Genomic DNA, 72,089 nt, shown 5'->3' with positions numbered 1-72,089 from the left:
TACCTTTTAGTAACGGTGGCACTTTCTTGTCACACAAGACTCCCGTTGCTAACCTCCACTTCATCCACCCCACCCCTATACGATGTGTGACATCCTCATCGATCTCCCCGGTCCCCTGAATAACTGACCTAAGGTACTTGAAACTACCCCTCTTAGGGATGACTTGCGAGTCGAGCCTCACTTCCACTCCTGCTTCCGTCGGCTCGGCCCCAAATTTGCACTCGAGGTATTCCGTCTTCGTTCTGCTCAGCCTGAAACCTTTAGACTCAAGGGCATGTCTCCAAACCTCTAGCCTCTTGTTGACTCCGTGTCGTGTTTCGTCAATTAGGACTATGTCATTCGCAAATAGTATGCACCATGGCACATCCCCTTGAATATGATGCGTTATGGCATCCATCACCAGGGCAAATAGGAAAGGGCTGAACGCAGACCCTTGGTGCAACCCCGTAACAATCGAAAAATGGTCGGAGTCGCCTCCTACTGTCCTAACCTAAGTCTTAGATCCATCATACATGTCTTTAATCGCCCTAATGTAGTGAATCGGGACCCCTTTAACCTCTAGGCATCTCCATAGGACCTCCCTAGGAACCATGTCGTACGCTTTCTCTAGATCGATAAACACCATGTGGAGATCCTTCTTCTTATCCCTGTATTGTTCCATCCTCCTCCTAATAAGGTGGATAGATTTTGTGGTAGATCGCCCCGACATGAACCCGAACTGGTTATCTGAAATAGACACCATCCTTCGCACTCTCATTTCTACCACTCTCTCCCAGACTTTCATGGTATGACTCAGTAATTTGATACCCCTATAGTTGTTACAACTCTGCACATCGCCTTTGTTCTCATACAGCGGAACCATCGTACTCTACCTCCACTCTTCAGGCATCTTATTAGTCTTGAATATAGCATTAAACAACCCAGTAAGTCATTCCAAGCCTGCTCTACCCATACACTTCCAAAGTTCAACCAGGATTTCGTCTGGCCCGATAGCTCTGCCCCTCATCATCTTACGCATTGCCTGCATGACCTCGTCGACCTCAATATCCCTACAATAACTTAATTCATGGGGGCTGTTGGCATTCCTCAATTCACCTAGCACAATATCCTGATCCCCTTCTTCATTTAGAAGTTTATGAAAGTAGCTCTGCCATCTCCTCTTAATCTGGTCATCCCCCATCAAAACTTTGCCGTCATCATCTTTTATGCACCTCACTTGGTCCAGATCCCGAGCCTTCCTCTCTCTCACGTTAGCAAGTTGGAATAACTTCTTCTCCCCTCCTTTGTTCCCTAGTTCCTCATACAGACGAGCAAAAGATGCTGTCTTAGCCTCCATTACTGCCATCTTCGCCTCCTTCCTAGCTACCTTATATCTCTCACTGTTCGCTCTCTTCTCCTCCTCTCCAGAGCTCCCTACGAACCGCAGGTATGCTGCCTTCTTCGCTTCCACTTTATCTTGGACAACTGCATTCCACCACCAGTCTCCTTTGTGCCGACCGGTGCATCCTGAAGATATCCCTAACACCTCTCTCGCTGCCTTCCTTATACAATCAGCCGTCGTCGACCACATAGTGTTTGTGTCCCCACTACTTCTCCAAGCTCCTATTGCCGATAATCTTCCTTCCAACTCCTGAGCTTTATCCTTAGTCAAAGCACCCCACCTAATCCTCGGACAGCCTCGTACTGACCTCTTCTTCCTCCTTATCCTAATACCAATGTCCATCACAAAAAGCCTATGTTGCGTTGCTAGGGTCTCACCTGGGATAACTTTGCAATCCTCGCACAACCTTCTATCGCATCTCCTGAGGAGGAGATAGTCAATCTGAGTCTTCGCCATCGAACTTTTGTAAGTGACCAAATGTTCATCCCGCTTCGAAAAACTTGAGTTCGCAATCACTAGATCGAATGCCTTGGCAAAGTCCAACAACGAAGTGCCCCCTCCGTTTCGCTCCCCGACACCAAAGCCGCCATGCACCTCAGTATAACCAACTGCAGATGACCCAATATGACCATTGAAATCTCCTCCTATGAATAACCTCTCCAAAGGAGGAATACTACGAACGATGTCATCCAACCCCTCCCAAAAATGCCTTTTAATCTCCACATCCAAGCCTACTTGCGGTGCGTACGCGCTAACGACATTTAAAGTACACTCATCCACCACCAATTTAATAGTCATTAGTCTATCATTCACCCGTCTGACCTCTACCACCGACTCTCTAAGATGGTTATCTACCAGGATACCCACTCCATTCTTACCCCCCAGGACTCCAGAGTACCATAACTTATACCCATCCAAGTTTTTCGCCCTCGATCCAACCCACCTAGTCTCCTGGACACACGCTATATTAATCTTCCTCTTCTGAAGTATCTTCACCAACTCTATAGACTTACTCGTTAGCGAACCTATGTTCCATGACCCGATTCTCAACCTATAGGCTCCCTTGCCCCCTCTACCTCCCCTACCTCCCATCCCACACCCTGAACCCCACCCCCACTCTCTGTCCCACCCGAGGACATGCCCTTAATCTATCATCCCAGATTGCAGCCACTAAGACTACGACAAATCTCAAGAAGACTCACTAGTGCACAACGAACAACGAATCCAACTAGAAGGAAACAAGTGACTACAAGTACACTAGTTGAAAAATCCCCCATTTTTGAAAAACCTAGGTTTTACCCAAAATGCTCAATTTCCCCCATGAAAATCATTGATTGAAAAATCGCCTCTCATGTTTTTGGGGTCTTAAAAAATAAAAAATAACTGAAAATTCCTTCTAAATATACTATCCTCGGATGCCCTGTGCGGACCGCACAAAATCAACTGCGACCGCACATGCTTCTTGTGTTTTGCAATGACAAGTCTTAGTATTTTTGCCATAACTTTCTCTACAGATGTCTAAAGTATGATTTCTTTACCTTTCTAGAAACTAGACACGAAGGCTTACAACTTTCGTTTTTGAATCATCTCAGAATACCTTGTAGATCAAAAGCTATATGCTTCCAAAGTCGGACCAGTGAATTGCTCTTCACCGCGAACCGCACCAAAACTAGTGCGTCCGCACAGGCCTCTCCACGGCAGCAGTCCATATCGTGCGGACTGCACTGTCCTGTTCAGAGGTCCTCCACCTCTTTGAGCCTGCAACAACTTAGTTTTTAAGCCTAAGACACTCCGGAACCTACCCGAAACTCACCCGAGCCCTCAGAACTCCAAACCAAGCGCACACAAAACCTCAAAAACATCCTACGGACTTATTCGTGTAATCAAATCATCAAAATAACATCATGAACATCAAATTAAATCTCGAGATCAATGAAATTTTCTCAAAAATTTTTTAAACATCAATTTTGCGATTTAAGTCTGATTCACGTCATATGACATCCGTTTTTCACCAAATTCCACAGAAATGTCTTAAATCATATATAAGACATATACCGGGCACCGGAACCAAAATACGGGCCCGATACCACCATGTTCTAAGCAAATTTCTTTAAACAATTACAGAAAATAATTTTCTTTAAAAAATTTATTTCTCGGGCTTGGGACCTCGGAATCGATTCCGGGCATACGCCCAAGTCCTATATTTTCCTACGGACCCTCCAGGACTGTCAAATCATGGGTCTGGGTCCGTTTACCCAAAATATTGACCGAAGTCAAATTTATTCATTTTACAGTCAAAACCTATTCATAGATTTTCACATTTAAGCTTTTCGGCTACGCTCCCGAACTGTGCACACAAATCGATGTGGTACTAAGGGAGGTTTTTAAGGCCTCGGAACATAGAATTTCATTGCAACACTCACATTCTCCACCTTTAAAACAATTGTTCGTCCTCGAACGGACAGAAGAAGGAAGTACCCGAGTTGGGAAAAAGATGGGGATAACGGCTCCGCATATCGGATTCAGACTCCCAGGTCGATGGCAGGAGGCTGACCTCTCCATTAAACACGAACAGAAGGAAAACTCTTCGATCTCAATTGACGAACCTGACGGTCTAGAATAGCCATCGGCTCCTCCTCATAAGATAAGTCCTTGTCCAACTGGATAGTGCTGAAATCTAACACGTGGGATGGATCGCCATGATACTTCCGAAGCATGGACACATGAAACACTGGATGCACGGCTGATAAGCTCAGCGCAAAGCAAGTCTATAAGCCACCTCTCCCACTCGATTAAGAATCTCAAACGGGTCAATAAACCTAGGGCTAAGCTTGCCCTTCTTCCCAAATCTCATCACGCCCTTCATAGGCGACACTCGGAGCAATACCCGCTCACCGACCATAAATGCCATATCTCGAACCTTGTGGTCTGCATAACTCTTTTGCCTGGACTGAGCTGTACGAAGCCTATCCTGAATATTTCTGACCTTGTCCAGGGACTCCTGAACCAGATCCGTACCCAACAACCGAGCCTCTTCTGGCTCAAACCATCCAACCAGAGATCGACACCGCCTACCATATAAAGCCTCATAAGGAGCCATCTAGATACTCGACTTGTAGTTGTTGTTGTAGGCAAACTCTGCTAAAGGCAAGAACTGATCCCACGAACCCCCAAAGTCAATGACATAAGCTCGGAGCATATCCTCCAAAATCTCAATAGTCCGCTCGGACTACCCGTCCGTCTGAGGATAAATGTTGTACTCAACTCAACATGAGTGCCCAACTCTCACTGAACTGCTCTCCAGAAACGTGAGGTAAACTGCATACCTCGGATGAATAGGAGACTGCCATAAGAATGAAATGCGCTGACTTGGTCAGCCTATCAACAATGACCCATACTGCGTCGAACTTCCTCCGAGTTTGCGGGAGTCCAACAACAAAGTCCATAGTGATCCGCTACCACTTCCACTTGGGAAGCTCAATCCTCTGAAATAAACCACCAGGCCTCTGATGCTCATACCTAAGCTACTGACAATTTAAATACCGAGCCACATATGCAACGATGTCCTTCTTCATTCTGCGCCACCAATAATGCTACCGCAAATCCTGATACATCTTCATGGAGCCCGGATAAATAGAGTAACGGGAGCTATGGGCCTTCTCTAAAATCAACTCCTAAAGCCGATCCACATTTGGCAGACACACTCGACCCTATAATCTCAAAACTCCATCGTCATCTAAGGTAACCTGCTTGGCACCTCCGCGTTGCACCGTGTCTCTAAGGACACACAAATGGGGATCTCATACTGCCGATCACGGATACACTCCAATAAAGAAGAACGAGCGACTGTGCAAGCTAATACCCGACTAGGCTCAGAAATATCCAACCTCACAAACCGATTGGCCAAGGCCTAAACATCCAAATCAAGCGGCCTCTCACCGACCTGAATATAAGCAAGGTTGCCCATACTGGCTGACTTCCTACTCAAGGCATCGACCACCACATTGGCCTTTCCCGAGTCATATAAGATAGTGATATCATAATCCTTCAACAACTCCAACCACATCCTCTGCCTCAAATTCAACTCCTTTTGCTTGAACAAATACTGAAGACTCTTATGATTCGTGAACACCTCACATGCCATGCCATATAGATAATGCCTCCAAATCTTCAATGCGTGAACAATGGCTACCAATTCCAAATCATGAACCGAATAGTTCTTCTCATGAATCTTCAAATGCCGTGAAGCATAGGCAATGACCCTGCCCTTCTACATCAACACTGCCCCAATTCCAATATGTGATGCATCATAATAAATTGTATAAGGTCCTGAACATGTGGGCAAAACCAACACTGGTGTCGTAGTCAGAGCTGTCTGGAGCTTCTGAAAGCTCACCTCACAATCGTTTGACCATCTAAACTGGGCACCCTTCTGGGTCAACCTGGTCATCGGGGCTGCAATGGATGAAAACCCCACCATGAACCGACGATAGTAGCCTGCCAATCCCAAGAAACTCCGAATCTCTGTAGCTTATGCTGGTCTAGGCTAGTTCTTGACTGCCTCAATCTTCTTCGGATCCACCTGAATACCCTCTGCTGATACAACATGACCCAGGAATGCAACTGAACTTAGCCAGAACTCACACTTCGAGGACTTAGCATATAGCTGACTATCCCTCAGAGTCTGAAGAACCACTCTAAGATGCTGCTCGTGCTCCTCCCAGCTATGGGAATATATCAAAATATCATCAATGAAGACTATCACGAACGAATCCAAATAAGGCTTGAACATTCGGTTCATCAAATCCATAAAAGCTGATGGGGCATTTGTCAACCCGAATGGCATAACCAAGAACTCATAATGCCCGTACCGAGTGCGGAAAGCTGTCTTAGGGACATCGGATGCCCTAATCCTCAACTGATGGTAGCCAGATCTCAAGTTAATCTTTGAAAATACCTTGGCACCTTGAAGTTGATCAAACAAATCATCAATCCTCGGCAATGGATACTTATTCTTGACCGTAACCTTTTTCAACTGCCAGATATCTATACACATTCTTATCGACCCATCCTTCTTCTTAACAAACAACATCGGCGCACCCTAAGGCGAAACACTAGGTCTAATGAAATCCTTCTCAAGCAAGTCTTGCAACTATTCCTTTAAATCTTTCAACTCAGGCGGGGCCATACGATACGGCGGGATAGAAATGGGCTGAGTGCCCGGAGCCAAATCAATGCAAAAGTCAATATCCCTATAGGGTGGCATACCCAGCAGGTCTGAAGGGAATGCCTCAGGGAACTCACGAACAACGAGCACAAAATCAATAGATGAAACCTCAGCACTGGAATTACGAACATATGCCAAATAGGCCAAACACTCTTTCTCGACCATACACCAAGCCTTCACATACGAGATAACATTGCGGGTAGAATGACCATGAGTCCCTATCCACTCTAAACGAGGCATACCCGGTAAAGCTAAGGTCACAGTCTTGGCATGACAATCCAAGATAGCGTGGTAAGGTAATAACCACTCCATCCCCAATATAACATCGAAATCAACCATGTCTAAAAGCAACAAATCTACACGAGTCTCAAGAACCCCCAATCACCGCAACACAAGAACGATGGACTCGATCGACCACAATAGAATCACCCAACGGTGTAGACACATAAACAGGAACACTCAATGAATCACTAGGCATGATCAAATACGGTGCAAAATAAGATGACACATACGAGTATGTAGACCCTGGATCAAACAACACTGAAGCATCTCTATCACAAACTAGAACCATACCTGTAATAACTGCATCTGAAGCCTCAGCCTTGGCCTGGTTGGGAGAGTATAACATCGGGGCTAGGCCCACCACCCTAAACTACATCTCTGGGACGGCCTGCAGCTGGCTGGCCTCCACCTCTAGCGGCCTGAGCTCCACCTTTAACACCTCTACCTCCACCTTTAGCACCTCTACCCCCACCTCTAGCTGGCTGGGCGACCTGTGGGACACCTGGTACCTGAACCATAGCACGGGAACCCTGATGCAGAGAACTGCTTGAAGCTCGAGGGCAATACCTAGTAATGTGCCTCGTGTTGCCACAAGTAAAACAAGCCCTTGGCTGCTGGGGCTGACGACCCTGGAAACTTTGAAGCGGTGGTGCACTGATAGTTGCTGGTGGCGCACTATAGGACTGCTGATCAGAATACTGCATCTAGGGACCATGACTACCTGACGCACCGTGAGAAACCTGGAGCGCTGACTAGAAAGGCCTAGGGGGATGGCCTCTACCATATGAATCTCTACCTCCAAACGAGGTACCACTGAATCTTCCTGAATGGTGGGGCCTCTTATCCGACCCATAACCACCTCCCTGTGATAGGAACATCTCCACTCTCCTAGCCACAATGGCCGCCTCTTGGAAAGATATTTCACTCCCAGTCTCCCTAGCCATTTGAAGACGAATCGGCTGAATAAGACCATCAATAAACCTCTTCACCCTCTCTCTCTCTCTCTCTCTCGGTAGGTAGGTAGTATGACAAGAGCATGACGAGCTAAGTCGATGAACCTGATCTCATACTAGGTAACAATCATGGAACCCTACTGGAGGCGCTCAAATTGCCTCTGATAGGCCTTTCTCTAAGTAATGGGAAGAAACTTCTCCAGAAATAGCTGTGTGAACTGCTCTCAAGTCAAGGCTGGCGATCCGGCTGGCCTAGCTAAGCAATAATCCCTCTACCAAGTCTTGGTGGATCCAGACAAGCGAAATGTAGCAAAATCGACCCCATTGGTCTCAACAATACCTATATTCCTGAGAACTTCGTGGCAGCTATCTAGGTAATCTTGGGGATCCTCAGCAGATGCACCGCTAAAAGTAGAAGTGAAGAGTTTGGTGAACCTATCCAGCCTCCACAAAGTATCGGTGACATAGCAGCTCCATCACCGGTCTGAGCTACCACACCCGGCTCAACTACTCCAACTGGTTAAACTGCTGGAGTCTAAATCTGGGGAGCTACCTACTCTAGAGTGTGAGTAGCAGGAGTCTGAGCCCTTCCTCCAGCCTGAGAGACGGCCGGTGCTACAGGAAGCAAGCCTGCCCGGGTGACACTCTCCATGAGGCCCACTAGTCGGACCAGAGCATCATGAAGAACTGGGGTAGCAATAAACCCCTCTGGAAACTGAGCTAGGCCTACCGAAATTGCTGGGGCCGGAACCTCCTCATCAAAATCAACCTGAGGCTCCATCACTGGTGCTGCTGCTCGGGGCTAAGCTCTGCCCCTACCTCGGCCTCGCCCTCTTCCCCTCGTGGAAGCTGATGCTGGGGGCTCGGGCTGTTGATCGGTGGATGAGGAAGCGCGTATTCGCGCCATCTGCGAAAGAACAGAGTAGAAATTCAATTAGCATTGAGAAACAAATCGCATGACAAGAAAGAACGAATGTAAAGTGTTTCCTAACTCTGTAGCCTCTAGGGGATAAATACAGACGTCTCCGTACCAATCCCTCAGACTCTACTAACCTTGTCCGTGAATTGTGAGACCTATAACCTAGAGCTCTGATACCAACTTGCACGACCCAGATTTTCCACCCTCGAGAGTCGTGATGGCGCCTACTCATAGAAGCTAGGCAAGCCACGAAATGCGGAAAAATTCAACCTCTTTCATTTTACCCTTTTTAACCAATTAAATTAGCAGGTAATCGGCATTTAAATAATGACGAAAGATGAAATTTAAGCGAAAGACTTAGATAAATATTATACTAAAACCGATACGAATAAAAATCCAACATATATCTCTACCCAGAAACTAGTGTCACAATATTCATGGACGGTCTCGGAATGCTACATACAAGTGTCTGAAAAAGAAAATATAGTCTGTCTCGGATACAAAAGAAAACAGAATATTTAAATGGATAGAAGAGACGCCGGGCATGCGGATGTCTACAGGGCTACCTCGGTGTCTCGGTGGACTGAAGGATGGTCCCCTACCGCTGTTGACCAAGCACTGCTCATGTATCTGCACATAAGTGCAGAGTGTAGCATCAGCACAACCGACCCCATGTGCTGGTAAGTGTCTGGCCTAACCCCGGCGAGGTAGTGACGAGGCTAGGACCAGACTCCAGATAAACCTGTGCAGTTATATATATATATACAACAGAAAGATAGACGGAAACAAACAATTAAAACTGTGGAGGGGAAACATGCTTCGGGGAATAACAGATAAGGCAGAATCTCAATAAAATTATAACGAAACCAAAATTTAACTTCTAACAAGGATAAGGAATATAAAGGCAAATTTCACTTTCAGTTTACATCTTGTTGTAGGCGTACCACCCGCTCCTATTTCATCAAACCTAGTGGTAGGCGTACCACCCACTCCCATTTCATTAATTCTTGTTGCAGGCATGCAACCCGATCCTGATTCTTGTATCCTGCGGCAGGCATGCCACCCGCTCCCATTTCATTGTATCTCATGGTAGGTGTACCACCCGCTCCCATTTCATTATATCTTGTGGTAGGCGTACCACCCGCTCCTATTTCATCATATCTTGTGGTAGGCGTACCACCCGCTCCCATTTCATCATATCTTGTGGTAGGCGTACCACCCGCTCCCATTTCATCATATCTTATGGTAGGCGTACCACCCACTCCCAGTTACAAGCCAGCAATAATTGTCACACCTCCTTTTTACCTACCTTGTGGTAGGCGTACCACCCGCTCCCATTTCATCATATCTTGTAGTAAACGTACCACCCGCTCCCATTTCATTAAATCTCGTGGTAGGCGTACCACTCGCTCCCATTTAAAAGCCAGCACAAAATCACAAGGAATCCTTGCAAGGGAACAAAAGCAATATAATAACTTCCCGGCAAGGGAGCAACAATATCGAAACAATCATCCCGACAAGGGAGAACCAGTTATAACCAATCCTAACTCAACTTCTACTCAGCTCAATTAATACCAATACCCAATCGTAAATAAAATCCATGAGAATAAACTAAATCTTTGCTCAATATTGAGAATCATCAATTAAAGCATCTGTAGTAACATTTAAGAACACAACAACTATCAATTTAAGACTCACAGTCATGCTCGAATCCAACGTATAGATACCCGTCAACATGCCTATACGTCGTACTCAACAAGAAGCAATTAACAAATAGGACTCAACTCCTAATCCCTCAAGCTAAGGTTAGACCGAATACTTACCATGATGCCTCGAACAGAACTCAAGTTTTAATTATAGCTTTACCCCTTGATTCCTCCGCCAATTCGCTCGTATCTAGCCACAAGTTACTTAATTACATCAATAAATGTTAAATTAATCAATTTGAATGCATGAAAATGAGTTTTCCAAATTTTCACCCAAAAAGCCAAAATCGCCCTGGGGCCCACGTGGTCAAAATCCGAGGTTCAAACCAAAACTTGATTACCCATTCCCCCACGAGTTTAAATATGTAATTTGTTTTGAAATCGGACCTCAAATCGAGGTCCAAATCCCTAATTTTTGAAAAACCTAGGTTCTACCCAAAACACCCAATTTCCCCCATGAAAATCATTGATTTGAAGTTGAAATCATGTTAGAAGATGTTAATAATTGAAGAAAACTAGTTAAAAACGACTTACAATTGATTTGGAGAAGAAAGGTTGTTTGAAAAATCGCCTCTTATGTTTTTTGGGGTCTTAAAAAATAAAAAATAACTGAAAATACCGTCTAAATATTTACTGCCCTCAGATGCCCTGTGCGGATCGCACAAAATCAACTGCGGTCGCACAGGCTTCCTGTGTTTTGCAGTGAGAGGTCTTAGTATTTTGGCCATAACGTTCTCTACAGATGTCCAAATCGTGATTCCTTTACTTTTCTAGAAACTAGACACAAAGGGCTACAACTTTCGTTTTTCAATCACCTCAAAATTTCTTGTAGATCAAAAGATATAGGCTTCCGAAGTCGGACTAGTGAATTGTTCTTCACCGCAGACCGCACCAAACTAGTGCGGCCGCTCAGGCCTCTCCGCGGCAGCAGCCCATATCGTGCGGACCGCACTGGCCTGTTCAGAGGTCCTCCAACTCTCTGAGCCTGCAACACCTCAGTTTTTAATCCTAAGACACTCCGGAACCTACCCGAAACTCACCCGAGCCCTCGGAACTCCAAACCAAGCACACACAAAACCTCAAAAACATCTTACGGACTTATTCGTGTAATCAAATCATCAAAATAACATCATGAACATCAAATTAAATCTCGAGATCAATGAAATTTTCTCAAAACTTCTTTAAACATCAATTTTGCGATTTAAGTCCGAATCACGTCATATGACATCCGTTTTTCACTAAATTCCACATAAATGTCTTAAATCATATATAAGACTTGTACCGGGCGCCGGGGCCAAAATACGGGCCCGATACCACCATGTTCTAAGCAAATTTCATTTCAAATTTCTTTAAACAATTTTAGAAAATAATTTTCTTTAAAAAATTCATTTCTCGGGCTTGGCACCTCGGAATCCGATTCCGGGCATACGCCCAAGTCCCATATTTTCCTACGGACCCTCCAGCACCGTCAAATCACGGGTCTGGGTTCGTTTACCCAAAATGTTGACCGAAGTCAAATTTATTCATTTTATAGTCAAAACTTATTATTTGTTTTACAAATTTTCACATTTAAGTTTTCCGGCTACGAGCCCGGACTATGCATGCAAATCGAGGTGGTGCTAAGGGAGATTTTTAAGGCCTCGGAACGTAGAATTTCATTGCAACACAAGTGATGACCTTTTGGGTCATCACATACTTTCACTAAAATTCCATAATGCACGACAAGCTTCCCAAAATGGAGATTGGAGAAAAAAGATGAGGTAAATGCTTACCATAATTCGATAGTAAAAATATGTTAGATTTGCCAAATAAAAAGTCCATATTATATATTAAATTTGTTTTAGTATCTACATATCATAAACTTCAAGTAAGACGATATTGATAATTAAATCACATTGACTAACTGGATGAGCACTGACGGATATGAAACTAGACTTATTTTGAATTTACTTTGGTTATCTTAATTTTGTATTGCTCGGAAAATGAACAAGAGTTCTAGGAATTGGAACTCTCAATTAATGAGTACTAGGTTAATATTCACTTTGAGAAAATGGAAACTGGAACATACATGCCAACAATATTGCCCATATGTTATATATAAACTTAATTTGAGAAACTCTTGGATAAGCACTATGATTGTTCAAAGATTAACGTGCTAGTTTTGTTACTAATCAAACTAGTCGCGATCTTTGATTGTATGCAATTATGGTGGTAGATGTATTTCGGTTTGTGATTTCTATGATGTATTTTTGGTTTTCTGCTACATTATGGATCATGAACTTGCATACAAGTTCAAAAGTTAAGGACACTTGGTCCTGAACTTAGAGTTACAAGTTCAAAGTTAAGGACACTTAGTCCCAAACTTACAGTTACAAGTTCAAAAGTTAAGGACAATAGGTCCCAAGTCCTGGACTTAGACTAACAAGCTCAAAAGTTAAGGACAATAGGTCCTGAACTTAAGCTAAGAAGCCCAAAAGTTAAGGACAATAGGTCCTGAACTTAGACTAACAAGCTCAAAAGTTAAAGACAATAGGTCCTGAACTTAGACTAACAAGCTCAAAAGTTAAGGACACTTGGTCCTGAACTTACAGTTACAAGTTCAAAAGTTAAGGACACTTAGTCCTGAACTTAGACTAACAAGCTCAAAAGTTAAGGACAATATGTCTTGAACTTAGACTTACAAGTTCAAAAATTAAGGAAAAGTAGTCATGAACTTACAGTTACAAGTTCAAAAGTTAAGGACAGGTGGTCCTGAACTTCGAGTTCCAAGTTCAAAAGTTAAGGACATATAGTCTTGAACTTAGAGTTACAAGTTCAAAAGTTAAGGACATGTAGTCCTGAAGTCCTGAACTTAGAGTTACAAGTTCAAAAGTTAAGGACACTTGATCCTGAACTTTATGAGCAGAAGGGTGTTTTCGTCCGGGCAGGTAAAGTTTATTAAAACAGTGGCTAAAGACTAAAGACATTTTAAACAATGGCTTAAAAATGAATACATGTGTTATTAGTGGCTAACCGTGCACTTCCCCCGGTGAATGATGTACTGACCCAACCGGATCCGCTTGTGCCTTGCTTTGTCAGTGGCATACTGGCATTGAAAAGTAGGGGTATTTAAAAGTGGACTAAATTGACCGAATCGATTTTTAAATTTTATTTAATAAAATCATAAATTTTATATAAATCTATAACTGTATCGATGATTAGGATAGATTTTTTATTTTATGAAAATAAACCAAAGAATTACCGAACCGTACCGAATAAATTTACATGGATAAATATATTTATATATTAAGTTTAAAAATAATAATCATTGGAATTATGAAAATGGTTTGTTTACCTCGAATATATGAGTAACAATAAAACTTGATTTGTGGTTTTAAAGATACGTGATTTAGTTCAATACCAATTAATATTCAAGAAAAATGAAGTATAAATGAAGAAAATAAGTAAGATCAAACCAGTAGATAGGTCAGTCTTGACCTCGAGCCTAGTAAAACAATAAATCAAGAACAATAAAACTAAAGAACAATTCTGATGAACAATGAGTGAAAAGGTAAAATAGTATATTTTTTGCCAATGATTGGATGATGTTTACAAATGATTGGGGTCCCCTTTATATAGGAGGGGAGCCCTAAATAAGGTACATTTTCATTTACAGTAAAGAATCTTAGTGGGATAGCTGTATAACCGCCTAGTACGGATTTGTACTAATTCATACAAATCTATTCCGGAATTTACGCCATGATCTTGGGGGGTGTGGCGAGAATCTTGTCCTTTTGTAACAAACTCACAACGGCTCTATCTCGGACTCGGTCATACTTGGCTTCGATATTCCGCGAACACTTAGGTCTTCGAGCCTCTTATTCTGCCTTCGAGCCTGGGCTTGGTCTTTATCGAATTTCTACCCTCAGTACGACATCTCGAGCCTACTAAATCGGGGGCACCTGATTTCACCGCAAATATATAGTCCCCGCATTTCCTAGAGTAAAATGATAAGAAACGATTTGAACCTCGATCCTCTAGAATCTCTTATGATGACGTCATCCTCGTGACGTAAGCGCTCAAAATGACCAAAACGTCACATCGGTTCACTTCCCCAAAACATTAAATGCACGCTAGTAATGGTCGGCCACTACCACCGCCGAACCGTCGCCTCTCATCTATAAATATGGGGTTCCTTTTTTGAACTAAAAACTTTACCTCTTCATTGTATCTACTCTGCTTACTTTTCCCCCTTCATCTCTTTCTCTTCTCACTACTTCTTACTCTGATCACCGGAAAATGCCAAACTCCCATAAAAAACATGTTATGTCGTCTCTTGTATTCCTTAGTTTAAATCTATGGCTAAAACTTCCAAAATAGTCCCCCAAAAAGAGAAAGCATCATCCTCTTCTACTTCCCGGCTGGCCAAACCGGTGGTGCCGCCGGCTCTTCACTAAATCACCCCCGGCCCTTGCGTGATAAAAAGGACTTCAATGTTGAAAATCCCCCCGATGTCCTAGGCCGATGTGAACATGCATCCCGATACTCCTAGTTCGATATCGAAGAAGCGCCTCAAGGCTATGAGAAGGACTGCGACTGGGGGGGTGAGGTCGTGGTACAGATCCCTGACCTCGAAGAAAGTATCACTACCCATGTGGAGGGGTTCTTAAGTGTTTACACTTACCCCTTCACAATGGGTCACCTCGATCCGATAGTGATCGATTTTTGCAAAATGTACGAGATTACCCTCGGCCAGATCCATCCCTCCTTTTAGCACATTGTGATCATGCTGCGCTATTTTTCTAGCAAGGACAAGGGATTGGATGAGCTGGTTTATCAAAGTGAGGACCTCAGATGAGTGGTTTATCAGAGTGATGAGCTGGTTTATCAGTTGTTTCGAGGGTTCATCAAGATTCAACGCGGATCAAAAAAGGCCTTCTTCGCTAGTAATGACGAAGACAAGATCGAGGCTGGATGAGCTGGTTTATTAGAGTGAGGACCTCGGTGTGGACATGTGATTTTTGACCCTCCCCAAGATTTTTCATATTTTAGCACGTAAATATTTAATTAAAGCCTAATATAGCTATTTCAACTCACTTTGACTATTTTACTTTATTTTATTACAAGAAAAATAAAAATTATAAAAAAATATTTTAGTTTATGTATTTTTCATAAATTTTTTAAAAAAATAAATACAAAAAAAATACCTTATTTTTATCTTTATATAATTTCAAAAAAAAAACACAAAAAATAGTTGCATGTTTAGTTTAATTAATTAGGATTAGCTTTGGCATTGTGTAGTATTTCTATCTTATTTTAAAAGGCATTGTGTAGTCTAGGGACCCTTCTAGACTCTTCTTTAGGACAAAAAATAAATAAAAAGACACTAAGAACCTAATACACAAAAGACCTAGGGACTAATTGGCAAAATACACAAAATATAAACCTAGACCCTAAGCCTATATAGACTAACGCCTAAGAGACTCTAAGGGGACAGATTTTTTCATGGAATCAGCCGTGACCTTCTTCTAAAAGAAGACAAGCCCCTTGATCTTCTTCATGTAGACAACAATGAAAAACCCTAACAGAACCCTAATAGACTACACACGCCGTTGACCCTTCCTCTTCTTCCCAATCTCAAAACACCATAGCAACCTTCAGCTCAACTCCAGACCTAGCCATCGCCGGACAGCCCCCTCCTAGCGGTCACCTTCTTCCACACACAAGATGAGCGCCGCTGAGCAACCATAAGCGACCCCCCATCGTTCATTTACTTTCAGCAAAACAACAACCCTTGAAATTTGATTTTCTTCAACTAAGACACAAGAGCAGCCAAGATCCGCCAGTAACCACCCCGAATGACTCCATCTGCTCATTCCATCATCCTCGCCGCCAGCTGCACATCAATGCCCAGCTCCCTGCCACCCATCTCGTCAGCTTTGACCCGCTGGACAGACCCAAAATCCCGCGCCCACCCTTCCACCAGTCGTTGTCTGTCGCCAGCAACAGAAACACCACGCCAAATGACCACCCTCCATAGTCACCCATGAAACAGAACAGCTAGTAAGTTTTATCAACTCAAGCTCGTTTAGCATCTCTTTCCAGCGAGCTTCGAGTTCGTCGGAGGTCGTTGTCCAAGGAGTCTGTTTCAGTCGCACATCGAGGTACTGTCGTCGGTTTTCGGTTCGAGTTCCGTCGATAGTTCATCGTATTGAGCTTTTGTTTTGGCGTTCAAGTTTCTTTGCATTCCAGGTATGAGTATCAGTCTAAAAAGGTGCTATAATTTTCCCCCGTATTGATGAATATATGGGCGTCTTATCTGATATTTGAGCTTTCTTCTTCTAGGTGTTGCATTGTTGTAATTGCTCCTTCTCATATCATTTTTGTAATTGCTCCCTCTCATGTTCTGACTGTTCTTTGGAGGATATTTAAGTTTGTTGTCACTTAATTGAAGCCCATGAATCAAAGTTTTATTTTAAATTAACTTTAGGTGCTTACTGTTTTGAACTCATCATTTGATATGTATTGAAGTGATAAGAAATTCATTGTCCTCACTTTCATTTAGCTTAGTATTATATGATTTTACTAATTACTTAGTCACTTAGTTCATTGAATGGATCGTGTGTGTTTGTATAAACTTTGGTGTTGTTGGGTCAAGTTTTGCCAACGAAATGATGAAAGAAGTGAGTCTTTCTTTAATGGCTCAATAGGTTGGGAGCAGTATTCTTACATGAACATGAAAATCATGACTATTTTTGTGCTTATATATTCAATTTTGATAATTGTTCTGTTTTCAAGCTAAGCTTTGTCATACTGGATTACTTATTTTCAGTACTTAATGGGTTAGTTGTATTTTCTTGGCAGGTCATTGAAGTAAATTTTGTGTTCAAATGTATTCTTGTTCTTAATGTGAATAGGTTTGTTTGTATAAGTGTGACCAATTCCAGTTTAGATAGAGCGATCTTTTCTTATCATGTTTTGAAGTTTATGCTAGAAATTTGGCGTCATATCTATTCTTAAATGCTTGGTCAATTCCATATAATTAGAAATGAAAATTAGTATGATTTCCCACAAGAACTCCCATGACCATGGCCTTCCTAATAATCTCAAAGATTAGGAATATAATCCAAAAACGCGTAGTTGTTTTAGGCGTGTTATGTTAAATAATTTACCTTCCTAAACTCGGATGCGTATTTATGTGACCCAAATCCAAAATCTCCACAATGTTAAAATATGTCGAAGACCACGGGTGCATTTATGTGACGTGGTTCGAGACATGTTTTAACAGTGTTGCAATATTCTTAAAAATTAATTAAAAGCGGATAAAATTTAAAATTTGCATATAGGTTCATAGTTGTTTAAAATCAGATAATTAAGCCGAATATAATAGTTGAGCGACCGTGCTAGAACCACGGAACTCGGGAATGCCTAACACCTTCTCTCGGGTTAACAGAATTCCTTACCCGGATTTCTGGTTCGCAAACTGTACTATAGAGTCAATCTTTTCCTCGATTCGGGATTTGAACTGGTGACTTGGGACATCATAAAATTATCTCAAATGGCGACTCTAAATTTCTTAATATAAATAATCCCATTTCGATTGTCCTTTAATTGGAAAAACTCCTATATACACCTTTCCGGGGATGTAGGTAAAAAAGGAGGTGTGATAGCTCTGGCGACTCTGCTGGGGAACGAACCCAGAATCTCTAGTTCAGGGTTCAGAATTCGAGCTTATAATAATTGTTGTATTTGGCTTTATTTATTATCTGATTTTATTCACATGTTTGGGCCTAATGTGCTAAGTGATGCTTTTTACCGCTTTGATATTATCTGAATTGTATATAAATTGCTACGAAACCCTTCTTTTCTCATCTTCGAGGATGTGCTCGCTGTTCGTGACTCCTTATTCTGTTAGTGTCATACCTTAAAATAAGAAAGAGACTCGCACAAGTTACTAAGCCGGATGGCCTTTTGGTTCCCGGTACATAGCCCCCTCCTCAGCTCGAGTTGTCGGCGCGGGTACACAAGTCTAGAACAAATACCCAGGTTTTGAACCTAGAATAACTCAGCTTCATGCCGGATCCCTAGTAAGAACGCTTGTTTGCATCATGTGCACTTTACTTAGGGGACTCAACACAGGGGTTGGGTCCGTCTAGGAGATGTATACCCCAAAAATAAAAAACCATCCTGATGCATCTTATGTGTTACATGTTGCATTTATTCAAGGGTAAACGGGTCATTTGACGGACCAATGATAGCTGAGGATAAATGAAGCAATGAAAAAAGAAAGAAGAAAGAAAAAAGAAAGAAAAAGAGAGGGTGAAGTGTGAAGATAAAGCGAGTGGGGCCTAATTATATTTTCTGTTACATTTTGTTAAGAGAAAAAAAAAGAGCTTGGAAAATTCAAAAGATTTTTGTACTTTTTCATCATATTTCAAAAATCAAAAATCAAAAAAGGGGAAAAAGAAAATAATAAAAAAAAAAGAGTTTACATGTTTCATCATTTTTCAAAAAAATAAATATATTTTCTCTAAATTAGTTGTTATTTTTATTTCTCGCCCGTATCTTATCTGCCCGAACTACGCATCCTGATTCTTGTCTTTAGGGACGTGATATGTAGGCAACCTACATAGGGTCCGGTCTTCCTAGTAAATCTTAGGTTCTTGGCTTTGCGGGTTCATAGCCAAATTTTGCACTTCTAGCCACCTTTTGGCAAAATAAGCCATTTTGCAAAAATAGCCTCAATCATGTCTTGCATGTGTCTTAGGGAATGTTATTGTCTCACATAGTGCTAGTTTAAGTTTTCTCATACAGGTGTGGATCTACTTACTGGAGTTTGAGCATGACAGATACCCCAGGATCACTGCATTCAGGAGCTGCTCGAGGAGACATTTTATGTTTTTGAGTCAATTGTTTTTGTTTTATTTTCTAGTCCTGTATAGTAGTATTTAATCTTTTAGGTGATGTTAGAGTTTGTAATAGTCAGGTTAAGTTTGCCGAGTCTTTTGTTATTGTATTTCTTATTTTGTATGTGGAAATGTGTTACAAGTCGAAAATTCAGGAAAAAAAGAAGAAGAAATTTTGCGTTTTTGTTATAAGAAATAAAAAAAAAAATCCTTTGAGATTGTTTTTCATTTAGGCAATTAATATCTAGGACTTAAAATGAATTGTTTTTATATTTCCTCTACTATATTAGGACCAAAATTCAAAAAAAAAAAAAATTTCTTTTAGTACTTCTTTAAGGTATTAATTTCAAAATCCAAAAAGATTCTTTTGAGGTGTTTATTGGGGAAATTAGTGAAAAATGAAAAAAATAAAATTCATTTTATTTTCATTAGAACTTTAGGATATTGTACATAGAAAAAAAACATACTTTATCCTTTGTTTATCATTAGAAGAAATTCTTCTTTAGGCAATCAAAATTGAAATCCAAAAATATTTTGTTTTATCTTTTTCATTGCTTGTTTCGAAACCTTGCATCAGAATATCAAATGAAAATTCTAAATATTTTTCAGTGGTTCACTCTTTAGATTGTCTTCCTAAAAAAAGAATCAAAAAATATCTTTCTCTTCTAGAGTTTTTCCTTAATAAAGTATTTGTTTCAAAGAAAAGAAAAAAATCCGTTAAGCTTGAGTTTAAAATAGGTTATAGAACATTAAGTTTAGAAAATTCAAAAAAAAGATTTGCTTCATTTATTTCTCTTTTCTCAGCAGATAGTCATTAAGGTAAAAATAAAAGAAAAAGAAAAAGAAACAGAGAACGTTAGTTTGTTTCCTTTAGTCCTGATCTGCCAGAACTACGCAAAGATCTGATTCATGCGGGGTCATGATACGTAGGCAACCTACATAAGGTTCGATCGAATCATTTTTATTATTATTAAAAGAAAATAAAAGAAGAAGAAAAAAGAAAAAAAAAAGGGAAAAAAGGGGGTGAAGTCATGGGATGTGAGAAATGAGAAGGAAGAAAAAGAGCGATAATCAGAAAGAAAAAGGGAAGGAAAATGAGCGAGCTAAGAAGTCCTAGAAAAACAAAGAAAAGAGAGGTTGAAATGAACAAATTGGGATGATGTCAACTGACCTTTGTACCCTCGAAGTCATTTTAGAACCGATAACAGTGGTTAGGTGCATTGTACATAAAGTAAGATTATCTTATGTTAAATACCCTAAGCTAACGTGATGGCTTCATTTTGGTTATATTCATAACAGAAGGGTGGTTGGTTTGTGGTTTTTAAAGTGGTAACTCTTCTCTGTAACATAAAGTCAAAAGGCAATGGCAGACAACAACAGAACTGAGTTGGTTGATACCGGTGCCCGGAAGCAGTTGTTTGAACAGGACAATGGGTTGGTTGAAGAGGTAAAGATGTTAAGACAACACATGGCAGACATGTATCAGGCTTGGATGACTGGTAAGGCACCACCCCCGCCACCACCTAGCTTCCTAAATACTACCCTTACCCAAACACCGGTCACAATGCCAGATGATCCCCCATACTCTCCATATCCACTCGCTTATCATGGCTTTCCCAACCACCCTAGTAGCTCCGCCACTCATCTTCCAATTACCTTTCCCAAAAATTGCCCTCCTGTCTTATCCACCATCCTCAACAATGAACACTCACTCAAAGCTCACGATGCCCAATATTACCCCTCAGAGGTTGCCCACAAGGTTCCCAACTCACACAAGCAGGGCCCGTGGGATGAGCCTCATGTTGAAAATGAAATGTTCACAGGAATAAAGGGGCGAGATGGGATACCCAGGAGGGTGAAAGGCATAGAACAGTCCTTAAAGAACAAGCAAGGAACGGGAGACCAGGGTAGCATGTCTTACAAAGAATTGTCTATGTCCCCCGACATTCGTCTGCCTGCAGGGTTTAAAGTGCCAAAGTTTAACTTGTATGATTGGTGTAGGGATCCGGTAGTCCATTTGAGGGATTATTGCAGTAAAATGAGAAATGTTGGCAAGAAAGATGATTTGTTGATGGCGTACTTCAGTGAGTGCCTAACTGGGGCAGTGTTGGAATGGCATAAACGCCAAGATGTTGGTAAGTGGCCTACATTGGGTGACATGGTTCAAGATTTTGTTCGATACTTTCAATACAGATTTGGTGTTACCCCAGACTGCTCCTCCCTATCTAAAATGGAAAATAAGCCGGAGGAAAGCTTTAGAGAGTTTGGGCTCAGATGGAGGGAGCAAGCTGCTCGAGCCAATACCCCGATTGGTGAAGAAGAAACGGTTGAGCTTTTCCTACAAGCCCAGGGGCCCACCTACTTCGGTTAGTTGATCCCGGCCTTGGAAAAGCCTTTCAAATATGTGTTTAAAATAGGGGAGCTAGTAGAAGAGGTAATCAAGTCAGGCAAAATCATGAGTTGTTCGAAAGACATTCAAAACACCCCAGTAAGCTTGGGTGGAAGAAAGAGAAACAGAAAAGATGATCCGATGGGCTTTCCCTATCAACACTTCCAGCCTCGACATCGTCCCCGTGGATATCCTTGTGCGCCAGGTGATCCTCCCCAATGCCACTTCTCTCCACGGAACTCCCAAAATTGTATATCACTTTCCTAGTACCCAGCTCCACAAAATGCGTATCCACCCCCACGAGCCTACCGAAAATCTCCTAGATCAGGTTTCTGACCCAATCAAGCATTTAGGAATGAGAGGTTGCTGGAAAAAAAAAGGCTTTCACCCCTATTGGAGAATCATACTCCAGTTTGTTCCAAAAGTTGAAGCAATTGGACATGTTGAAGCCGATTCATATAAAAATGCCAAATCCTCTGTCAAAGAAGTTTGATTTTTCTCAAAGGTGCGCATATTGATCAGATGCCCAGGGGCATGACATAGAGAAGTGTTGGAATCTGAAGAAAGCAATTCAGAAGCTTATTGATGCAAGTGACATTGTCGTGCAAAATCCAGATGCAGCAAACACTAGCCAAAGTCCATCGCCTGTTCGTAATGAGATGCATATGGTGAGTATGATTTGTTTTGAAAAGGAATATGAGAATTCTTCTGAGATCCTCGAAGGTCTACGCACTGCAAAGTTTTCAGTGCTATCAGAGGTTGATCTTAAGAACGAGCCAGCAAAGGGAACCCAAAAGCAATTTATTAAGAACAATGTGATGGAGGTTTGTGAGGGTCCTAGTAATGTTGATGCGGAATTCAGTGGCTAAGATGCCGAGCTTGACAATTGGAAAGATGCTCATTTCTTGGTTAGTCAGGGAGGAGTTTTGGTGGTTTATTTTGTTGTCATTTTTGTTGTTCGGGTTATTTCAGGGTTGTAATCCGGATATTATCTTGTGACTCAAACTCTTCTATCCTTTTATTTTGCCTAGTTTGTTTAGTCATAGTAGCCTGTCTAGTGTTGTCTAGGTTTGTTCTAGGTTTGTGACCCCAGTTTAGTTTGTTTGTTTTGTTGTTCAAACCCTTTCACCATCTGTCTAATGCAATTTTTTTGTTTTCTGTAATTTCTAGTCATTTTCATTTAGTTCCCTTTTCTTTTTATAGTTCTTTTCCTAATTGACTCTAGTGACATGACATGCTCGTATAATTCTCAACCTGATTTTAAAAATCAGTTTAGTCATGAAGCTGAATGAAACAATTTTGAAGATGATAGGGACATTTGAGGGAAATAAGTAAAGGCATTTTGAGATCACTTCAAGCTCGAATTGTGTGAAACTGGGGCAGATAGAACATAAAGAAACCCTATTGAAATGCATCATGCTGCATCAGTTTGAAGCTAAAGGCAAGCTTGCCCAAATTGACAGGGGTCGTTCATGGTAATGAGAGTGTTGTCCAATGGTGCTTTGTATTTAACAGATATAGAAGGTGAATGTGTGGATATGGTTATCAAGTCTGGTGCAATGAAAAGATACGTAGGCAGCCTCATGGTTCGGTTTCATCAAAATAAAAATCCAAAAGTCCCCAAGCAAGAAACTGGGGCAGAAGTTGTGGTTGTTGTAAGAAATCTGATTCTGAAGGTTGTAATTTTGAACCCATGTGAATTGTTTTGAGCCTTTGATATCCTTTATTTTTAACCCTATCCAAAAGCCCACGTTACGATCCAAAGAAAGTCCTTCCGATCAGTCTTCGAGAGATGACAAGTCAAGCAAGGAGAGGTAATTCATATCAGGGGCAACACTCTGGTCCAAGCAGAAAAATAATGAAAATGTGAGAGTCTTATTGGTGAAAACCCTCACGGGCACTGTAGGGTGACGGGAGCTGAGAGAAATCCAAAAATGAGAGAGTCTTATTGGTGAAAACCTTCACGGGCACCGTAAGGTGACGGTAAGTTGAGAGAAAGAACAGAATGAGAGAGGCTTGATGGTGAAAACCCTTCGGGCACTACAAGTCGAATAAGGATTGTGAATCAGATTGGATAATCGGAGCATTGAAGTCCAGTTTCACGGTTCAAGGGTACAACAAGAGTTGGACATCAGAATTGTTTGACAGATTAGGCCACTTAATCAACATGTGCATGTCATGGCCATTAGAATTGGTATCCACATCTGATAGGTTTCTACTTTGTAGTTTTCTTGTTAGGAATCATCTCTTTCCTTTGTCTTTTACTCTGTTCCTTTTGTCTTGTTTACTTCTTCTTCATGAGTCTGTTTGGTCAGAATAAGTGAGAAATGACTTCAAAATTTGCCACCAGCTTTCCAATTGCACAAAACGGGATCTGGCCAGCACATCATAGTGGCATAAGTTAGGAAAGAACAACAAGCGCACTGAGTTGGTAGCAATCAACATGCTTTGGAGTCCATGAGAAATACAAAGGTTTGGTATATTTCAATTCGTAAACAGTGCAACAGATAGAGGATGTTGGGTGAACGGGTCAAAGGTATTCTCTATGATGAGATCAACAAAGAAAGTGTTTAACCAGTGACAAGCAAGGTATTCCAAGTAGAAATCAAAGTTATCGTGACAAGTGAGGGAACAATAGACTTCAAGGCCAAGGCCAGTGATTTAAGTCAGGAAGGAACAGCATACGCACTAAGTGGATGACAATTAACGTGCTTTGGAATTCATGTCAACACAAGAGCACGATGCAACAGATGGAGGGTGTTAGGTGGACGGATCAAAGGTATTTTCGGTGAAACACAAAGGTTGGTAAATGTCAGTTCATGAGCAATGCAACAGATAAAGGGAATTGGGTCTGAACGGAGAAGGGGTATTTTCTGTGATAAGGATGACAGAGAAAGTGGTTAGTCCATAAGCAAGCAAGGTCCTCAAGTGGAAATCAGTTATCATGGGAAGTGAAGGAGCAATCGCCCTCAAAGTAAAGGCCACAAATCAACCACCATATTTTTAAACTGACAAGATTTTTCTTTGATTTGAAATAGGGCAGAAAATTTCGTTGGTTTCGGAGAAACCCACCGCAGGGAAAGGCAAGCACCAAACAGGTTTGACCATAAATTTTCAGGACCCTCCTGGAAAATGGGACCTAGTTTAAAATTCAAAACAATCATGAATAGCTTAATCTAGCATAAATGTAACCCCAAGGAATATAAGTTAGCTTTAAAGTTTGCATGTTTGAGATAGTATTTAGTTAAGAGTTGTCAGGACCTTCCTGAATAATGGGACCTAGCTTTAAAAATTTCCATTGGATAACAAAATCTAGTGTAAGTTCTGGTGTATGGTAATATAAGTTAGCCGTAAAATTATCACTCTTAAGATAAAACTTGACTTTGGATTTTCAGGACCCTCCTGGATAATGGGGAGTAGTTTAAAAACCCTCTTAGATAACAATACTTAGCAGAAGTTGCACCTTTAGAAGATATAACTTAGATTTAAAATTGTCATTTAATTAAGAGTTATCAAGACCCCCTGGATAATGCGACCTAGATTTCAAATTCTTAGTAATACTTGGTAATATGATTTAGTTTTACACTCACATTTGTACCCAGCCACCAAACTGGGGCAGAAAATTTTCTTTGTTTTTGTCTATTTTGTTGTAGTCAGGAGCCCGCTTGAAGAGTAGGGAATACATTTCAAGTTTAGCAGTCAAGAGCCCGCCTGGAGAGCAGGGAATACATTCAAGTCAGCAATCAGGAGCCCGCCTGGAGAGCAGGGAATCCATTCAAGTCAGCAGTCAGGAGCCCGCCTGGAGAGCAGGGAATACATTCAAGTCAGCAGTCAGGAGCCCTCCTGGAGTTTTGTCTATTTTTGTTGAAATCAGGTACCCACTTGGAGAACAGGGAAAAGCAATTCAAGTTCAGCAGTCAGGAGCCCGCCTAGAGAGCAGGGAATACATTCGAGTTCAGCAGTCAGGAGCTCGCCTGGAGAGCGGGGAATACTTTCAAGCACAATAGTCAAGAGCCCGCCTGGAGAACATGGAATACATTCAAGTTTAGCAGTCAGGTGCCCGCCTGGAGAGCAGGGAATACATTCAAGTCAGCAGTCAGGAGCCCGCTTGGAGAGCAGGGAATACATTTCAAGTCAGCAATCATGAGCCCACCTGGAGAACAAGGGAGTACAATTCAAGTTTTAGCTTTCAAGTTCTTATTGATATTTGGTAATGTGATTCGATTTACACTTACATATGTGCCGAGATACCCAAACGGGGGCAGAAAATCTTCTTTGTTTTTGTCTATTTGTTGAAGTCAGGAGCCCGCCTGGAGAGCAGGGAATACATTCAAGTTTAGCAATCAGGAGCTCGCTTGGAAAGCATGGGAATATAATTCAAGTTCAGCAGTCAGGGCCCACCTGGAAAGCAAGGGAATGCAGTTCGAGTTCAACAATCAGGCGTCCACTTGAAGAAAAGGAAAAGCATCTCAGATTGCAATTCAAGTCAGCAACCAAAGAATCTCGCGGCAAGAATGCGAGTCAACAGTCCGAGGTGATCAACAGAAGTTAGTCACAATAAAGAAAAAGAGAGAAAGTCAAGAAGTGAATCCAAATGCAGAAGTTGATGGAAGATGTGAACTGCTTAAGACATGGTGGAAGTCACAAGCACTACATGTACGATCTTGATCCAAAAAGTTGTAGAAGAACGAGCTAGCACCTGCAGCTAACAAGCTCCAAGGTTCAAATCTAAAGTCTGCATGAAGAACCATTCAAGACTCAAGATCAAGCTTCAGAAGACTTATAGATAGGAATCTTGTAACTCGTAGTTGACAAGTTTAGTTAGTCTTTGTCATATGATTTTTTTTAATGTAATAACAGGAACCGCGGACCGGAACCTCCGCGGAACGGCACCTCGACCGGATCTCCACCTCGGCATACTTTGTCATCTCACTCATCTCTGAACTACACGTGGCCTGATTCCTTTATAGCCAAGGATATGTAGGCAGCTCAAATACCAGGGTTCGGTCACATTCCCCTCTCTCTTAGTTTTAGTCTCTCCAAATAAGGGGTGGGTCAAAAACCTGTCTAGTCAGTCTTTGTCTGAAAACTCTGTGCGTTTCCAGTCAAAGAGGGGCAGCTGTAGACATGTGATTTTTGACCCTCCCCAAGATTTTTTCATATTTTAGCATGTAAATATTCAATTAAGGCCTAATATAGCTATTTCAACTCATTTTGACTATTTTACTTTATTTTATTACAAGAAAAATAAAAATTATAAAAAAATATTTTAGTTTATGTATTTTTCATAAATTTTTTTAAAAAAATATACCTTATTTTTATCTTTATATAATTTCAAAAAAAACACAAAACAGTTGCATGTTTAGTTTAATTAATTAGGATTAGCTTTGGCATTGTGTAGTATTTCTATCTTATTTTAAAAGGCATTGTGTAGTTTAGGGACCCTTTTAGACTCTTCTTTGGGACAAAAAATAAATAAAAAGATCCTAAGGACCTAATACACAAAAGACCTAGGGACTAATTGGCAAAATACACAAAATATAAACCTAGACCCTAAGCCTATATAGACTAACTCCTAAGAGACTCTAAGGGGACAGATTTTTTCATGGAATCAGCCGTGACCTTCTTCTAAAAGAAGACAAGCCCCTTGATCTTCTTCATGGAGACAACAATGAAAAACCCTAACATAACCCTAGTAGACTACACACGCCGCTGACCCTTCCTCTTCTTCCCAATCTCAAAACACCATAGCAACCTTCAGCTCTACTCCAGACCTAGCCATCGCCGGACAGCCCCCTTCTAGCGGTCACCTTCTTCCACACACAAGATGAGCGCCGCTGAGCAACCATAAGCGACCCCCCATCGTTCATTTTCTTTCAGCAAAACAACAGCCCTTGAAACTTGATTTTCTTCAACCAAGACACAAGAGCAGCCAAGATCCGCCAGTAACCACCCCGAACGACTCCATCTGCTCATTCCATCATCCTCGCCGCCAGTTGTCACACCTCCTTTTTCGCCCGCGCTGCCCGCGAAGGGGCACAGAAGGGAGTTTTTTCCAATTAAAGGACAATCGAATCGGGATTTATTTATTTATTTCAGAGTCGCCACTTGGGAGATTTATGGTGTCCCAAGTCACCGATTGAATCCCGAATCGAGGAAAATATTTGACTTTCTAAATGAAGTCTGCGAACCAGAAATTCTAAGTAAGGAATTTTGTTGACCCGAGGGAAGGTGTTAGGCACCCCCGAATCCCGTGGTTCTAGCACGGTCGCTTAAACTGTTGTAATGGCTAGATATCTGATTTTAATACATATTATAATTTATGTGCTTTTATCAACTTTAAACCGATTTTATTATTATTATTTTTAGAATTGCAACGTCGTGGAAATGCGTTTCGAACCACATCGCCATCAATGCACCCATGGTTGTTGACACGTTTTGACTCCGTTGAGATTTGGATTTGGGCCGCATAAATGCGCACCCGAGTTTAGGGATGTAGTATTATTAAAATCGTGCCTAAAGAATCTAACGCTTTATTACTTTGGAGAAGGCCGTGAAATTTGCTAAACGGCCCATCTCGAAATCTAAGTATTCAATTAAACATTTATTGAGGGCCCCGCAATTTGTGCGTTTTATTGGGCGAGGCTCATCTCATTTATTTTAAAAGGACAATCCTAAAATGCCTACATTTTTCTCTATTAAATTTGTCTCTACAAAATGAAAGAGAAAAGGTCTTAATTTATTTACATGCTTGAGTTGTTATAGTTGGGTTTCGAATATGATTCATAAAATCTGAAAATGATGCAATCAGGGCAGTCCGTTGCCAATGCGAGCTCAGGCCCGATGTGTATGGCACAAAACTGGACTTGGACCATATCATTCACATGTTACTACCTAATTACATTATACTAGGTATGTTCACAGTTTGTCAAATTCAAAAAAAAACTTGGCAATCTAATTTTAATCCTAGACCATTTACATGCTGAAATTAACCAATAGTATTTAGCTAAACAATATTCCTACAAGTTCCGAAACGGTCTATTCGTTTAATAAACTAAGTGTTGAATGTTTAAGAATCGTCTAAATCAGCTAACATGCTTTTTGAGACATGATAATCATCCAACAATAACGAATTAATTAGACAGAGTTACTACAACATTTATTTATTTTTTAGGCAATACCTAGATAGTTCATCCGCTAAGCTATCGTCAGATGTTCCACTATATATATTAAACAGCTACATAATTCTGATTAGAGTAAGCTAAATAATTTATATATACAAATAAAATTCAGAATATAATTAAGAGAAATTCAGAACTTCAACTCTTCATTTCATATTCATGCTTCATGTTTCAGTTTACAGTAACCAGCGTGTCAGTTATGTACCTGATATTGGAAGCAAAAGAAAATGGAGATCAGCAGAAATTCAGTAGCATACAACAACAGCAACACCCAGTAACAGCAACAACCAGCAACGAGAAACCAGTGACGGATTTTAAAAATCAAGATAAATCCAGAAATACCAACAACAATCAACGGACAGAAACAAAGGGAATCTTTTCAGATTTGAAAGATTAGTTAATGTTTAACCCTTAATGTATATCAGAATATTTAGATTGTATATCAGGTGTATAATATTCTCTCTTTTAATTTCTAGAATGTTTTTATTTGTATTTTTGGAAGTCTTAATATTTTCGGAATTTTTCTCTCTCTTCAATATTCAGCTCCCTCCTCTTTAATTCTGTCCAAGTCTCCTCTATTTATTACCAACTTTCAGCATTTTTAAAATTAAAACCCACTATCTTCCACTCATCCCCCTTTTAATCCCACTACCTAATGTTTTGTCCCCCACTACATTAAACAAATACATTATCCCCCCCATTATATCTTGTCTCCATGCCTACATTAAATAATTATATTATTCCCCCACTACATTATGTCTTGTCCCCCACCATGTACTATTTTAATATTATTAAAATATTATTTAATCTTAATGGACAGAGCACTCAAAATAAATAATTGTTCAGAATTTTAATTCCAAAAATACCCCTCTGACCTTACTGAAATTGCCATTTTACCCCTGAAAATACTGCAATTTACCAATCTACCCCGTCAGCTATAACCAATTCACCTAATCAATTCTAACCAAAATATAGCAGCTATAACTAATTCCTAATCAAATTTTATGAATAAACTCAAACTAAATGATGAACAACAAATAAACAACTGGAATTATTTTGACTAAACAATATATTTTTTAACAACAAACCTACTTTCAGATTCAACAACAATAACAAATAAGTATATTCAAATCACTGAGCTCAAATTCAAATTAAATCTAACAACATTACAACCAAGATAAAGGATTCAAGTGATTAAACTAATACACTTCTGTATTTAAAACTAAACAAGAAAAATGAATAAAAACAAACTGAAGAAATAATCAAGAAATGACGAACAAGCGAACAAGAAAAGAATCAAACATATACTGATTTCAGATCCGAGAATATCAAACAAAATACAGACAAAAATGAAACTTAAACCAACTAACCGAATCGGAACAACGACGAACTCGAACGTAAACAAACCTGCCCGGAAACAATTATCGCACCAAAATCACTCGAATCTGCCTGGACGAACGACTGCTCCAATCAATTTGATGTTCGAAGACAAATGAGCACTGAAACAAACTCTCCAAACCCCGAACATTCAAACGAACACCAGCTAATTCGTCACCTTCCACTCATTTGAATTTTATCACTTCGAAACTCAAATCGAAATCAAAGAAAATCAACAGAGATGGTGCAACAATTCTGTCCAGAACTTCCTCTCGATGCCAAGGTGCAATGATGCTGGAGCTGGGCGTAGTAGAAGTAGCAGAAACGGCGGGCTGGTCGTGAGGCGTGACTGCGTGTCACCGGCGATGGTGAAGGCTGCTGGTGCGTCGTTCATGGCATCGACGACGAGGCAGGGTTGTTTGCTCGATGATGGGGTGTTTGGCGATAACAGAAGCCGGACGAAGCAGCAATAGCAACGCTGCTCAACTGATGGCAGCGATGGAGACGACGATGCTCATTTGGACGTGTCAACGAGCTGTGGTCGTAGAAGGTGGTGGTGGAGGGCAGTCCATGGACGAGCTTGAGCTCGCCATGGAGAAGACAAAGCAGCAAGGGGCATCCGTGGGAGCTTGACCTCGAGGGTATCGTTCATGGCGAAGCTTCGAGGGTGGTCGTCCATGGTTGGTCGTTCAGCTGAGGAAGACGGACGACGGGGCTGGTAAAGGTGATGGTGGCTTGGTCGTAGAAGATGTCACTGGTTTGGGGGCGATGGGGAGGGCATCCATGGGAGTGTAGTTTGGAAGCTTGAAGAAGGAGAGCAAGAGAGGGGGCGGGTGGGGTTTTTTCAACAGTGAATATTTTTAGGGTTTTGTTTTTGAAATGAAAGATAGGGAAATAGGGGTGTTGGGTCTTTGGGATTATGGACTGGGTCGACCCGGTTTGAAATGGACTGGGTCGTAGGGGAAGGTTGGGTATCTTTGGGCCTGTGATTTAAAATTGAAGAAAAGGCCCAATCCGGTCTTCTTCTATTTTTTTATTTTTTTTTATTCAATTTCCTAAATAAAGCTAAAATGCTAAGATTAAATTATAAAACCCAAAATTATCTGGAAATACTAATTAACTTCTAATAATAATTATCACCCAAAATTAAACATCAATAAAATCAAATCACACAATTTGGACATTAAATGTTAAAAATGCAAAAGATGCCTATTTTTGTAATTTTTTCATTTTGTAAAACAAACTTAATTACTCCTAATTGTAGAATTACATATTAAATGCAAATGTGACATATTTTTTATATTTTTATTAATTTAACAAATAAACATGCACGGACAAAATATAAATAATTATCCAAAAGTGCCACGAAAATTCAAACATCGCACACAAAGGAAAATTGTTTTTATTTTGAATTTTTGGGAGTAATTCTCATATAGGGCAAAAATCACGTGCTCACACCAGTTGCTCATTAACGCCCAGCTCCCTGCCACCCATCTCGTCAGCTTTGACCTGCCGGACAGACCCAAAATCCAGCGCCCACCCTTCCACCAGCCGTTGTCCGTCGCCAGCAACAGAAACACCACGCCAAATGAACACCCTCCATAGCCACCCATGAAACAGAATAGCTAGTAAGTTTTATCAACTCAAGCTCGTTTAGCATCTCTTTCTGGCGAGCTTCGAGCTCGTCGGAGGTCGTTGTCCAAGGAGTCTGTTTCAGTCGCACGTCGAGGTATTGTCGTCGGTTTTCGGTTCGAGTTTCATCGATAGTTCATCGTATTGAGCCTCTATTTTGGCGTTCAAGTTTCTTTGCATTCCAGGTATGTGTATCAGTCTAAAAAGGTGCTATAATTTTCCCCCTTATTGATGAATATATGGGCGTCTTATCTGATATTTGAGCTTTCTTCTTCTAGGTGTTGCATTGTTGTAATTGCTCCTTCTCATATCATTTTTGTAATTGCTCCCTCTCATGTTCCGACTGTTCTTTGGAGGATATTTAAGTTTGTTGTCACTTAATTGAAGCCCATGAATCACTTAATTGAAGCCCATGAATCAAAGTTTTATTTTAAATTAACTTTAGGTGCTTACTGTTTTGAACACATCATTTGATATGTATTGAATTGAAGTGATAAGAAATTCATTGTCCTCGCTTTCATTTAGCTTCGTATTATATGATTTTTCTATTTACTTAGTCACTTAGTTCATTGTATGGATCGTGTGTGTTTGTATAAACTTTGGTGTTGTTGGGTCAAGTTTTGCCAACGAAATGATGAAAGAAGTGAGTCTTTCTTTAATGGCTCAATAGGTTGGGAGCAGTATTCTTACATGAACATGAAAATCATGACTACTTTTGTGCTTATATATTCAATTTTGATAATTGTTCTGTTTTCAAACTAAGCTTTGTCATACTGGATTACTTATTTTCAGTACTTAATGGGTTAGTTGTATTTTCTTGGCAGGTCATTGAAGTAAATTTTGTGTTCAAATGTATTCTTGTTCTTAATGTGAATAGGTTTGTTTGTATAAGTGTGACCAACTCCAGTTTAGATAGAGCGATCTTTTCTTATCATGTTTTGAAGTTTATGCTAGAAATTTGGTGCCATATCTATTCTTAAATGCTTGGTCAATTCCATATAATTAGAAATGAAAATTAGTATGATTTCCCACAAGAACTCCCATAACCATGGACTTCCCAATAATCTCAAAGATTAGGAAAATAATCCAAAAACACGTAGTTGCTTTAGGCGCGTTATGTTAAATAATTTACCTTCCTAAACTCGGGTGCGCATTTATGTGACCCAAATCCAAAATCTCCACAATGTTAAAATATGTCGAAGAACACGGGTGCATTTATGTGATGCGGTTCGAGACATATTTTAACAGTGTTGCAATATTCTTAAAAATTAATTAAAAGCGGTTAAAAGTTAAGATTTGCATATAGGTTCATAGTTGTTTAAAAGCAGATAATTAAGCCGAATATAATAGTTGAGCGACCATGCTAGAACCACGGAACTCGGGAATGCCTAACACCTTCTCCCGGGTTAACAAAATTCCTTACCCGGATTTCTGGTTCGCGGACTGTAACACAGAGTCAATCTTTTCCTCGATTCGGGATTTGAACCGGTGACTTCGGACACCATAAAATTATCCCAAGTGGAGACTCTGAATTTCTTAATATAAATAATCCCATTTCGATTGTCCTTTAATTGGAAAAACTCCTATATATACCTTTCCGGGGGTGTAGGTAAAAAAGGAGGTGTGACACTCGGATGTCATCCCTAAAGAGAAGATGTCATTTCTGGGGAGATGGAACTTCAATCGTAAGTGAAGTCCCTTTCCAATCACCTATTTATATTCTTTTTCCGTGTTTCATAATGCCTTCACCTATTCTATGGTTGTTGCTTGGACGCCCTATGTGGTCCCCGACCTCGAGGACTAGGTTTGAAATTTAGCTGCAACCTCCTCGTATGATAAGCGTAGATGGCACGAACTATCGAGGGGTAAATGGGAGGCCAAATATCATGGTAAGTTCTACCCTCCGATTTTTTGATATTTTTCTCTAATTAGTGATGCCACCTCACTCATGCTTATTTGTGCAGGCATAGGAGATGTCTCTAAAATGAGGTCAGCCCCGCCCAGGGAAGAGACTGAGTCCCCAATTCCGGAATCGGGAAAAGACAACAAAAGAAAGAGGGCTTTGAAGCCTGAAGATCCCCAAAATAAAAAAAAACCTGCTCGAAGGCTACGGAAGAGATTTGTTCATGTGGACGCAGATTCGACCCACAACTCCCTAGATGACGAGGAAAATGTTGGTGAGAGTCGGCGTTGGTGCCTCAAACTAGGAAACCGATCGAGACGGCCAAGCCCTCCAAACTAGAAACCTCACCCTGTGGTAAAGGAATTCCAAAGAAAGACTCGGGAAAAGCCCTCGTGTCCCCGGAGATTGAGATCGTTCCTCCACCTTCAACAAGTATAAGGTCAAGTGCCGAAACCTTAGAAGCTAATCAAAACGCCCCGAGTGGGGAGCTCGGGGCCGTGATAACAGGTCATTCCCTTTCCTTAGCATCTTATTCCGAGGAGGAAATAAAAGATGCCAATGCTATGCATACGCTCGATCCAAGCAAGGTCCTCGAAGAATATCCCTTTCAAGATTGTTTTAATGGGGTCGATGAGGCCCCCGACCTTAATGATGCATGTACCCTCTTTGAAGAGGCTCAGCGTCTCTTCTCCCGGGTAAGCATTAATATTTGTTGTTGCAAAAATTCTTTGTTTTCTTCTCCTTCTATGTTAACTTACATCTCTTTGTTTTTCGCGTAGGCCATTACCAAGTTCAAGTCTGAGCTAAGGCAATGTGAGGCCGAGCTCAAGAAAGCTTCGAGTGAATAGAAGGCCCTAAGGCTCCTCTACAGCCAAAAAGAGGAGGAGTTCAAGGATCTTCGGGCTGATTTGGCCAAAGCTCGAAGAAACGAGGCTGAGCTAGACAAGTAGGTAACTGTTATTTTAACAGAGTATAGTCTTCTTGGACTTACTTTGGAGGCTATCACTTTGATGTCTCAGCTGCAGCAAACGTTGGAGATGATTGGGTAGCTCTGAGGCGAGGTCGATCAAGTTAAGAGTAACTGCCATCGATGGAAAGAGAACATGGACCGGTTCACTGCCGATAAAGAAGTTGTTACAGCCCAACTAGCCTCGGCTGAAACTCAACTCCAAGGTATTAAAGTGAAGAGTTTGGCTCAGGCCAAGAAAATTGAGGAGTTAGAGGCAGAGCTTGCCAAAACTGATGCCAAAGCTGCACAGGCCAAGGCTGAAGTTGAGAAGATGAAGGCTACAACTAATAAGACCATCGTCATATCCTTAAGTGATATCGAGGCTATTCAGGCGGAGTTGAGGAAGGCCTCCAACCGGGAAAAACGTAGTAATGATTTGGCCAAGTGCCAAGCCGGAGGGAGACTCTCGAAGAAATCCACGCCCGAGGATTTGATCTCACTGAAGAAATAGCCCAGGCGAAGGCGCTGGAAAATGATGCTAGGTTTCTAGTATCTTCTGATGATGAAGATGTTGTGAGTGGTTCCGAGGTCGGGGAAGGTGAAGATGGGGTCCCCGAGGAGGAGAAGGTTCCCGAAGATAGAGCTCCCGAGGATGCAGTTCCTGAGGATGTTGCTTCCCGAGATGTTGCTACCGAGGATGTAGCCCCGTAAAAGATTAGGTTTTTTATTTTTTGTTTCTTAGTTTTTGTGTAAGGGCCCCTCGCGGGTGTTGTAAATATGTTTCGTAAACATCTCTTATAGAGAACCTCTTTGCTTCATCTTCGACTTGTGTTGAATTCCATTTTGTCTTCATTTGTAAAAAATTTGATTGTATAACTCTAATGATCAGTCCGAAATTTGGTTTGGACTCGGAACATAATAAACATTTAGGTTTTTTATTGATCAATATAATACCTCTCGAGGTTTTTGTTAATCCTCGAGCTAAGCTTAAATTGATTTGATGCGAGCTCGGGATGTCGGGACTCTTGATCCCGAATTGAGTGAGAGCAAGGTCTCGAACCCTATATATTTTGGCCCTTAGGCTCTTTTTGTATTGGCCCTTAGGCTCGCCCTTAGGCCCTTTAAATTGGGCTAATTCGGCCTCTAAGACAGCTATAATATTTCCCTCTATTCGGCTTAAGGATTTAGTGAAAGTTTATTTATGCCTTAGCATGTGTTTTTGTACCCGTTGGGTTTTTCGAAGGTTCAGCGGATCGGAACCTTATTTGTAATTTGTTTGTGTGAACACAATCGAATACCTCTTGAGGTTTTTTCGAGGGTTGATGTTATCGAAGCCTTTAAATTATTCAAGGGCTGATTTTATCGAAGCCCTTTATCATTTGCTTTTGCCGAGGGTAGCCTGATTTAACTAGTTTTTTCAAAGTGTTTGAAGGCCTTTAATTTATGGCGGAAGTCGGACGTCTTCGAGCCGCATTATTTTAGTCGTAGCCTTTTTATATGACCGTAGTTTTTAATATGGTCATAGCCTTAGGGTATGTCTCTTAGACTTGTTTCCCGATAACCTTTCGAACTTGTACGAAAGGTTAGTCCCCGAATATGGTGGCCTTGGCCTTTATATCGAGTGGATGCCTCTTTGAGGTCTTATGAGTTCGAGTTTTTGATGACTCGGACGTGTTGATTATCGATGACAGTCCTCGTGTATTCGGGGTGTATTTACGTTCTAGCCTTTGGGTCGTTTCTCGTAGAACTACAAGTGTAAAGCTCGTATAATAGTATAATTTCTTTGAGACACAGAGTTGTTTTGATATAGAAAGAATGCTTCTTTGAATAATTGATACATGCGTACATGTTTTGCCGTCGGGGATCGATTATTCTATATGGACACTTTTCATCTGACTGTTTGACCTATTACAAGTTTCTCCTATCGAGGCCCTCTTTGGCGTGAAGTAGTTTCCTCAAAAATATGACCTCCGAGGTTGATGCCCCCCAGTATTCGAGGTTGATTGAAAAGAAGCCTTGGATATTGTAGAGTTTTCCTTGGGTAGCACATAATTGTTGTCTCGTTAAAAACATCGCTGGTAAAGCCCATTTGGGGACAAAATCAGATCTAAGGGAAAAAGAGTGCAACGCATGCTTTAAAACATAAGGTCTTCGTGCAAAAAGGTGTCTTCGATAGCTTCGATCGAACACCTGCAATGGGTTAGTTTCAAATTCAAATGGACAAAAAGAGAAAGTCATACCTTAGTAATAGTATCGTTTGAGTAGTGATACGATCCAATTGTTTGGCAGTTGTTCACCTTCCATTGTGCTAAGTTTGTAAGATCCTTTTCTGAATGCTCTGAGGACTCGGTATGGTCCTTCCCAATTCGGGCCCAATTTCCCTTCATTCGGCTCTCGAGTGTTGAGGGTGAACTTTTTGTAGAACTAAGTCCCTGATTCCGAAGTGTCGAAGGTTGGTCCTTCTATTATAGTATCTCTAGATTCTTTGCTTCTGCGCGGTCATCCGAATGAGTGTTGCCTCTCATTTTTCATCTAACAGCTCGAGGCTAGTATTCATAGCCTCTTGATTTGACTCATGCAATGCATGTCGAAACCTAGCGCTGGGTTCTTCGACCTCGACAGGGATAAGGGCCTCGGAGCCATATACTAAAGAGAAAGGAGTAGCCCCCGTGCTAGACTTTGATGTTGTTCGATATGCCCAAAGGACCTCGGGTAGAACTTCTCTCCACTTTCCATTTGCATCGTACAGCCTCTTCTTTAAGTTTTGAATGATGGTTTTGTTTGTTGACTGGGACTACCTGTTCCCGGTCGGATGATATTGCGTTGATAGAATCCTCTTTATTTTGTGCGCTTCAAGGAACTCTGTTACCTTGGTGCTGATAAATTGTTTGCCATTGTCACATATGATTTCAGCAGGTATCCCGAATCGACACACAATATGGTCCCAAATGAAGTCAATAAATTCTTTTTCTCTGACCTTCTCGAAGGCCTGTGCTTTTACCCATTTAGAAAAATAGTCGGTCATAAACAAAATGAATTTGGCTTTACCAGGGGCCGTTGGTAGAGGGACGACTATGTCCATTTCCCATTTCATGAAAGGCCATGGGATAGGACCGAGTGGAGTTGTTCTCCGGGCTGATGGATCATTGGTGCAAACTATTGACACTTATCGCATTTTTGACAAATTCCTTAGTATCTATTTCCATTTTGTCCTAGTAATACCCTACTCTTATAATTTTGTGAATCAAAGACTCGGCGCCAGAGTGATTTTCACAAGTACCTTCATGGACTTCTCGAAGAACATAATCATTGTCTCCTTGCCCTAGACATACCTCCAATGGCCCATCGAACGTTCTCCTGTACAATGTTCCATCTTCATCTAATGCAAACCTAGCAGCCTTGGTTCGTAGGGCCCTCGTTTCTTTGTGGTCCGATGGGAGTTTTCTATTTTTCAAATAGTCAATATACTTATTCCTCCAGTCCCAAGTCAAACTTGTTGAATTTATCTCGGCATGACCCTCTTCAACCACAGACCTTGATAACTAGACGACAGTCCCCGAGACAATATCATCCTCTTTAACCGAGGATCCTAGATTTGCGAGCTCACTGGCCTCACTATTTTGTTCTCGAGGCACGTGATCCAGGGTTCGTTCCTTAAAGCGGTGCAATGTCACATGTAGTTTGTCTAAGTACTTCTGCATTCTATCCTCTCGAACCTCGAAACTCTTGTTTACTTGGTTCACCACCAATAGAGAGTCGCATTTGGCCTCGATAACCTCTACCCCCAATCTCTTATCTAGCTCGAGACCTGCAATCATGGTCTCGTACAAGGCCTCATTGTTAGTCAATCTTGAAGTTTTGATAGATTGTCTAATAATACTACGTGTTGATGGCTTCAAAATAATGCCGAGCCCGGACCCTTTCACATTCAAGGAACCATCCGTGAAAAAGGTCTATACCCCCGGCGATGTACCCGATCCCAACAGAAGTTCTTTTTTTACTTCGGGTACGAGGGTCGGCATAAAATTGGCCACGAAATCAGCCAAGATTTGGGACTTGATAGCCGTTCGGGGTTGATATTCGATATCGTATCCACCAAGTTTGACTACCCACTTGGCCAATCAACCCGACAATTCGGGCTTATGCAAGACATTTTGGAGAGGATAAATGGTTAGTACACATATGGTATGACATTTAAAATATGGCTTCAACTTTCTAGATGCTTTTATTAGTGCTAATTTTTTTAAGTGAGGGTATCTAGTTTCAGCATCTCCCAGAGTTCGACTTACATAATAAATAGGGAACTGTGTACCTTGCTCTTCATGAACCAGTACTCCACTTACCGCTATCTCGGATACTGCCAAATATAATTAAACCTTTTCATCTACCTTCGGGGTGTGGAGCAAAGGCGGGCTTGACAAGTATCGCTTCAATTCCTCTAAGACTTGTTGGCATTCCGGGGTCCATGTGAAGTCTTTTTTTCTTTTTGAGCAAGGAAAAGAACCTATGACTTCAATTTGATGACCTCGAGATAAATCGACCCAAGGCGGCTATTCGTCCTGTTAATCTTGGCACGACCTTCACGCTATCCACGATAGTGATATCCTCTATGGATTTGATCTTGTCAGGGTTGATTTCGATACCCTGATTCGATACCATGAAGCCGACAAACTTACTCGAGCTGACCACGAACGCACATTTTTCCGGGTTGAGCTTCATGTTGTACTTCCTCAAGATTGTGAATGTTTTCTGCAAATAAGTTAAATGGTCCCCTACACTCAGGGACTTAACCAACATATCATCAATGTAAACTTCCATCGTTTTACCTATTTGTTCTTCGAACATCTTGTTAACTAAGCGTTGGTATGTAGCTCCAGCATATTTTAGCCCGAAGGGCATTACATTGTAACAATAATTTCCAAACTTAGTGATAAACGAGGTCTTTTCCTGATCCTCTAGGTTCATCTGAATTTGATTGTATCCGGAGTAGGCGTTGAGAAAAGTTAGAATCTCGTGCCCAGCCATGGCGTCAATCATACACTCGATGTTAGGCAGTGGAAAAGAATCTTTAGGGCATGCTTTGTTTAAATCCTTGTAATCTCCACACATCCTAATTTGTTTCCCTTTTTAGGAACTACGACCACGTTGACTAACCACTCGGGGTATTTTACCTCCCGAATGGACCCTATCTTAAGAAGTTTAGTTACCTCGTCCTTTATGAATGCATGATTCACCTCGGACTGGGTCCTTCTCTTTTGCTTCACCAGTTTGAACCTGGGGTCGGTGCTTCGCTGGTGTGTTGTTATTTCTGGTGCGATCCTTGTCATATCTAAATGAGACCAAGCAAAACAATCCATATTATCGATAAGAAATTGAATGATTTTTTTCCTGAGTTCGGGGGTTAACCCTGTTCCCAGGTATACCTTTTTCCCGAGCATGTGCTCGATCAGTATGACCTATTCCAATTCCTCGATTGTGGATTTGGTTGGGTTCGCCTCTTCAGGAACAATGAAGGTCCGAGGAGTAAGGAATTCCTCTTCCTCGATCACCTTCTCCTTTAGCTCGATTGGGACTGGGATCAGTGATTGCTCTTTGACCGTCTGCTTACCTTTGTTGTTCGACTTTTTCGAGGTCAAAGGATCTGGTATCGGTGCTACCTCATCAATATCAAATATTTCCTTTACAGCGTGTTGTTCTCCATGAATCATTTTCGCACCATCCTCGGTTGGGAATTTCATCATCTGGTGAAGGGTCGAAGGTACTGCCCTCATGTTGTGGATCCACGGCCTCTCGAGAAGTGCATTATGCCTCATGTCGCCTTCGATGACATGGAATTTCGTATCTTGAATGGTTTCGGCCATATTCACTAGTAGGATGATCTCCCATTTCGTTGTTTCACTTGCCATGTTGAAACCATTTAGGACTCGGGATGTTGGTACAACTTGGTCTTGCAGGCCGAGCTGCTCTACGACCCTCGATCTGATTATGTTTGCTGAGCTACCTGATCCACTTGAACACGTTTAACTTGAATTTTATTTAAAAGAATAGAGATTACCAAGGCGTCATTGTATGGCTGAGATATGCCTTCTTCTTCCTCATCATGGAATGATAGGGCGTCCTCTGGCACATAGCTCAGAGTCAATTTTTCTCTGGTGATCGACACCTTGGTGCGTTTAATACAGGTCTTTATGGGACATCGACACCGCCTACGATCATGTGGATTACATGTTGTGGTTCTTCCTGCTCATTTTTTCTTGTATCTCTCTCCCTGAAGTGGTTTTTAGCTCGATCGCTGAGAAATTCTCGAAGATGACTCTCGTTGAACAACCGAGCTACCTCCTCTCTTAGATGGCTGAAGTCTTCGGTTCTATGGCCATGTGTGTCGTGATACTTACACATCATGTTCGGATTCCTTTGAGAGGGATCGGTTTGTATAGGTCTGGGCCACTTGGTATCTTTGATCTTTCCTATAGCTGACATAATCCATGATGCATCTACACTGAAATTGTACTCTGACAATCGAGGTGACTCTACAGGGTCGGTATGTTTATCGAACCTATTCTTACTCATAATCCCTGAGAGCTATGACCTCAATCGTTTCTCCAATCATTCCGAAGAGCATTACAACCTGAGACATTGTTTCTCCGATCGACATAGATACGGTTCGTTGTTGGATCTTGATTCCTTGTCTATATCCCTTGAGGGCTTAGCTATCAACCTGTTAGGATGAACTAAGCCCGAGGGGGCTCCCAACTGGTCGTCCTTAAACCTAATCTTCAATTGGTAACAGTTATGTATGTCCGACCACGTCACGGTTGGGTACTCGATCAGATTCTACTTTAATTATCGAGACGCAATTGAACTCCTTTCATTCAAACTCTGCATAAAAGCTTGTACTGCCCAGTCATCTGAGACCAGTAGTAGTTCCATTTGCTCCATCTGAAACCTAGACACGAACTCTCTCAACATCTCATTGTTCCTCTGTTTTATCTTGAAAATGTCTGATTTCCTTGTCGCCACCTTTATGGACCTGGCGTGTGCTTTCACGAAGGCGTCCGCTAACATAGCAAACGAATCGATTGAGTTCGGGGGAAAGTTGTGGTACCAAATCATGGCTCCTTTGGACAATGTTTCCCCAAACGTTTTCAACAATATTGATTTGATCTCATCGTCATTCAAATCATTTCCTTTGATCCCTCAAGTGTATGAAGTAATATGCTCGTTAGGGTCGGTTGTCCCATTATATTTTCGTATATCAGGCATACGAAACTTCTTGGGGATGGGCATCGGAGCCGCACTCAGAGGGACCAGCTTTTGTATGAACTTTTTGGCATCCAAACCTTTCAAGACCGGGGGTGCCCCTGGTATTTGATCAATACGGGAGTTATAAGTCTCTGCCTTTTTGACATTATCCTCAATCTTATTTTCTCTGGACTCGATCCTCTTGGTGAGTTCCTCGAGCATCCTTATAATGGTGGGGTCAGTTCCCGAGCCATTTTTGTTTGATCTTTCTGGCACCGGTTCAGTACGTCGAATATTCTCTGGTTCGACTACTTGGGGTTTTATTCTGACTTTGAAGTTGAGCAATGGCAATTTGTTAAGCTTGTAGCATCTCGAATATCACTTGGAGGATGATTCTTCCATATCTTGCACCTGGTATTCTTTGGCTACCAGATCTGACTTCCCTGCGCACACTTGCTCCGGGGTCTGCGCCTAGATCAGCATTCAAAGCAATGTATGAACTAACATCCATTGGTTCCCCATTTGGCACTTCCCCAGAGTTTATTGATGGTATATCAACCCTTGGAGCAACTATGTTGTCACTTTCTCCGTGGAACCCAAGATCTTCGTTGTCATGAACAAGTGCGTTTTGTGAGCTAGACATGTTTTATCCTTAAATGAAAGAATCTTTGACAAGAACAAGTGTGAAAACAACGTGTGTTATGAGAAACAGTAATGAAATAATCACTATTATCTTTAGCCCCACGGTGGGCGCCAAACTGTTTACCTCGAAAATACTAGTAACAATTAAACTTGATTTGTGATTTTAAAGATACGTGATTTAGTTCAATACCAATTAATATTCAAAAAATGAAGTACATACCAGTAAATAGGTTAGTCTTGAACAATAAAGCAAGAACAATAAAACTAAAGGACAATTTTGATGAACAATGAGCAAAAAGGTAAAATAGTATATTCTTTGCAAATGATTAGATGACGTTTACAAATGATTGGGGTCCCCTTTATATAGAAGGGGAGCCCTAAATAAGGTGAATTTCTATTTACAGTAAAAAATCTTATTGGGACAGTTGTATAACCGCCTAGTATGGATTTGTACTAATTCGTACAAATCTATTCTGGAATTTACGCCATGATCGTGGGGACGTGGCGAGAATCTTGTCCTTTTGTAACAAACTCACAATGGCTCTATCTCGGACTCGGTCATATTTGGCTCTGATATTCCTCGAACACTTAGGTCTTCAAGCCTCTTATTCTGCCTTCGAGCTTGGACTTGGTCTTTATCGAACTTCTACCCTTGGTACGACATCTCGAGCCTACTAAATCGGGGGCACCTGATTTCTCCGCATACATGGTTACAAGGTAACAAGTAATTAAACTCAAAATCCTAATTCTCAAACCTGTTATACTACTCCTATTGAACTAAACTATTTCCAGCATATTCACTGGTAAGACACAAAGTATTCTAGCGATTATAAGCAGAAAACTACAATGTATTGAATATGTTTCCTTTCGTATGATTTAAATTTATATTTTCGAATGTTTAATCTTCTATAGACTTTATTCTTAAGTCCCTACTTGCTTAATATCTTTCCGTTTGTGTGATTTATATCTTCTTTGTCTTTGCTTAGTTTCATTTACGCTTGACAGATTTATACTCTAGTCATCTTTCATGTTTTCTTATTCACCACCTTTTAAATAGTAAAAATATCTAGAGAATTTTGCTAAATACGTATGTTATTGCATTCTGCTTCTACTAGTGACTTTTAAATGACCTTTATAAAAATAACGAAAATTTACCAAACTGTACCGATACCGAAGAAAAACCAACATGATTGGTACGATTTCTAAAAGTCTAAATTTGGTTATATATAATAGAATAACCGAAAAATTAATATGGTACAAATTTTATAAAATAACTGGTCGAACTGAATCATTGACACCCCTAAAAAAGTTGAGGCACATGCACCGAGCACAAAATAGAAAGTAAAAAAACTAATTCAGTTTAAAGAAGAATTATTTGTTCGGAGAAGGGTAAAAAATACCCATTTACTAAGTGAAAGGGATCATTTATACCCTCCGTTATACTATCAGTCCATTACAACTCTTAACGTTATAGAATTAGCACAAAAATACCCTTTTGCCGTCAGGGTCCTCCACTATAACCAATATCATTCCACATGGCCTGATATGTTGCTGAGGTAAATGCCATTTGGCATGCCATCTCACCGTTCCAATCTCATTGCACCCTTTCCCCTCTTTTTCCTACAACACCACCTCCCCTTTACCTAACCACCGCCAAAAATAGACTGACAAGTCAATCAAAGACAACGGCCGAGTAGAACCAAGTTTTAGGAAATGCAACGCAAGGAAATAAGTGCTAGGGTGAAGTAAATATTGTTGCCGTTCAAGCAACTGGACAAGTAAATAAAAGCTTCGATTTATATAATTGCCCAATGTATAATGAATGATGAACAAATATGAAAGATTTCATCTTTGAACTAACCCATTAAAGACAAATAGAGTACATGTGATGTGACTCCTTTCTTTTCTTTTGGATGAGCACTGAGTTTTTTTCTGGATGAGAATTTTGGATGGGGTTTTATTCTGAATGAGAATTTTGTTTGAATTGGACCAACGTCAGCCCAACAATTGATTTCCGATCTCCGAAATACTCTCCAGTATTATATAGCACAGTGTATGCATTTTCCTGACACGCATTTTGATCTTATTCAATTCAATTAAAGATCAATTATTTTGTATTTTTGAGAATTTAACATAAATTTACAAGAAAATTATAGAAAACCCACACAGTACTTTACATGTATAGCTATTATTGAAAAAACAAATATAATGAATCTCATAAAATTAAGTATATCGATACAGAGGATGTTGGGTTGTGGAAATGGACCAGAAAGTTGTTTAAAATTTTGAGTCTTGATGATTTTGTAAAATAAATAGATTTATGGCGAACGTAAGGGAACTATATAATAATGTTCAGAACAAGGATATTCAGGAGGTGGTGTTGGAGAAAAAAAAATTGAGGGGGAGTAAAATAGAGTTGCGTGGTGAGGTGCCACATGGCATTCACCTCAGCAAAATGTTAGGCCATGTAGGATGATATTGGCCATGGTGGAGGACCCTAACGGCATAGGGGTATTTTTGTACCTATTCTATAACGGCAAGGGTTGTGATGGACTGATAGTATAATGGAGGGTATAAATAATCCTTTTCACATAGTAAAGGGGTATTTTTGACCATTTTCCGTTATTTGTATACCTCCTCGGTATCTCCTTATGCAAAAAAGCTTTAAAGATGGTGGACGCTAATCAAAGATTTTAGGACAAATTTGCGTCATCATTAAAGATTCTTAGTCACATAGTTCGAACTCTTTTTTGAAAAAAAAAATGTATATTATGATTAACAAGAAGTCACTCGATGTTCTACAAATTAACAAGATATAAAGTGTGTAAATAACTGGCTATGATCATAAATTGGAAAAATAATTTTAGTATTTTATGATTTTGTGAGCATACATTTCAAACACTTCATCAAATTGTCTTCGTGAGACAAGAAATGTAAACCTTTGGAAAGCTAAATCAAAACAGACCCAGAGAGTAATCCACAAGCCAGACCATCCAAAGTAAGACATAAAGTGGTGTTGGAGCTACCAATACACAACTGCAGATTCTGCTCACAAAGTTACAAAATCGCCAAGAAAGAACAACTAAAACCTGAAGTCCTTACATTCCCATTTCGCGAAATACATCTGGAGACACTTAAAGGTGACATCATTTTTTATTTAGACATCTAAAGTAAAGTTTTGAGCACTTATACTATACTAAACTTGTTCCAATTAGGTATTTTTTTTAACAATTAGCCAAACTTACAAAGTGTGTGCAATGCACGCACAACTGACATGGCGAATGACAAAAAAAAAGGACATATCATTTTGAGTTTTAAAAAAAAAAAAGAACCTATTTAAAATCTATTTAGTAAACAAAATAAAATAACATTCTCAAAAAGAAAGAAAAAAACTTTAATTTACACCCAATCCGAAAATGACACATTATTAACAAAAGAAAAGACGAAAAAAGGACACATTGTGTTCTTGAAATCATTGTTCTTGGTGTTCTTCACTATCTTCATGTCTCTTCTTGTTCCAACCACGATTTTAATCCAAAATTTCAAGAGAAACTCCTTCAAATTTGTTATAACTTCAACTAAAGATTTCCTACCAAGACTCGAAGACAACCTCAATATTAATTTCTCAATTTTTCATCAAATCAAGTAACCCATTTTAAGCCTTCAAACTTTCTTAAATATCCAATAAGAACACCCTTTTACCTTACCTTGTCAAAATCCAATAAGAGCACCATTAACATGAAGGCTACACACAAGGAAAACTTGTGAGCTTGGAAAACAAACAATCCGTCAAATGAATGACTTACAAGGAAAACTAGAACAAAAGGTCAAATAAAAGTTAGGGCTACAGGATTTCCAAATCCAAGCTGATTTGAACAAAGCTATAGATATACGCAGCAAAGAAATGCAGAGCATTCCACAAGAAAAAAATATGTGGATATGAGAAAAACAACCATAGGATACTAAGAGTCGCAGAATTTATAGCCTTACATGCAGCTTATGTATCCAACCAACCATCATAATAATATTGAAGAAGGCAAGCTGAACAAACATGATCAGATTGAACTTAATCATATAAAATTGAACGAGAATGAGAAACTTGCACAGCTACTTCAACATTCTATAATGATAAAAAAGATAAAACCCACCAAGAACAACAAAACAGAGCATCAAGTAACTGAACAATAATCATTCTCAGTAAGAATAGCTCGAGCTGCAAAGAATAGAGGCAGCTTAATACCTGGTTGAACTGTAAAACAGTCCTATCAAATACTAGAAACTAAAAAGGATGATACAAGCAAGAATTGTTACTACAATTACCAACAGGATTTTATTTGCTTTGAAGAGAAGATATGCATTTGCAGAACAGTCATTGACAGCATTTTTTATCACATTATCAACAAATTCCATATGTTTTTTAACAATCAAAGCATAGTTCTGCTATTGCCATCGCAAATTACTCTTAAAATACCTTCTTTTCAAAATGAGGACACCCAATAAATACCAATAAGCAAAAAGGAACTGCAATATAAACAAGATTAAACAGAGCAAGTGCAAAACAAATTAGGAAATGGTCTGTTTTACTTGATTGTATAACGAGGAATTACAATATCCAGACCTTAGCAACAGAAATTAAAGTACCCTAGCTTAAACCGACCACTAACACAAACAGAAAGCACAAACATGAAATCTACAATCACTAACAACAAAACACTATAAACCCTAACCCCCAATATTTAACCTCCAAATCCGTACAAGGTCCTTCCCTGCCTCTTGAGAGCGTACACAACATCCATAGCAGTAACAGTCTTTCTCCTAGCGTGCTCAGTGTAGGTAACAGCATCACGAATCACATTCTCCAAAAAGATCTTAAGCACTCCACGTGTCTCCTCATAAATCAACCCAGAAATACGCTTGACACCACCCCTACGAGCAAGCCTACGAATAGCTGGCTTTGTAATTCCCTGAATGTTATCTCTCAGCACCTTCCTGTGCCTCTTTGCTCCTCCTTTGCCCAATCCCTTGCCTCCCTTTCCACGTCCAGACATTTTTCAGAAGCTTCAGAGAGAGGAAATTGAAATTTAATTTCTAGGGTTTTGAATTTAAAAGAGAGAAGTGAACTTTGATTGTTTTGATGAGATGAAATGACTGAGTTTGTTGTTATTTATAGCTGCTGGTTTTGGGGATCGGATTTTTGAAGTTGTGGAAAAGGTTAAATCGTGACCGTAAGTTTTTTGGGGCTTTGAAAAGAAAATCGACGGTTAAGACTATCGATCCGAGTGAAAGGATCAACGGCAAGAAGTGCTTTTTTGTGTGTTGACACGGATTGTGCTTTTTGGCTGAGATAGACATTGTACTTTTGGCGGGGTTACGGAAAATTGTATTTTGGAGTATGAAAACGAAATGTGATTTGAACGTCGAAAATTTAAAGAGCATGATTAAACTTTAGGCGGTCAAAACTTGGATTAGTTTATAAATATCGAGGTTTTTTATTGTTTATTTAATCTAATAAGTAAAATTTACCTTACTATATTAAGCTAAAAAATGACCTGATTATATACTACTTATGTTTCTACCATGTTGAGAAAATTAGATTATCTCCTTTTTCTTGTAGAAGGTGGATTTATCGTAGATCAACTCTTATAATTGACCTTTTTATTAATTTCATTTGGCTCTATAGCGGAATTACCTATTTTAATTTACGTAGTTATCTTGGTTTACCTTACAGTGCAAAATAGCAATTAGTGTTTTTTGAAAAATGGGAGCGGGAGCCTGGGCTCTTTACCCGTGAAAAATGGAAGAAATTCAAAAATAGTCAGATTTACAAATGGTCATTCAAAAATAGCCACAATTTTAAAAATAATCGAAATTTAGCCACTTTTCATATAAAGATAAATCTGAACGAAAACATTGTTCAAAATCCGGAAAAATACTCCAGCATAATATACAGGAGTTCAGTATATACTGAAACTCCAGCCTTATATGCTGGAGTTCTAGTATAATATACCGGTCCAGCATAATATATTGGAGTTTGGAGCACCGGTGCTCCAGTCTCTAGTATATTATACTAGAGCCAGCATAATATGCTGGAAGTTCATACACAGGTGCACGGAACTCCAGTATATTATGCTGGACCGATCTCTATTGCATCAAAATAGTAGTTATTTTTCAATGATTTGACAAATATTGATTATTTTAACGTGAAAAGTGGGCATAAGGTCCACGAATCGTTAACTTTTTGTACTTTATATATTTAAAAAATTGGTATAAAAAATAATATAGAAAATACATTAAAATTATAAAACTAGAAAGTTAAATAAAGTGTTCAATGCATGGAATTAAGGATGTTTCTAATACCAACACTAGTTCCCTTCCCGGTGAGGAAGTAGCCTGGGAAATTAGGGTCTGTATGATTTATTTTTTTGATAATTAATCACTTTTATATTAATCATCGATAAAACTGTACAAAATCATAGCATCACTTACACAGCTAGCTATCTCATTACAGCTCTATCATCTATGTCATAGGATCCTCTATACACTCAAACAAAAACATTATTATGTACTAAACTCTGATGTTGCATATGTATGCTACCTCACGAGCAATAGTAATCCAGTCTCGTGTCCTTTTCAAATATCCTATGATTTTTCTCATTCCAAATTGCATGTGCTATTTCTGCATATACCAATCAAAATATCTTTGCTCTTTTGGTCTTGCCTTTAGCATGTAGCAAACTCCATTCAAGATGCTGCTCCCAGTTCTGTGTACTTTTATAATCATGTTGCATCAATTGCATAATCTTCATCCACGGGTTCTTGGTATACTCACAAATGATCACAAAGAGATGATCTTTATTCCTCATGGTTGTGGCATAAAGTGTATTGGGTATCCACTGCCATTCCCCAGTTTGTCAATCTATCTGTGGTGGGAAGTCTTTCATGTAGTAACATTCACATGGTAAACTGCGCTTTAGGTCTCGCAAAGTTTTGAAACATTAAGCATTTCCATGACACTCGAGGCCTTTGTCCCAGTAACTGTAGATAAATGTGTCTAGTCATACTAGAACCCTGCTTGTGCCTCTGTACCAGATTCCAATATGTTCTAGCATTGAAAATTTGTCTGATCATCCAGCAAACTTGTTTAGGAGCTGGCATTTGCAAGAATTGTTGTCCTCTGATATAATAGGTGTGAATCCACTTGATCCACACCCTATCCTGCTAGCTTCCATGTCCCAACACGTTTTAATTATAGCATCTCTATTCCATAAATGAATGTTTACCAGATTTAGTCCTCCACAAGACTTAGGATAGCACATCTTTTCCCAGGATATCAGTGCCTTCTTAGTGATTGTATTGGTGGCAGACCATATATAGCTCCGACAATATGCATCAATAGTTTTCAACACCTTGACAGGTAATGGTAATAGCTGGGCCCAGTATGTTTGGATTCCAAATATCATACTTTGCACTAACTGTATTCTTCTTGCATAGGATAGTTTCTTAGTTATCCATGAATATATCCTTGCCACTATCTTTTGTATGAGTGGTTGTCACTGAATCATTGATATTTTTTTTGTTGATAGTGTTATGCCTAAGTATTTGAAAGGCATCTCCCATTGTCCATATCCCAGATGGTGCAATATTTTGTTCCTTTCAACACTTGATACCCTCCAAAGTACACTGAACTCTTTCCTATATTGGCTTGTAGCCTTGATGCTTGAGCAAACTGATTAAAGCATCTATGCATGGCAGTCACTAATGCTAGATCACCTCTTGCAAATAACAATATATCATCAGCAAAGCTTAAGTGTGTGATACCCATCCTAACACATTTTGGATGATATTGAAGCCTCCCCCCCCCAGGCCATTGAGGCTTCTGCTTAGATATTCCATTACAATAGCAAATAGAAAGGAGGATATAGGATCCCCTTGTCTAAGTCCTTTCTTTGCATCAAAAGGGGCAGTGGTCTCTCTATTGATCAAGATTGTGTAGTTGACTGTTTTGATACACTCCATAATCCAGCCAATAAATTGTGTAGGGAATCCCAGCTTATTCAGTACCTGTTCTAAAAAGATTCACTCCACTGAGTTATAGGCCTTTTGTAGGTCAATCTTAATCATACATCTATGATAGATGTGCTTCCTTGTATAAGATTTAACCAATCCATATGCAATTCTTCTCCCAGGGATAAATCCTACTTGATTTTCACTAATGATGAATGCAATAACCTTGTGAGTCTTGATGCTAATACCTTAGAGATGATCTTATTGAGTAAGGTACAACAAGCAATAGGTCTGAAATCCTTTACATTGTCTGGTTTGTCAACTTTTGATATTAGCATAAGGGTAGTGCCATCTATTACCTTATACAATCTACCAGCGGTGAAGAATTCCTTAACAGCTGCACAAACCTCATCATTGATAATTTGGCATACTTTCTTGAAAAAATATGCATTGAAACCATCCACCCATGGTGACTTGTCATCCCTAATACTCTGCAATCCTTCAAATATCTCTTACTCAGTGATTTCTGCACATAGCTGCATTCTTTGTTGTTGAGATAGTGTAGAACCTTGCTTCATGATCCCCTTGTTGATGGCAGGTAAATTTTGGGCAGCAGATCCCATCAGTGATTTATAGAACTCCATGATTCCATACTTGATCATTTCAGCATCATTCAAATTTTTTCCATCTAGTGATGTGAGTTCCTTAACTTGTTTCCTCTGATTCCTTTCCTTTAAGATAGCAGAAAAATACTTGGTATTGGAATCTCCAAGTTTAATCCATTTTGCTCTTGACTTTTGCTTTAGCACACTTTCCTCTATAAGAGACTATTTCTCCAGCTGATGAAGAACATTTTTCTCCTGATCCAGTAGGCAGTCACTGTACTGTCTGTATGATTTTACGGGGACAAAAGATGTTCCTTCATCCTTGAAAATATGAGGCATGCTCGTTCCCTACCATACTATTCTGTCAGACTATTCTATTCATTCATTCTACTTGTTTCCTATTATGTGATTATACTAGACTATTCTATTCATTCATTTCTCGTAGTGTATCCTGGTTTTTGAGTCGTAATTTAAACTATGTTAGTACAAGACTCGCGGGGTTGAGAGAATGGGCTCGTCGATCTCTTTCTTAAAGATTGTGATAAGTCAATATCGATAGAGATTTATCGAGATAGACAATTCCTATATCTCTTGGTGTCCTATAAATTTAGCTTGGAAAAAAATAAGGTAACCACCTCTCCAAACTATTCTAAGCCACTCCGAATGAGTGAGTCAGTCAATCATATTCAAAAGCTAGGCATGCTTGACTTCCACTAACAGACATAGAGCCCTTAGAAAAGAGAAGCTCGCAGGATTGAGCCAGATCTTCTATTTTTTTTTTTTACAATTATAGGTCAGTGTCTCGTCTGTTATACCCTAGTTTAATACGGGTCAAACTAGAGTATAACATATTGGTAATTCTAAGGTTTAATTAATTAAAAGAGTCGCCACCTAATTATTTCAATAGTAAATTAGGACACCAATTTTAGCTAAATAGTACTTAAAGTTAACTCTATTTTATGATCTACTTAACTTAAGAGTATGGGTAAGGGTTCTAATTAATCCTATAGGGAAGGTCATTAAAGCACCCTACATGATCCGTTAATTACGGTTGACCAACCAAACTTAGGTAATTAAGGCTAAAATAAATCAAGTATTTCTAGTCAAAAGATTGTTTTACAAATAAGTATTGGTTAGTTCATAACACTATTACATAAGTTCCATAAAATACTTATTAATTGAAGGAACTATCCATAAACTACTTATTAATTGAAGTGGAATTCGTGGGACTTAATACTTATAAAATGCTTTATGCATTCAAGGTTGATTCAGGATGACTGACCTCTTATCCATTTGAATTTGACACTTCAAAGGAAAACGTTAAAGTCCAATTATTTTATATATGGAAGTGACAAATGATTTTCGAAAATCTTGGAAGTTATTCTAGTTTACCATAAAAATATTTCGTGTTACTTTAAAGAAATATTCAGCTGATCTTGAAACTGTAAGAAATATAGTTTAAAGTACCCCAAATTGTAACGCGGCGAAAATGGATTTAGCGTTTTTTAACTCTTAAAACTATTTAAAGTGGATAAAATCAAAAACAATTTGAATTCTTGAAATAACAAAGAAAACTGTATAAAATAGTTTTCGTTTTTTAATTAGTAGTGTCGACAGCGGTCTTTTAAGCCTGCAAAAGATTATAAATTTACCACTAGATATTAGACTCGGAAAAAAAAATCCACTTAGCATATAAAGTAACTGTTATGGGTTCTGATTTTAAAGCCTTAATCTAGGTACTACATTCTATTATGATACATTAAAAATCATTATTAGATAGAGATAGATGACCCAAGGAAACTCATTTAACAAATAGCATGCTCAGGTTCACTATACAACTGGACATAAATTTGTTAGTTGCAATAGGGAATAGAACAAGAGTGAATGAAAACAGAGTGAAATGGTTCAGAGCCATCTTCAGGCCTCGCAAAAGATTTTATCCTCTGTATTACACGGTAAAAGCTGGAAAAGGGATTCGGGAATGTGCAGTCTCCATGCAGTGTTACATCGGTGAGTCTCAAAGTAAGACTCTTCAGCTCGTGTGTTCATGCAAAAAATAGAGAAGGAAATAGATGAGAAGCAGGTATGTACGAAACTAACAAAGATAACTACTTAACTAAAGTAAACAGAGGAGATCAATTTCATACTACAAAAAGATTTTAGCTAGCCAAATAAGTAGTATCTGTTGAGTTTTTGTTTAAGATGAAATAGTCTTAAAATTAGAGTGAATGGGAAATGGGATTTGGATTCGGATTTGGTCAAATGATCGATCGATTGATTAATTTTTTGGACCAAATTTATTTGTTAATAGTGAATATTAACGTGATATAATCCGTGTTTGTAACAGATGTTTTCCAATCCGTGTATTGTGTTGCAACACTAAGCAACAATGCAGCCTAGTGCACCTCCCACAATGGTGCAAGTGTTCCTCCCACCAAGCAAGTGTATATACCACCATGTAAGTGTTTTCTCCATGATCTAGTGCTTGTTGCACCATGGAAGGGGCGGATTTCTCTCAAATAACTGCTATAAATAGAGCATAAGTTGGAGAGAAAGAAGAACACATCGAAAAAAACACTTGAAACACTCTGTATACACTTAATATACACTCTGTATACACTGGATATACACTCTGCATATACTGGATATACACTCTGTATACACTGCGTATACACTGGAAAAACGAATTGCAATTTGATATTCTCTTCAGTAAGAATTCAACATTGGCTATACTTTGCATTCCTTCCTCTCAGAATTTCCATTCGACTTCTGAGTTGTCCTCCTTATTCTGCATTGTTTTTAACTACAAACAAAGCATCCATAAGTGTGATTTGTTGCCGAATTTTGTGTTCGTTGAAACACTGGGGTTTGAAGTACCGCTACACCAGTGTGTAATTCGTTCTATCCTGGGAGGAAATAATCTATAACCTTGGGTACTAGGAGGGGATTAAATTCCTTAAGGAAACACTGTGAATTCAGTGGGCTCGAATTAATTTCTGTTTTTTATTTATATTTACGTTTATAAGCTAACGTTCTAATTTCCAGAATCATTATTTGCAAGTACAGAGGAACAACAGTATCAAATAGTGAAATAGGAGATACAATTTTAGCTAATGTGGGGAGTACTAAATCCAAAAGCACTACTGCTTGGAAAAGATCTCATCGGACTTGAACCAATTTGTCTCATAAAAGGAAAGTCTTGGTGCAGATTATTAAACAAGTTTTAAATGAGCCATAATGTTCACAACAATGAAGATTTTATACTAATATCATGAAAATCCAAAATGGGTAAGATAAGGTGAAATCCACGGATTATAGGCCTGTGAAGAATCTTGAGTTCTTGACAGTGTCTTAGCAAGGAGAAATTTTATTTTGAGTGAGATATACCATGTAATACTTGAGTGAGGGCATTGATTGCTTGCCAAATGGGACTCGCAATTAATGAAAAACTAAAAAAAAATAGTCCCGCTTCTCTCTCTTCCACTTTCTTCTTCCTCCCAATACACCCCCTATATCAAATCTCCCCATATTCTTTTCACAATTTCACAATCTACTAATGAAACTTTTATGTTCAAAAATTCAAACACAACAGCTTTGTATCTTTGTCCCCTCTATTAAGAACGAAAGAGTCTTTTATTTACTGGGGTTCAACAAATATTAGTAAAATTAATATAGTCCATCCCAAAATTATTGATCTACTGATGGGAAAAGTTACCTTTTTTTTTGCACGTGTATGTTTCTCTCTAATCTTGTGGATATATACAAAATATTTTACTTTTTTATTGATTTCTAATTTGATGGGTTAGGCCTAGAAAACTTAAAAATACCGAAAAAGTTTCAAATCATGAGCTTTGTTTAATTTTCTACGGTGTTCAAACTGTTTTTAAAGACTGAAATACATAGCAACTTAAAATATTTTTTGAAACTGAAAAAGATAATAGTAGATGGGTTGTTTTTCTATATGGTGATGGGAGGAGGAGGAAGAAGAAGAAAGTGAGAGGAGCGGGTTTTGGGGGGAAGGGGGTTGGGGGCACTTAGGAACAGTTTGGTGAATGGAGAGAGAGAGGGAGTATTTTTTTTAGCTTTTCATTAATTGCGGGTCTGATAACTAGGAATTTTGACGCATTTTATATTCCTTCTTGCTCATGCTTTGATTAGAAACTCATACAAAGAGTCCCAAAAGGCTCGTAAGTTGTACTTGATTGCAGGTTTGATCAACAAAGTGACAAGATGTCAAATATCAGCTCAAAAGGAGTGAAACTTGCACAAGTACCAAAGACAAGACAAGCTCAGGCAAAATACGTATAGTGCGGCCGCACACCACTTTGTGCGGTCCGCACTAGGAGGTTCAGAGGGCAGGTATTCAGGCTAAAAGGCAATGCGGCTGCACTAGATTTAGTGCGGTCCGCACTGGAGTCCATGCGGCTGCACTACCATTCTGTGTGGTTCGCAGAGCCAAGATTCAGAGAAGTTGCAGTTTGGAGCTTTCAAGCCAATGCGATCCGCAATCCATTTTGTGCGGACCGCACTAGAGGTCACCGTGGCCGCAGTCCATTCTGTGCGGTCCGCGGAGTCTGAGTTCAGAGAGCTGGATTTCGGAGCCAAGAGTCCTAGCGTGGCCGTAGTCCATTCTGTGCGGTCCGCACTAACCCCGTAGAGACATTTTTGTCCAGATTTTTCAGCTTAGTATAAATAGATCTTTTTTCCATTTTTAGGTTAGCAGATATTGTAATAGCATAGCTGCGCTCGTGGGTCGACTTTCCTTAGTCATTTTGGGCAACTTTAACTACATTTCATCATTGAATCTTTGTATTTAGCTTAGCAATTAATTAATATGTGTTTATCTTCATCTATTTCTTGTTTTTCTTCTTTGAATATGAGTAGCTAGACCCCATAGCTAGGGTTGTGGCTCAACCCTAGTGTGAGTAATTGATGGGTCTTGTATAAGGCTAAATTGATTATGGGTGTTTGATATTTGGGTCAATTTCATGGTTAATTGTTGAATTAGTGGTTGCAAACACTAGTTTGTGTTTAGTTGACTAGGGCTCTTCTTGAGAAAAAGAGCCTAAGTCTTCAAAATTGATCCAAAAAGGAATTGGGGCGTACTCAAGAGATTGATAGCCCCAATTAAAGGGTTAAACCTCGAGAGAGTAATACCCGACTTGAACCCTAAGTTGCTTGTGCAAATTTGCATACCCAGTTGGTCTTGAGAAAGTCAATTGGGCAAAATCACTTGAACCACCGAGAGGTGTAGAGTGGGTAAAGTAGTGCAACGGTTATATCATACTCCCCAATCATGTCAATTGTGCCTTAGACTCAAGTACCCGTCAATTGACCACCTAGGCGGATGTCACTACCCTAGTGCCCTTTAAACTATTTGAACAACCGGTAGCATTTAACTCTTAGCTTAATTTACAATTTGTAGTTTGTTAAAAGTAGAATTATAAAGAAAACCCCCAAAATGATGAGAAGTATAATTTGGAACTCTACGCAATCCTAAGCTAAATAGATACACCACTCCAATTCTAGCTCTTTATGAAAATCGATCCCGACCCAAAATCGGGTAAAAGCTATTGCGACCCTCTCTCGCTAATTATTAGTAGTGCGGAGTAAGTTATGATCACTTTTTGGCGCCGTTGCCAGGGAGCTAACGGTTTTGGTTATCTATTTATTTAGTTTTGTGTATTGTTCTTCTTTCCTTCTTTGTTACTTACTTGTTTGTCACTACTCAAGTACTAAAATGGCATTGAACAACGCAAATGACCCTGTTGGAAATGTGATTGCGGGGGAGGAGGTAGATGATGTTGAACAAGATGAGGTGCCTCTTGTACCTCAAGGACAACGTAGAGGCCGCAATGTCAATGCTAATCCAAATGACAATATTCCAGACCCTCCTCCGCCACCTCCAAGAGTGGTTCCCAGAGTACTTCCGAACCAGGGTTATGCAAGTGCTATTGTCCCACCCAAAATCCGACCGGGAAACTTTCAGATAATCGATGTGACGTTGACTTTACTTGAGCAGCGTGGGTACTTCACGGGCGCTACGGATCAAAATGCCTACAAATATCTCAAGGGGTTCGTGGATACATGCTGGGGGAGCAAATAGACGAATGTGTCTGAGGATGCACTTAGGTTGAGACTTTTCCCATTCTCACTTCGGGGGAAGGCATTAGATTGGCTCGAGAGACTTCCCAACCATTCCATCACAACTTGGGATGAGTTGGCGGATAAATTCATTGTTAAATTCTTTTCACCCGGGCATATGGCGGCACGTTGAGATGAGATATTGGCTTTCAAGCAAGAGCCCATGGAACCTATACCTGATATTTGGGAGCGGTATAGAACGATGGTGAAGGAATGCCTCAACAATAATATGACCGAGGCTATGATACAACAAACCTTCTATCGGGGCATCAATACAACAAATCAATGTATAGTGAACCAGCTTGCCGGGGGAAATTTTATGAGGCTGTCGTATGATGAGGCATGTGATGTACTTGATGAGATGGCTGACACTTCTTCTACATGGCAAAGTAGAGCCAATGTGCCTCAAGGTGACCCTACGATTATTCATTTGCATAAGGAATTACATGACCATGGGCAAGCTATAGCGTAGTTGACGACTACTATGAACCAATTGGCTAAGGTACAGTTGTAACAAGTCCAAAATCCTCGCCAAGTGAATGCCATGGAGGGTGTAAGTATGCTTGTCAACAAGAGAAGGCAAAGAAGGCAACAAAACCAAGGGAATTCTGAGCAATATGATGATGCATGTGATGGGTTTCAAAATGATGGTTATAATGACCAAAGTGAAGAGGTTCAATATACCAACAACTATCAAGGTCAATGGGGCAACTTGTCCAACTAACAACAATGGCGACCTCAAGGCAATTGGGGCAATCAACAACAAAATAATGGTAATTGGGGGAACAACAACCAAAACAATAACTGGGGAAATCAGAACAGTAATCAAGGGAATTGGAATGGTAACAACAATAATTGGGGTGGCAATAATAACTAAGGAGGATGGAATAATAGAAACCAAGGGAACCGGGGGCAAGCTTTCAAAGGCCCTTAATGTACCAACAACCGAACAATCCACCTCCATTTTCATCTCAAGGTCCTAGTTCTTTGGGTAATGTTATGGATAGAATTGAAATGATGTTCGAGCAGATGATGAAGAAGAATGTGGATTCTGATGCACAGTTAGCTTCTCACAACACCTCTATCCGAAACTTGGAGGTGCAATTAGGCCAAATCTCTCAGTCATTGAATACTCGCTTGAAGGGTGCTCTACCAAGTGATACGGTAGTGAACCCAAAGCGTGGGAACAATCATGTTATGCCAGTTACTACAAGAAGTGGGAGAGGCGGTGATGTGGATGCCTCTAAGCAAAAACAAGTCGTGGATGATGATGTTGAGTTGCAAGATGACGAAGTCCCTTTGGTAGTTGAAGATGTGGTTGATGAAAATGTGAAAAATGAAGTGAGGATTGATATTCAAGAAGTCGAGGTGGAAACTCAAAATGATGTGAACCCATCTAGGGAACACATAATTAACATGCTGGAGCCGGATGTGCCAAAAGCCAAGGCTCCTTTGCCAAGGCCACCTCCACCTTATCCTCAAAGGCTCGCGAAGTAGAAGAATGATAATCAGTTTAAAAAGTTCATTGGTATGATGAAGAGCTTATCTATTAATGTGCCTTTGGTGGAGGCACTTGAACAAATGTCGGGCTATGCAAAATTCATGAAAGACTTGGTTACAAAGAAGCGTTCTATGGATTGTGAAATTATAAAGATGACTCACCAAGTTAGTGCTATAGTGTATTCAATGGCCCCGAAGCTTGAAGATTCCGGTGCTATCACCATTCCTTGCACTATTGGGAATGCGGATTTTGCCAAGGCTCTATGTGATTTGGGAGCTAGTGTCAATTTGATGCCCTACTCAGTTTTCAAAACTTTGGGTATTGGGCAACCTAGGCCGACGTCCATGAGGTTACAAATGGCGAATCGATCAATGAAGCGACCTTTGGGCATTATTGATGATGTGCTTGTCCGGGTGGACAAATTTATATTGCTGGCCAACTTTGTGATTTTGGACTGTGAAGTGGACTATGAGGTCCCAATCATTCTAGGGAGGCCTTTCCTTGCGATGGGGAAGGTATTGGTTGATGTTGAAGCAGGTGAACTCACTTTCTGAGTGGGATATGAAAAGATCGTCTTTCATGTTTGCAAATCTATGAAGCAACCCAATAGCACCGAGGTGTGCTCATTTGTAGACCTTGTCACAGCTGTAATTGTGGATGACACCAGTGCTATGATCAACGTGGAGGACCCTTGAGGCCGTGCTATTAAATCTTGATGTCAATGATGATGCAAGCAGAGTGGAGTGCGTGAATGGCTTACATGGAATGGGCTCCTATTCTTATGAGCCTAGGAAATTGTCTTTGGATCTTGAGAATAGAAAGACTCCACCAACCGAACCTTCAACTGAGGAGCCTCCGGTGTTGGAGTTGAAATCACTTCCTCCACACCTCAGGTATGAGTTCTTAGGCTTAAATTCTACTTTGCCAGTTATTCTTTCTTCTTGCCTTACTAACATGCAGGTTAGGTCCACATTGGCGGTGCTTCAAAATCGGAAAAAGGCAATTGGATGGATTTAGCTGATATTCGGGGAATAAGCCCCGCATTTTGTATGCACAAGATTATTCTGGAAGATGATGCAAAGTCGTCCTTGGAGAATCAAAGGAGACTAAACGAGGCAATGCAAGAGGCTGTGAAAAAAGAGGTGATCAAGTGGTTGGATGTCGGGGTTGTGTACCCCATCTCTGATAGCTCTTGGACTTCGCCGGTGCAATGTGTACCAAAGAAGGGTGGCATAACTATGGTGAAAAATTCCAAAAATGAGTTGATTCCGACATAAACCGTCACCAATTGGAGGGTATGCATGGACTACCACAAATTGAATAAAGTGACCCGCAAGGATCACTTTCCTTTGCCATTTCTGGATCAGATGCTAGACCGACTTGCTAGGCGTGCCTTCTATTGCTTCTTGGATTGATATTATGGGTATAACCAAATCTTGATTGCTCCGGAAGATTAGGAAAAGACCACACTCACTTGTCTGTATGGCACATTTGCTTTCTCTAGGATGCTTTTTGGGTTGTGTAATGCACCGGCTACATTTCAGCGGTGTATGATGGCCATTTTCACCGATATGGTGGAAGACATTTTGGAGGTGTTCATGGACGAGTTTAGTATTGTGGGGGACTCATTTGATGAATGCTTGAAGAATCTTGATAGGGTGTTGCCCCGTTGTGAAGAAACCAATCTTGTCCTCAATTGGGAGAAATGCCACTTTATGGTAGAAGAAGGAATCGTTCTCGGGTATAAAATTTCAAAGCATGGCATTGAGGTGGATAAAGCAAAGACAGATGTGATTTCAAGGCTCCCTCCCCTACATCTGTCAAGGGAGTCCGAAGTTTTCTTGTGCATGAAGGATTCTACCGGAGATTCATCAAAGACTTTTCGAAGGTAGTGAACCCCTTGTGCAAGTTGTTGGAAAAAGATGCTAAGTTCGTATTTGATGACAAGTGTATGCAAGCCTTTGAACTTCTCAAGCATTTGACCACCACTCCTATCATTAATGCACCTAATTGGAGCTTGCCCTTTGAGCTCATGTGTGATGCTAGCGATGTTGCAGTTGGGGCAGTTTTGGGTCAACGAGTGAACAAAATGTTTCATCCGGTATACTATGCGAACAAGACAATGAATGATGCTCAAGTGAACTACAAGGTGACCGAGAAGGAACTTTTGGCTATTGTGTTTGCTATGGAAAAATTCCGGCCGTATCTTATGGGTGCCAAGGTCATAGTGCACACCGACCATGCCGCCCTTAGGTACTTGATAACAAAGAAAGACTCCAAGGAAAGGTTGATACGATGGGTGTTACTACTTTAAGAGTTTGATCTAGAAATTATGGACCAGAAAGGTAGTGAGAACCAAGTGGCGGACCACTTGTCCCGTTTGGAGGAGGAGGGGAGGGCTAGTGATGGCCTGGAGATCAATGATTCATTTCCCGACGAACAACTCCTTGCGGTATCGGTAAATGATATGCCATGGTTTGTTGATGTTTCTAATTACCTTGTGACCGGAATAATCCCGTGTGAGCTCTCTTCTAACCAAAGGAAGAAGCTCAAGCGGGATAGTTTGGATTTTTATTAGGATGAGCCATACTTGTTCAAGATTTGCACGGATGGTGTGATCCGAAGGTGTGTCCCGGTGGAGGGGCGAGGACGGCTTCTAAAGTTCTTAGTTGTGGATTTTATTGGCCAACTTTGTTCAAAGATGCGGGTGATTTTGTGAAGAGATGCGACGAATGCCAAAGAGCGGTGGAATTTCGAAGAAAGATGAGATGCTTCTCAATACCATCCTTGAGGTTGATAGTTTTGATGTATGGGAAATTGATTTCATGGGCCCATTTGTTAGCTCTTGTGGGAACACTTACATTCTTGTGGCATTGGACTGTGTTTCAAAGTGGGTTGAAGCCGTGGCTTTGCCCAATAATGAGGCCCGGAGTGTTGTTGCATTTCTCAAGAAAAGCATTTTACAAGGTTTGGTACTCCTCATGCAATCATAAGTGATGGGGGGTCTCATTTTTGCAATAAGGTTTTCGACACGTTGCTTTCTAAGTACGTTGTCAATCACAAAGTTTCTATCCCCTATCATCCTCAAGCAAGTGGTCAAGTGGAAGTCTCTAACAGGGAAATCAAAAGCATATTATCAAAGACGGTCAATACAAATAGGACTGATTGGTCGAAGAAGTTGGATGACGCTCTATGGGCTTACAAGACAGCTTACAAGACTCCGATTGGTATGTCTTCATATCGGTTGGTGTTTGGGAAAGCTTGCCATCTACCGGTTGAGTTAGAGCACAAGGACATGTGGGCTTTGAGGAAGCTAAATCTTGAGTGGGATGTTATAGCCAATCTTCGTGTGTAGCAGCTTAATGAACTTAATGAATTCAGATTCATGCCTACTCCATATCGTCCTTGTATAAGGACAAGATGAAGTACCTTCATGATAAATATGCTCGTGGAAAGGAGTTTAAAGTAGGTGATTTGGTTCTCTTGTTCAACTCCCGGTTACGTTTGTTTCCGGGAAATCTCAAGTCCAAATGGAGTGGACCTTTTGAAGTGGTATGTGTGACCCCGTTTGGTGCTCTTGATTTAAAGAACAAAAATGGTGAAGTCTTCAAAGTTAATGGGCACTGGGTCAAGCATTATCTTGGAAAAATTGATGACAACCACGTGATGGCGCTTCTTCATTTCAAATTATGTGATGGTAACCTGCGTCATGCCGCGATGTTAAATCAGGCACTTCTTGGGAGGCAAACCATGTGTTTTTCTTCTTGTTTTCTTTGATTTTCTTTGTAGTATAGGATTGATTTTTGGTCTAACTAGTTGTGAGATGTTACAGGGTTGTGTTGATGCAGTGCAAGACATAGTGGAAAAAATGCACAAGTCTCTGAAGTTTCTAGTGCAGCCGTAATACATTTTGTGCGGACCGCTCTGGTGAAGGGTAAAATGATAACCTCTCTGAAGTTGCCACTGCGGTCGCACTATATTTTGTGCGGTCCGCAGTGGACCACTGCGGCCACAGTCCATTTTGTGCGGACCGCAGTGGGTGCCCTGTGTGAACTTGAAGCAAGCAGTTTAGTGCGGACCGCAGTCTATTTTGTACGGTTCGCACTGGTTGGTGAGAATGGGCCCCAGGGCCTTTCTATAAATAGTCTCTAAGGGCCTCCTTTTATCCTTTTCGCAATATTGAACCTCAGCCCTCTATTAAAGTACTGTTCATTATCCCCTTGCCCATAATTAACTGTTTGGAACTAAGTAGCTGAATTTCGTATCACATCTGGTACCTTCCTTTTAATTATTTTATTTACTTTTGTTAATTTACTTTAATTTTTCTTTTCCTTACATCCCTTTCTATGTTTCCGTAGTTTTTCTTTAATTGATTAGGTTTAGGTTGTAAATTTCTTGATTAGGGTAGGCTAGGGTAGGCCTAGGTAGTTAACACAATGGGCAATCATTTAGGGACGTACTTAGATGCATAAATTGGACTAAAATTCAAGAATTCGTAAACCCTAACTTAGTGCCAAATCTGGGCACTCAGTGCGGACCGCAGTCGTTTTTATGCGGTCCGCGGTGCCCTAGTGCGGTCTGCATTACCATTTTGTGCGGACCGCACTGATGAACTTCTGTAAAGCTGAACCTTGGGCAGTGGGGCCGCACCACATTTTGTACGAACCGCACTGGACCCTGTGCGACTGCACTACCACTTTGTGCAGTTCGCACTATCAAGATATAGAGGGTAGGTATTCTGAACCCCACCCCTGTGCGGACCGCATGGCCATTTTGTGCGGTCCGCACGGACCCCTGTGCGGCTGCACTACATTTTGTGCGGTCCGCACTAGGGGACTTCTGAGAACTTTCTGCAACTTTTCTTCCCTGTTTTGCAACATTGGTTTTAACTGCTTCTCTACTGCTGCAACTTATACTAACAAAATCATTTCAATTGTGCTGTAGACAATGGTTAAACAATGAGAAAAAGGTTCAAAACAACAGTGCAGAGGTGAATCTTCCCGGGGAGGGAAGCAGAAAATGATAAGACTCATCCCCCAAGTTAGGCAAAGCATCAACAATATGCGGAAGGCAATAAAAGATGCTGACAGAGCATGTGATCAGTTGGGGAGTGAGTACGAGCCCTCCCGGGAAATCTCTTCAGATTCTATGCTTGAATATATCCCTGACTGGCCAGAGAGGCATAAATTGAGAGACACTCTTCAACCATCACCCACTGCCCAAGCTCCAACACTTGTGAATTATGAGTCGTCTAAGGGCTCAACAGCAGGTAGTGGGGATTACTCCACCTCTCCCACAGCTTCATTATCTGGAGAGGATGCAGTAGGAGGTGATGAAGAAGTAGCAGAAGGAGGTGAGCCTCATGTGGGAGGCATTGCTAGAACTAGAAAGCCGGAGGTTTGGCAAGATAGATTTGTGAGTGAGGTGGTGTACCATAAGTTTCAGGAGTGGTGGCCAGTGAGAAAATTGATTTCGGAGAGGAGCTTCATAGATAGAGACCTACTACCTCACAACCCCGACTTGCAGAGACAGTTTAGGACTAGAGTGGGCTGGGAGCACTTTATGGATGACTGTGTGGAAGCCAATGAATATTTGGTCAAGCAATTTTATTGCAATGTAGCCCACATAAAAAACGGCTCCAAAGTGACCAAGGTTCGGAACTAAAAGTGTTGTTTAATAGGAAGTCGATCAATGAATACCTGGGCTTCAATGAGGAGGATAAGACCTTGTACATGGCGAAGATGGAAATGGGCGAGGAGGTCCGTCCATGGCTAGCACAGTACCTGGAAGTCCCAGGTACCGTCCCCGACTAGTTGACTGTTGGAGTCAAGATATTGAGAAGGATCTTGAACTTTGAAGCAAGGGATGTGAGACCTTTGTTTGCAGCCGTTTGGACCCTACCACTCATGACAACACCTTACCTCTCCACCGGGCTGTATTAGTGGCTTCTATCATGGCAGGGTATCACATCAACGTGGGGAATGTTATGTCTAGAATCATTACTATTATGGGCGTGGAGCATGACCGGAAGTATCCTTTCCCCATTTTCCTCACAATGTACTTCCGGGACCTGAAAGTGGACAAGAGGCCCTATGACATCAAGGTGAAGGCGAAATCCCCATTTTCCTGGTACAACATGCAGGGGGATGACAACCCCAAAAGTAAGAACTTCAAAGGTACTGCTACTGCTCCAACTGGCCAGTCTGAAGAGACAGTTGTGGTAGTGGCTCCTGCTAAGCCTACCTCCATTTCTACAGACATCCCTCCCGGTCCTTCCACATCCACAGCCACTCCTGCCGGTCCATCCACCTCAGTAGGCCTGGAGATTCCATCTTCCCGGGCCCATCCTATTACTGCTCACCGACTGAGCCAGGCGCTTCTTAGCATAAACAACTGGATGCAGACTGCCTCATCCAAGTTGTCCACACTCACCATTGTGGTAGAGGCTCAGTCGACAACTCAGCCAGCACAGGTTCCATAGTCGATAGAGGATGCGCTTAAGGAGATACTTGACAACCAGAAGAAGATCCTCGACACTCAGGCAGCGCTCTCCAAGGCAGTGGATGCATATAGCAAGGCTCTCAAGGAGCTTGCTCGGGAGCACAAGAAGCTGAGGAAGACACGGGCCTCTAAAGAGTTCGTGAAGGTGTTGAGAGCTGATGTAGACAGACTGATGTCACACCTCCTTTTACTACACCCCGTAAAGGGTATAAATACAAGGGAGTTTTTCCAATTAAAGGACAATCGAAACGGGATTATTTACATTTAATTCAGAGTCGCCACTTGGGATAATTTATGGTGTCCCAAGTCACCGGTTTAAAATCCCGAATCGAGGAACGGTTGACTCTGTAATACAGTCCGCGAATACAGAAATCTGGGTAAGGAATTCTGTTAACCCGGGAGAAGGTGTTAGGCATTCCCGGGTTCCGTGGTTCTAGTACGGTCGCTTTAATCATACTTGGCTTATTAAAATTGTTTAATTACTGATTTTAAACTTATGTGCATTTACCTTTTAGCGCTTTTTAATCAATAAAATTATCTTGAAACTGGTTACGCGCACGTATACCCATTTGTTTGGTGCGTCAAAAATTATGTCACGCGAACGTGTCCATAATTAATAACGCTTTATTAATGTTAAGAAAATTGGGCCGAAGTTGCACATACTCCGATTTTGCTTTTAGAATCGTAATTATGTCACGCGAACATGTACGCAATCACGATAGTATTTTATTAAGATTAAGATTGTTTTGCTCAACATTGCGCAAACGCATACGTTGGTCTTAATTCTGGAACCCGTAATCATGCCACACACAACAGAAAAAGTTATTAAAAGGTTTTATGCCTATCAAGTTCTTTCTCAACTTATTCATTCTTAGAGTTTAGCCCAATAGACCTCTCTTTATTTCAATATCTACCAGATTAGCTCACAAAACAAACCAAATAATCATTCCAACAGGCACATCATGAGATATGGAATTTAGAAGCTCTTTGTGATCAAATCACTTCGAAACTGCCTAGGAGGAATTAACAGCATATTGAGATTTGAGATCAAGAGAAGTCCATATCGTTAAGAGCACGAAATCATTAGCCTGATTACTAAACCTCAAGATTTCTTGCATCAATATGTAGTACTTTAGATATGAGCAAGAATCAAAAATATATTTTTTCCTACTAATTTGCAACCATCAAATTAAAGGGCCATAATCATTCGCCCAATTGGTATGATAATCCCTTTTAAAGAAACTAACACAATTGATTTGTAACATTAGGGAACTGGGCCAATCTTAAAACGAAATTGTACCAACCCCAACTAACAATGAAGAACCCTGTTTTGAAGCAAATAGAAGAAAACTCATGCAGCAAGGCCTATCACTTTTATTTCTTATTAATTTTAAAATTTGGGCCCAAATTGAGCCCAAGCAGAAGGCCCAAATTCTTTAAAAGCCTCAGAACCAACACCAATTAAACTCGGCATCGAGTCTGTATCGTGATCCAACGATGGCTGAGCAGTAAAAATTCAGATTGAACCTAAATAGCTAGTCACAACATACAAACAACTCCATGATTTTGAAATAGAAAACAATTAAGGATCCAATTCTTGAGAAACTATACAACATATGATTCTAAATTTTCAAGGCCCTAAATTAACTTGAAATGCTGATATTTAAACCTTAATTAAATCTCACGTTGACGAAACTTGTAGAATTTAAAACAACCAAATCTGCTCAATTGACATGCAAGCAACAGTAGATAACTAGTGAATCATTTTCAACATAACTAAACTAACTTGAATTTCCCTAAACACTGATAGTCGCCAAATCAGTACATTAGAATCTGGTTCTCTCATGAATTCCAGAAAATCATACTAAACTTTCAATATAATCCTTAGACATTTCAAACTCATTCAGGAGCAAATGTAAACATAGAACATGTTTGCCAAATACTTCGAACCATACTGATCTCAAATAAGAATCATACGTACATGTCCAATCACATATACATACAACTATTGAATATACACAGCAGAATGTGCAAATGATAGCTTAGATAACTTCTAAAACTACATATCTATTACAGAATATTAAAGCAGTATGAAAAACAGGGGAAACTAAGTTCAAATGCAGCCTGTATCCAATTAGTATTCCATCTTATTTATATGTTCAACAATCAATCATCATTCAGGGGCTAACAAGGTACCTAAGATTGAAGGGACAAAGAAATAAAGAAGGATCAACAATTTTTAAACAGCAGAAATCGACAGCAGCAACAACACAACCCAGATTCAACAAATGAAACTAGAAAATTGATTTAAAATCCAATGGAACAGTAGTCTTTAACCCAATTTGATCAAAACCTTCCAAAAACTAGTATCAAACCAACTCAAATCCCATCACTGAACATTATTGTTTCCAGAGCTTAAAAGAATCAGGAATTACTGAGGCTCAATGGTACAGTAGAGAGTTTTCAGCTGATTTATTGGATTCTTATTTCTAAAAAATCTGTATTTTTCAATACTTTCAGAATATCAGAATGTTTTTCTCTTCTCTGTCAGAATGTTCTCCATCCTCTTTTGTTCTCTGATCTTCAACCTTTAAATAGGCATTCAATTAGTGCCATTCTCATTATCAATTCTGCTTTTCATTTCTTAACTATCCACTAACTTAGTGCTTTTAATTAATTCAGTAATACAATTTCTACCCTACCACTATAGAGAAGCTTCCTAAGTTAGGTAAACAATCTCCTTTATTAAATGATTCCCAGACTACCCCCTTAAGTTCCTATTATTCAATTAGAATCTCTGAAAGTTCTAAACATTTACAGAATTGCTAGGCAACTAGAACCAAAGGGCAACAGTTTTTGAAACCTAAATAGGTTTAGCATTGAAACAGAGTCAACAATAACCCTTCATATGAACAATCTGAACTGACATTAGCAAGAAAAGAACAATGAAGAGCCCATTTGAGATTCGACCTTTGACACATTTAACACAATCATTTTAACAAGGAATCAAAACATCACGAGGATACTAATATGCTGCCTATTAGAATAATGTAAACATAAATTGAAAATTAGAAACCTGCTGATTCAATGGCAAACTCATGAGCTTAAACAACTAAAACAGAAGCTGGATACAAACCTAAAACTAGACAGAACGGATAAACCAAAATTAGGGCACAATCCTTTTTTAGGAATTAAAATAAAAACTAAAGATGGACAGAAATGAATGAACAAAACAAATTAACCTAATAGGAAGATACTATTATAATTTCAATCCAAAGTCAGACAACTAAAATACACAAAGTAGAAAAGAAGAAGAGATAGAGGTGAAACAAACACTAAACGAGCAGAAATAATGAAGGGAACTTACCGGCTAAACTTGAAATTACACTCGATACTCTGATTCATCCGAAACTGATGCCAATCCTTTGTTCTTTGTCAAGAACAAATGAGCAGCATCGATTTTGTAGTAAATCAATCCTTCTAATGACGAGGATTAGAGATCTGGATCGATGCATGTTATTAGGTTCATGGGAAACCGATTTTAAACTTTTAGGGCTCGATCTTAGATTTGAGATTCGAGAGGTTCTGACAAGATTCGAGGGAAACATATCGGGGATTTGTAAAGAAGGGGTTGTGGTGGTTCTGGGGTATGATTTTGGAGGTGAACGGAGCCGCCGCCGCCACCGGAAGACGGTGGGGAATGGTGGTGGCTGGTCTCTAGGGTTTGGGTGAGGAAGATGAGCGATGAGATAGGGGGGTTATGAGGGGGAGGGGTTTGTTTTATATACTATGGGAGATGTTAAATCCAGGCCGTTCGATCAAAGGAGATCAACGGCTTGGATTATTTGATTAATTTGAACGGTGTCGTTTATTAGGATTAGAGGCTGGATCGGGTTTAGGGGGAAATGGTTCAGGGTCAGGTTAAATGGGTAATGGGTTAAGTTCTGGTCGTTGGATGTGGGGAATGGACGGTTGAGATTGGTTGACATTGAAACGACGTCGTTTGAGTCGTCTTTGAGGTCTTAATTGAATGGACCGGGTGTGGCATGGGTTTTGGGCTAGTTTTTGTTGGGTATTAGGTGTATTTGATTTGGGTTAGGGGATTAAATTGAATTGGCCCAAGAATCATTTTCCCTTTATATTCATTTCCAAACTATTTTCTTCTCAAAAATTGAAATTAAAATCCTAAATTAAATTATAGAAGACCTAAATTAGCTTGAAAATATTAATTAACTTTAAATAACACCTATTACAAATAATTAAACACTAAATTAAAAGAAAATCACACAATTTGACCAAAATACAAAAATATGTTATTTTTTGTGAATTTTTATTTTTGTAAAACACCTAATTATTAATTAGTTCTAAAAAATATAAAAATCAAATCTTAAATGCAAACGTTTTTTTTTGTATTTTTAGTGCATTAATAAAATTAAACATGCACACAAATACATGCAAACAATCAGGGAAATCACACAATAATTCCTAAAATAACACATAATTAAAGACAAGACCTAATTTTGGGAATTATTTTGGAGTAATTCGTATGAAGCAAAAATCACGTGCTCACAACTGAAGGCGGATCACTTGCCTTTAGATTTATTGCTCCAGGACCCAACACCAGCAGTTCATCCAGAGCCGGAGCAGCCACAAAGGCCTCCAAAGAGGAAGAGGATGATCCCTTGAGCTGATGATGCAGTCATCCAGCTGGCTGACCCACAGAAGATCTCTTCCAGTCAGCCACAGGGTGAACAACCTACAGAGCCTGTCCGGGTCCAGGCCCAGGTCCCAGTAGCAGAGCAGCAGGCCATAGGGTACCAGTCTGAGGTCCTCGAGCACAAAGAGGACCCAGGGACCACACATGACCCTATGTAGACAAACAGGCCTTGAGGAGTTTCCTATATCCTTTTTCTCTTATCTTTTGATGCTTTATTTAGACTAGTTGGCATTGGAGACAATGCTAACTTTCATTTGAGGGGGTAGGCCCTACTATTCATTTGGATGATTGTATATATATTTGATACATTTTTATGCTTTCTTTATCTTTTTATCTTTGGTCTGTATATAATTTTGATATTTCATTATATTTATCGTACTTTTATTTTACTTTGGGTCTGTATATAAAGTTATGCTATTTGTACATATTCATCCCCATCTATTGTATATTCGACAAGTCCCCTCTTGTATATATTCATTCTATTTTTCGCAGAATTTTTTGTTTTTAGCTTCTTATTTATGATTCGTAGCTTTTTGTTTTCGAAGTTTTCAATAAACCTTTGGTTTTATTAATGCCACGATTCTTTCCAAAGGTAGAGTGTTGTGTGAACCGGGGGGCTCTTCCCAATGATGGATGGCGTGACAACCTTCTTAAGGGTTTGAGTCCGTTTTTCTTTTTGTTTTTATTAGTTAGTAGTTAAGGGTGCCTCAAGGAAAGCTTCACTTGGGCCCTAGCACATTTGTCTTTGATCTCATGGTCAAAAACAAATTGTTGTGTTTAGGATGGTGAAAGTCGTGACCTTAAGACTCTTGTGTTGACCGATAATTATCAAGTGGTTTTTCGGGACCATTGGGTGCTCAAATCGTATCTAAGGTCGTTGTGGGCCCCCGACTCTATGTCTTTAGCAATCCCTTAGCTTGTGTGGTGAGTAATTGTAATTTCAAGTCCAAGTCCCGGGCCATTGGTCTAGAACTTGTCCTGAATGCTTGTTGAGGCGAAATCATAAGTGAACTTTGACTTGAGACATGATTATAGGCTATCCTAGATCCAAATGATAGTTTGAACAATTCCATAGCCTACCAATGATAAGATCCCTAGTTAACCCTTTTGAGCCTTAGACCTTTTTCTTTCAAGAACCATGATACAAGCCTATACCTGTTCTAAAAGATACCCTCTCTTGGCACCCAATCTTTCCTTTAGCACATGGCAAAAGTATAAGTTTGGGGGGAGAGACGAGGATTACAACAAAATGGTAAAAAGGCACAAAAATGAAGAAAAGGAAATGCAATAAAAAAGAAAGAAAAACAAAAAGACAAAAAAATGTTCAATGTAAAAAAGAATAAAAAAGGATTCAAGAAAAGCAAAGAATGAAAGGTGTGTAAAGTTGAAAAAGGAGAAAAGGTTTGAAATACTTAAGAAAGAGTGACAGTGTGTCTCTCTAACCCCTTAGAAATAAGTGAAATGACTCAAAGAGTCAAGTGAATATATGCCAAATGAATCAAAAGAAGTGCTTAAGGGAAGACGAAACCTACTTAGACCAAAACATTTCCTACCCTGAACCAAAAGCCTTCACCATATCTCCACAAAAGTCCTATATGATCTTTAGTTGAATGAAGCTTACATTAGTGGATACTCACATAAGGGACAAGTATATGATACTTAGAGCCGGACTTGTGACTTTTTCTTGAGAGAGATGAGTGAATTTCCATTAACCTCGTTTTGCGTGCCACTATTCGAAAGGTGAGGTTTGCTTAGGGAGAGTTGAGAATGTGTGAGTTTGAGTTCCACAATGACCAAAGTAATTGAAAGAGTTCCTTGATGTGTTGAGTCAACTCTTGATGCTCTTGTGTCGCACTTAATCCATGGTGTTTCAAAGGGTAAATGTTGTTAATGATTCATTTGTATTGAGAGCAATTGTTAGTCCCAATTGATGCTAGTTGAGGGTGCTT

The 72,089-nt window shown here is 40.1% G+C and overlaps 1 protein-coding gene across 1 annotated transcript; it reads right to left on the bottom strand.

The window, feature by feature from the left end:
• Positions 1-47,231: 47,231 nt before the first annotated feature.
• LOC107798555 (histone H4) lies at positions 47,232-47,820 on the bottom strand. The gene has a single exon (XM_016621568.2). It carries the CDS (start codon positions 47,714-47,716, stop codon positions 47,405-47,407), a length of 312 nt encoding a protein of 103 aa, XP_016477054.1. The 5' UTR covers positions 47,717-47,820; the 3' UTR covers positions 47,232-47,404.
• Between the last annotated feature and the right edge of the window lie 24,269 nt (positions 47,821-72,089).

The sequence above is a fragment of the Nicotiana tabacum genome, chromosome 18 (genome assembly GCF_000715075.1).
Source record: "Nicotiana tabacum cultivar K326 chromosome 18, ASM71507v2, whole genome shotgun sequence".
Taxonomy (NCBI): Eukaryota; Viridiplantae; Streptophyta; class Magnoliopsida; order Solanales; family Solanaceae; genus Nicotiana; species Nicotiana tabacum.
This window is presented reverse-complemented; position numbering and strand designations above follow the sequence as displayed.

What these genes read in the sequence shown, in the direction of transcription:
- LOC107798555 (XM_016621568.2), bottom strand. Translation starts at nt 47,716, where the DNA reads ATGTCTGGACGTGGAAAGGGAGGCAAGGGATTGGGCAAAGGAGGAGCA.